This window comes from Cydia strobilella, chromosome 12 (genome assembly GCF_947568885.1).
Source record: "Cydia strobilella chromosome 12, ilCydStro3.1, whole genome shotgun sequence".
In the NCBI taxonomy this organism is placed as follows: domain Eukaryota; kingdom Metazoa; phylum Arthropoda; class Insecta; order Lepidoptera; family Tortricidae; genus Cydia; species Cydia strobilella.
Window position 1 is genome coordinate 8303495 of NC_086052.1, and position 72089 is coordinate 8375583.

The window sequence follows — 72089 nt, forward strand, 5'->3', positions numbered from 1 at the left end:
TGGCAGTGGACAGGACGCCGCTCTCCTTGGCAAACGAGACCTGGCGCAAATCTGTGGTACAGAGCACAGCGGACTGCAAGGTGATATGGGAGAGCAAGAAGCTACACGGGCGGTTCTATACAAGGCCCTAACGGGACCCGATGTAGACTTGTTCGCGTCGGTGAACTGGTTACGATTCGGGGACCTCTTCGGAGAAACCGAGGGTTTTGCCTGTACAATTGCGGACGAAGTTATGATGGCGAACAACTATCGGAAATATATCCTGAAGGACGGTACGGTCGACATTTGTCGGGCATGCCGCCGTCCCGAAAAGTCAATCGGGCATATCATTTCCGGTTGTTCTCATCTTGCTAACGGCGAGTACTTGCACAGACTTAATGTCGTAGCCAGGATTATTCACCAGCAACTTGCTCTTCTATGCGGCCTTGTGGACCACGAAGTACCGTACTATAAGTTTTTACCTGCGCCAGTTCTCGAGCATGGTCGTGCCACACTCTATTGGGATCGATCTATCATCACTGACAGGACTATTGTAGCCAATAAGCCTGACATTGTGATAATAGATCGATCGCATCGCCGGGCCGTGCTCGTCGACGTCACCATCCCCCATGATGAGAATCTCGTGAAAGCCGAGAAGGACAAGTCCAGTAAGTACCTAGGCTTGGCTCACGAGATAACCGCCATGTGGGATGTTGATTCGACGATCATTGTTCCGATAGTCGTTTCGGCGAACGGTCTCATAGCGAAGTCTCGACCAACACCTTGAGAGACTCGCTAGGTGATTGGATCAAGGGCCAGATGCAGAAGGCGATGATCTTGGACACGGCGCGGTTAGTCCGGCGGTTCCGTGTGCGTGGCACATATTTTTGCGGCCTTCGAAGAGGCACATATTATTGCAGGTGACTGTACTATGGTTGCTAGGCGACGATATAGGTACATACTTATATAGATAAATAATTAAATACATACTTATATACAAGGAAAACACCCATGACTCAACAAATATTTGTGTTCATCACACAAATAATGCCCTTACCGGGATTCGAACCCAGCTTAGGATCATCGGCCTTACAGTCAGGGTCACTACCTACTAGGCCAGACCGGTCGTCAAATGTACCAAATTACAATTTAATTGGTCCATTAGCTTCGTAGCAAATAGGCTGTGACAGACGGACAGAAGACGGACAGACGCACGAGTGATCCTATAAGGGTTCCTTTTTTTCCTTTTAGTTGCGGAACCCTAAAAATTGTCATTTAATTATATTTTTCTCCAAGAACCTTACCGATTAAAATAGCAGTACCTTTCACCTAAGAGTTGCGGATTGTACAATGTAAGTCGCCACATAAATTCGGGCGTATCGTTCGGATGTAGGAAATGACTGGACTCAAATGACGGAAACAAGTTGAGCTTATTTTGTGCCCGGTCCGGATACTCTTTAGAGATTTCCGCAGCGAACTACACTTGAAATTTATTTACTTTCGGGGTTGTATTTCGAGTCATACTGTTAGTTTCTACAAAAATAGATTGGGTATACTGACCTATTGTCAGCATCCCCATTTTGCACGTTTATCTTTATTTTAAGGCACTCGGGGTAACCAATCAATTCAATACGGTACTAGGTGTTGGTGGTGGTAATGGTGAATGCACTATTGAAAACAGTCGGAATAAGATCCTACCGACTGCGCCATGTAAAATATGTATTGGGACGGAGGAGCAAGTAACACACGTAAGCTAGTTGTAAGACTGATTATTTATTTCTCTACCCACACATATGAGTATATATATGACAGTTGTTCTAATAATTTGGTAAAAATTCTGTACAGTGATGCTTAGTAAGATACCTAACATATTAATTGGCCCTAATATGTTTCTTCAACATATTCTTTTTATGAAGAGGATAAGTAGGTAGGCACTTACATATATTATTTATTCGGAGTTTCTGCTGCCTTTTATATCAATACTAACAATAATATTTAATTATGATATGGAAGACGCGTGTAATGTTACCGAGTAAAGTAAGACTTGTTTTTTTTTTTATAATATCACATTAAAATAATAATATTATCACCTGTATAATAGTTGTGGACATTCGCACAAAAATCAACGCACCCCCCAACTACAAGTAAGAAAAACTTGTAAAGCGAGTTGTGTGGGTAATAGCTAGGTGATGATACATATAACTACCAACTCACCGCCACTGGTAGACTTGGTCACTTTTTCTTTAGCCTCGTAAGACCCAGTGAAATTTTTGCGCTTTTGAATTTAGAACTTTCTTTTATTTCTATATGAGCTTAAAACTAGAATTTAATTTGTACTTGTACAAGTACACGGGGACTTAGGTACGAGGTTAGTGTATGATATCTATTTCAGTATAATAGTCACGCGTGAAGGAAGATATTTGAGTTAACTTTGGACTATAGTTGAATGGTTTTACGGTAATATACGAACCCAGCTTTTTAGATAGGATCAATAAATATTACCTTTTTCGTTTCTCATGCTCTGAAAGAGGGTCATTGTTGTTTTAAAAGGTGGACAGAAAATGATACGTGTACCTGCACTAGAGCATTTTACGTTCGAAGTACGATTTTTTTTTTAATGGAATTGAATGATTGAAATTTGAGTTTAAATGGATTTGTTATACAATTTCCATTCTGATATTTGATTCTCCATTCCATAAATATCGATACCTTTGCCTAAATTGTTAACTGAAAGTACCCTTAAGATATACTATAAAAAATTATACTTGGTTATGTTTAAAAAAAAAAACACATGCATTTTACTTTCCTCGTATTCGAAATGTAAAATAGTGTTTAACTCGGGTGAAAGGCATCATTTCAACCTCGGACTATTCCCGGAAAATACCTCGGCAGAAATGAGTGCCTTTCATCCCTTGGTAACCAATCTACTATTCTTTGATCGTTTAAATGGTCGTAATAATACATTTAAAAATAATCTATTTTCGCTTAGGATATAACCTATGTTACCTAGTTACCCAAGTACTTTAAGCGATTTATGCCAGTAGTAGGTTAGGTACTTATCCGTATCGTATGCTGAGGTGTTGGTTGGTGTAAATCAAGTGAAACACAATTTATAGCATAGCTCGTAAATTCAATTACAGCGGGCGCAATGGTGATTTAAGTGCTTCATGTTTTATTGATTTTAAACGTTTCTTTATCGACGTGTGTAAAAAAATTTCATTTTGGTTAAAAAGTCAAAGGTTTCTTGAATATGGTAGAAAGATCACTCATGTTAGTGTGAGACGAATCTAATGCCTTACCTAGGTAGGCAAGGTATTACATTCTATGTTAGGTACGGCTAACTTACGTACCTATCTGAAGTCGTTGCCAATAAATACATGAAAAATACACAAAAGTGATCTCTTGTATTTTTTCTGTTAGTTTCTAAATTGAGTTTTTAACGGACTAAACTGATCATGAAAATTAAAAGCAATTTGCTGAAAAACGCCTGAAAGAATGCGAGCAGATCTTTTCAACTGGCTTTTTCATGGTACAATACACTCAAGTAAGTTACAATATAAGCTCCCTGTATTTACATTTTCCATTAAAACAAATGTGCCGCACAAGAATATCTTGAGATATATGGCTTTATTTAGTAACCGCGAAGTCAGCACTCGCCGTGTGATTCTCATAGGTTGCCTGAGCGAGGGTGAAAAGAGCCTTCGGCGGAGGCCGATCGAACTCTAAGGGATGTCAATTTTAACTATTTTAATAATTACATTCGGCCGTAAATCTCGGTCGTACTTACATATACGCGAGCAAGATAAAACAGCGGTGCTGACAACCATAGCCGTGGCCTCCCTGCAGGTACTAAAGCGAACCGAGATTGTTAATTTGACAAGATTTTCTAGTTACCCACACCAGTCTCGTTGTCTGTAATCAAATCTTGTGAGCTAAATTAGATCATCTTTCCATTATTCGATTATGATCAAACTTCTTTAACTTCTTCGTGGGCAAAGGTAAATTGGGTGACAATGCAATATATATGTAGTAAGTACCACCGAGCTGATCTGATGATGGTTACTGGAGTTGGCTCCACTCCTATAAATATCCTATGGGTATATATAATGGCTTCCCATGGGAACTCTGTGATAAGACAACGCAACCTTATTGTGTTTGTGTTACAAGGATAGAAGCGCAGCAGGAAAAGCCTGAGGCTTAAAAACTGATGATAACTTGTGAGTATACTGGTTCGCCGTAGCACTCAACTCGTTTGTGGCGTCTGGCAAGCTACTGGAATGGCCACTCCCCTCGACGCTGCCTCGCTCCTGAGATTTATTAGCGCGCACATATCTTCACCTAATTGGGTTAATCTATTTTACCCCGACTCACCTGCAGATATCTTATCAAAACTACCAGCTCTACCGTTGAACTCTGTTACCTACGATTGTGAATTTGATAATAACCACGCTCAGTTTAAAAAAACGATTGACTAGGGAACTTGTACTTGATTAATGCGTATCCTACAGTACAGTCATTCTTTAAAAAAAATAACAACCCTCCTCCTCCCTCCCTACCCTCAATCTGAAACGGCCTCCTAGCCTAGTCGGCAGTGACCCTGCCTACGAAGCAGGAGGTCTGGTCAAATGACTCTATAGCAACATTGGCTAATCGACTTTCCAATACCTTCCCTATTTTATCTTACCAATTTTCTACCACACTCTACCCTCTTTACAATGCACGATCACGCAGTTTACCTCAATATATCATTATTTATTTAGGCGGACGTTTTTATCATCAAAACACCTTAAATCAGGACTCAAGGAGCACAATTTTATTTATTGTTTGTACAAAGCCGCTTTTAAGCACTTATCTGGAAAACAGGGTCGTATAAAAGGGTGTAATTTTTCTTAGTGAACAGACAACGGGGTACCTGAACAAAGGACAGACATCTTGGGGGATAATAATCTGGGATCGACCCCCGTAATGGAGACGTTAAATTTAATTATTCCCACGAGTTATCTGCAAAAATTTATTGGAGTCACTTTAAGGACTTTAGGTACAGGCCAGAATTAGGTGTGATTTAGTGAAATCTTAACGAAGGTTAATAGAATATATTGACATTATATAACTTGATTAACTGACTTGTTTATAGTTAGGAAGAAAGAAAACTCGCAATTCAAAAACGCAGTTTTATTCTCCGATTTATGCTACAAAAATAAATCTGGAGTAAACGAATAACCATTCGTAAAATCATTTTAATTACTGAATATAATTATCATAAAACGAAATAGATAGTTATCAATATTCAATAACCTCCATCTGCTTTTGCGGCTGCTACCATAACCAATCAAACTACCGATCAATCTAATCACAACATAAATGGTAGCGATTCTAAGTACATTTCAAATAAATGTTTCAATTTGTCTTGATCCTTGCATATTTGAATCCTCCTAGTAAGAACATCCCTTATTTTGTAAACGCGACTAATACTAAAGTTACACTTCCACGGAGTGTTATATAATCAACAGCAATGGAATAAAAATACCAAGTTATTGTTTAATAGAAAATTTTCTGAGAAATATTCTTAAGACTTATGAAACGTAGGTACCTACTCATATTTTGATATTTGTTTATCAGAAGAGAGAACGCTTAGAATTGTTTACAATGGACTTATACTAATATTTAACAAGGTACTTTACTTAAAACCTGGAGTGCAACTCCGTGTTATTATTTGACGGCTCATAATAGTGTATCGTCGGAATGTGTCTGCTAAAATAATATCGCTTGATGTGTACTTAATGTGTAGTGGGTTCAGCCGGCTGAGTTTTTGAAAAATTGTAGCGCTTTTCTCGATCATAATGTGGTTGCCAAAAAATATGAATAGACAATGGTCAATATATTCTTTATTCAAATAGGCCTAGCAACAAGCACTTTTAAACTGTCAAGTTTTAAATATTACCTTAATCTAAATATCAGAGAAATTTATTAATGCAGTTATTATTATTCTTAAAAACATAGATATGTCAAACTTAATAATAAGAATTCACAAAAGGATCGTCATACACCAAAATTGTATAAAAAATAATAGTCTAGAAACTTTCTAGAATAAAAATCTAAATGTCAAAAAAATACGGATTACCTAATATAGGTATTCATTGAATTATCAATTTCATCATTATTAACAATAAATAATTAATTATTTTCAATCAGAATCCCACGGTGTTTCATCATAACAATCGTGAAGCCTTTCTCTCGTAACTTCATAGATTCGAAACCTGATTAAAACGACTCGCTCGATAAAAAAAAAACACGAACACAGGGTCTAAAACGTATTAAATTTTTATACTATTTATGAACGAAAGCTAAAAAGAAGTGTTTAGCGAGCTGCGTTTGGAGAAGCACTTAAACAGCTTAAACTCACGGCCCCTTATGTCTAATTTATTGATGAGGTACATAGTATTACACCGAGCAGTTTCATTTCTAAAACTTAAATTTTCTCATTTAGATTAGAAATTAAGTAATTCTCAATATTAACAAAAATTGTTTAACAAAAAAAAATATCCTGATGGGTTTTCCAAATTCTCAAGGGCAAGTTCGCGTTTTGACAACGACATGTTCTCAAACAGTAAGCCATGTTACGAGCTGCCACTACAACAAGTCGAATTGCCACCTTTATCCACGTGAATAGAGTTCTCCGAATCGTTTCTTAGTCGCTTGCGTTGAGCAATTTATTTTCATTTGTTCCTTTTAATATGTATAGACAGGTTTTAAAAAGATTGAAAAGCTTTCAGGCTTGTCTCAATTTAAGCCCTCACTTCAGAAGCGCAGGTAGAAGTTATAATGCACTTTCGGTTAACTTTAGAAATATGTAGAAGTTTCCAGAAAGTTCTTTGTTCCACCTATTCTACGTGATGGTAATAAGTTTTTCGATGTTCGTTTTGGAGCGTGCTGTCTGGACTGAAAAACCCATATGATTTAAGGATGACATGTCGTACGTGACACCGTGCCGTGCCCAAATGAGTGTTGCCAGTTCAATTATTTGTAATGTTTGATAATCTAGTGTAAGTGATTTTTCTTTTATTGTCCTTTGTGTGGTTTCTGACACACAAACGAATATCTAGCAAAAAATGGATTAGGTGTACCTACAGGCAACGAGTCTGACTTGCACTTGCATAGATAAAATAAGGTTATTTTATTCCATCCTGTAACTTGAACCACGTTTTACATTACCTACAGCATCATTCAAGACGTGTCGGTACACGCGCGGCGTCTCTAGAGCAAAATAAATAAAGTTAGGATGTTTTCGCTACAGTGACATCGGAAAAGCGTGTCGAAACTTTAAGACCTGTCGTTAATTTTGGTGACGTGATGTGTACATACAAATACATACAGGAGGCTAATTCTGTTTTAACAATTTGATATGGTTTATCTTGTTTTGATACGACCTAGACCTTGAGCACCGATAAGCGTTAGCGGCTTACGCTGATTGGTAAATGCAATATTCGGATTGTTATAAAAGGTAAAGGTAGTATAGGATTTGATCTGGATCTGGATTTGTTATTGATATGATCTTTTAGTGTCAAAAGCGACGTTTCCAGTTGAAGAAATGTCACTTTTGACACTGACCGATCATATCCATAACAGGTCCAGATCAAATTTAATAAAATAAAATAAAATAAAATAAAATTAAATTGTCATTTATTTCAGGCCTAATACACCCATATGTGTTAGTAACTTACATAGCTAATAAAAATAATGTTAGTGCTATTACAAAACAAATTAACATGCAAATTAACTAATGACTAGGAGCTAACTTAGGGCTAGGACACACCGGATGAGCCTTATAAATCTAACATATCACCATAACCTGTTATTACAATTATAATGAGTCTCCAGAAGTCGTCTCATTAGGCATTTCTCTCGTACTTATTGACGCAAGGTCGTATCAAAAAAAGATGATAAACCATATCAAATTTTTAAAACACAATCGCCCTCCATGTCAATGGCATAGCCACACCCATGTTTGTGGCATTTGGGGCAAGATGCGCGTTTGCGCACACTGATGCGTATCAGCACGTCGCTCCGGTGTGTGAACAAGACAGATCTATGTACTTAATATCTGTATATAACTTCTGTAAGACAGATCTATAGCATGATCACACAATGATTTTGAACTAGTTGTGCTCCACCCACGCGGGATTGTGTCATCTCCCTGGGAAGTGGATATCCAAAAATAGATTAGCCTAAACTTAAACTTTCCAAATGCCAAATTCTATCAAAATTTGTTCTGTAGTTTAGCCAGAGTTTAGCCAATGAAAAGGTCACCCGTCGCTCGTTGACCATGAACGACGAAAGGGTTCGAAATGTCGGGATGTATTAAATATACGCGATATAATCCGTTTTCATAGTTTTATTTCATGAGTAACTATCGCGGTAACCGAAGACAATACAATGAAAAGGTATTATACAGACAATAAACAAGGGAGATTAAGTAAGCTATATTTACCTGAAAGTAAAAAAAATAAACAAATAAATGACTATACGTGTAAAGCAGAAGTGAAAGCGCTATAAAAAAAATAGAATATTTCCATCAGGTGTGACTAGGGTCTAGCTTATAATAAAACAATGAGAACGCAACTTTATATTTACTTATAAAGACAATCGCCCCTATTACGAAGGAACCTAAACAATGTAACAATTTAATATTATATTATAACTGGGATAAGAGCAGTATACTCGTATTACTGGTAATTTTCATAAGATATCGGGTGATTGATAGCGGGACACAGGTAATGTCATATCAGCCATCAATCAGGACCTTGGCCGAGACAGATTTATGGTCTCCACGGACTTGGTTATTTTCTTAAATATCATAATCTGCTGAAAATAAATAAAATATTTATTTGTGTGACTCAAATATGTAGCTAAAGCAACGACAGTACTTTTGCTATAAAAATATATTTGTATGCTACGCCCTACGTGTTATGGCGCACGTTCTACAGCGTAGCACCGTTTTGCTACGATTGTATGTTTGTTGTATTGTATGTTTCGCCGAATGGCCCAAATAAAAACAGATAGGAAACTAAATACTTTACTATGTGAGGTCTGCAATAAAGAGTATTGTATTGTATTGTACTTTATTGTATTGTATTACTTTACGAAAGCAAACGAATGATCACTCATTTTTACATGCAACAAAAAACATCTACTGGCGAATGTACCTTTATAATAACAAACAATTTCTCCAGTGCGATAATTGAATAGGTACATAGGGGAGGGTGAGGGAATTGGGAACGGCGAGTAATTAAAAGCAGTGAGATATATAGTACTTCCGATGGCACAAAAAAATCTTAAGTATGTTTAACACAAACATAAAGCGGCCTTCTTGTGCCTATGTGACTCTAAGATTCGGAAGCTACGCGCATGTGGTCACGATTAGTCGAACAAAACATTTTCAACTTGTTATAATTTTTATCATACCTATATCATGATACATGTAAGCATGGAGTTTTTGGAGTTGAACTAAGGATACGAGAGCGTTCCCAATTAGCTCTTACATTCTTAATGATTTCTGATTGAAAATCCAATATTTTTATACTTTGTAAATTGTTATCTATCCCGCGAGGTAAAAACAGATCCGTGAAGTGATACTAAATTGAAAATCTTTAGTGTTTTCATTTCCTCCGAGCACTGTTTCCAATTACCCCATACGGTTTCGGATAAAAGGAAAGGCAAGGTAGCATAAAAATTCATTCGACATATGTCATTTTTATATCTTTTTAATAGAGCGTTTCAAGTTAAGTGTTCCCAATTCCCCCACTCAACCGTAACTCTTATTAAATCATATTCCACTTTCTAATACCCACGTCAGATACTTGCAACACTAATCAAATTGCTGATAATATATCTGCCTTTACAAATGAGTCCAACTTTCCCCTCTGCCCTCTGATCAGACTGAATTAAATCGACGCCAATTAGTGCTACGAACAGTCCGAACACTCCTTAGTCCTTTGATGTATGCATTACGTTTAAAGATAAAATTCTATATATAATTTTACTTGAATACGTCGCGTCTTGTCCCAGAGACATTAATTAAGGCAACCTGCCAGCGCAAGAAGGCGTTTCTACGAGATCAGACAAGCAACCTCATGTCCAATTTAAGAAGACCTCCGCTCGTTTCCCCTGCAAATTTTATTTCGTGTAAGCATGTTGATACACAGAGCTTAAGTTACGCTGGTATATCTCGCTATATGCGTCCAATAGATTAGTTTAATTATAACGCGCTTAGTAGATGAAAACTATGTTGCTAGCTAGATTAATTATAAATATGTAAATATGTAATTTATTAATATTCTTAAGACTAACTTCAATTTCCGTTATGAAGGTCGTAGAAAGCACGTTTGCAAGTTGGAGTAATAGTTAAATTATTCAGGCGAGCAATTCGGTTTAATAGCAGTCTAGGTACTAGTACCTAAGTTTAGTATAGTAATAATGTTTGCACATACTGCTTGGCTGTTTGGGAGACGATGTAATAACTCACGTTTTGCTAATACTAAACTTCACTCTCTACTTATTGTTTTTATGATTACTGTACATAATTCAAATTCACTGACTTTATAGTTAGTAGTAGAGCAATAAATTCAAATCTATTATAAATAAATTTAAATAGCTTTTTTTTTAATACTACGTCGGTGGCAAACAAGCATACGGCCCGCCTGATGTTAAGCAGTCTCCGTAGCGTATGTACGCCTGCAACTCCAGAGGAGTTACATGCGAGTTGCCGACCCTAAAACTCCTCTCCCTCGTTGAGCTCTGGCAACCTTACTCACCGGCAGGAACACAACACTATGAGTAGGGTCTAGTGTTATTTGGCTGCGGTTTTCTGTAAGGTGGAGGTACTTCCCCAGTTGGGCTCTGCTCTAGATCTGGAATGACATCCGCTGTCCTGTGCCCTACCACACAAAGCGAGATGTCATTCAAAAGCGTCGATTTTTGCCCTGTCGCGACTTTTCAAACTCCATGTCTCGGCACCGTATACGAAAATCGAGAATACCAGAGATCGAGTCAAACGCGCCTTGGTTGAACGACGAATGCTTCTGTTCCTCCAGATCTTGTCGAGGTTCGCCATAGCACTTTTGACCATGCCAGATCTACGGCGTATTTCACCTAATCGAAATTCCAGCTAATCGAAGCCTGGAATTGCCGTCGAGATCAAGGGGAGCCATGGTGATCAGGTCAGCAATTGGACACTCAAATCGGCTAGAGAATATAAATATCATTACTATCACGCGGTCGGATTACTTTTAACCCGAATAAGCCTAAACCTAAAAAAATCTTACCACTGGATTTTTGAGCATTTCCACTCGGGTGAAGGAACACATATCTGATGTCAAGCACCGTCGACCTAGGTCTGCAGTCTGTGAGCATGTCATGGATAAAGCCACTCACTCAATCAAGTTTGATAAGCCAGAGAGTTGAGTTTTTGAGTTTGCCAAGGAGAAGCGTTACATACCCAGAATGCTGCGCGAGGCCATTGAGATTAAGAAATATCCAAACTTTAATAGGGAAGATGGCTTTTCTCTACCACCAGCTTGGGATCCTGTAGTCCATCTGATAAAGGAGCAAGCAAGACATAGACTGTGAGACCTTAGTGTTGGATGATGTTGGACATTCTAAGTATAATATGTTTTGAAAAGATGTGTCCCGCCGAGTTTGTTGCCGGCCTCCTACAATTTAGGAGGGAATTAAATCTTCTCGGGTCCGTGGTGTAGGGTTGGAGCCGGCGTAGTTTTTATCGCGTATATATATATATATATCTTTACTTGAAAATAATTGTAGTGTATAACTTGCCTTATGAACCGATTTTGCATGTACAACTAGCCTTAAAGTTTATAGTCTATGATTGTTCATTATTTTAGTATGTGGGTATTTTTGCCCTTTGTAATTTTTCCTCAGTCACCCGTTGACCACGAACGCTGTAAAGGGTTCGAAACGTCGGGATGTATTATAAATTCAATATACGCGATATAATCCGTTTTCATAGTTTTATTTCATGAAATATAAAAGCTGAATAAACCTTCATTATTCCGTACTTGAAACGTTTACATTTCAAGATGTGAAAAACGGTAAATATGCACAGCGAATTATTTGTATGAAATCCGCAGTGAAATCCGTAATTGCTCCATTGCTTCATTATTCATTATTCGCACAGACAGTTAAAAGTACGTATACAAATTATTGTCTTATATCGAGGCCATAAAGTAGAGAGTTGTATATATGTTTATGGTGTCGTCGCATGTACACTCAAACAGTAAAATACTTACCGTATTTTACTTGTCGTGCCGGTGACAAATATCAGCCGTTGTCATCGATCACAGGCAGTGAGCGGGAACGGGGAAATTGATGAAGCATTTTTCGAATCCGGACTCCGAACGTGATGTCGATAGGGTTACCAGATACCATTGTGTAAAGTTCTAAGAAAATGTGACATTTCGATTGCCTAATGTTGGGAGTTGTATTGTTAGTTCGGCTAGTTATAAGTGAAATATTTGATATTTAAGGTAAAATATCCCAGTATTCGACAGTATTCCATTCATACTTATAAAAGTCGTCACTTACTTTCAGTATATGAAGCAGAGAAAAATCTTAATTAATCTGAATCATCGCGGAACGGGTCATCAAATCAGAATTTAAGAAAAGTTCTGAATATGTGTGTGTGCAACTGTGCAGTGACCCACTTCCGCATATAACTTAGTATACGTTATTATTTAAACACAGCGATCAATTTTATTAAATAATCACTATCTCTATAAAAACAAGAAATCTGCATTTTCGTCTTTTGAAAAAATACAAAATTTCTGGCCTTTTAGGATAGTTACATTCTGATGAGTGACAACCATATATGTCGATATCGACGCATTCAGCACGTAATAATACCACCATAATGCTGTGTTAGCATGTTTACTTTAGCGACTGATATGCGTCATTCGTATGCTAATTTGGTAGGAATTTGTTCTTAACTTGTAACGCCTCACAAGATACTGAGTTTGTATCAGCTCAAAACTTTTGTCAATTTATTCAATTTCGTTGTAGATTCTTCTATGATTTGTTAGGTACGTGAACACTACTAAGAAAAAATATTGTTGACTTGTGACGCATATTCCATTAAGTAGGTATTAACTTTCTTTTGGCCACGTAAGTAAGTCAGTTAAACATATTTTGATCTTTATTCTTTATTTCATGCCACAACTAATCAGACGTGACTGTTATTTTGAATTTAATTAAGAAAGTTACTTTCAGATCACTTAAAAGGTCCAGTTTTTTTTAAATAGTAGTTTCAGCTTTAAGAAGTCCTGCAAAGTTAATGATGCAGGTAGTTGTACTGGTGAAATACTTCGTAGATCTGGCATGGTCAAAAGTGCTATGGCGAACCTCGACAAGATCTGGAGGAATAAAAGCATTCGTCGTTCAACCAAGGTGCGTTTGACTCAATCTCTGGTATTCTCGATTTTCGTATACGGTGCGAGACATGGAGTTTGAAGAGTCGCGACAGGGCAAAAATCGACGCTTTTGAGATGTGGTGTTGGCGAAGACTCCTACGCATAACCTGGACGGCTAAAAGAATCAATAAGTCCATCCTAGAGGAGCTGAAAATCAACACACGGCTCTCTACAATATGTCAAGAACGCGCACTCAGCTTGTTTGGTCATATCATGCGGTCTAAAAAGCATGACCTAGAAAGGCAGATTATCTTGGGTCAAGATAATCTGCCGGCAAACGTGGGCGAGGAAAAGCACCCACGAGATGGTCTGATGCTAAGAAGAGGGTGGTTGGCGGCAACATGCAGTGCGTGACCCATATGGTTTATTATGAATGCACACTATGGAGACGGAGCATAAATGGTCGCGATCCTCAGCAATGAGGGATCGAGGAAGAAGAAGAAGTATAAGTTTGAAGCTCCATGGTAGACTAATGTCTAAACATGAAAAATTTCTTGGGTCTAAATTGGAATAACGCTAGATGTATAATTTTCAAATTGACACCCAAATGGCATATACCGAAAAATTTATATTTTCATAAATTATATGCCTCTTTTGTTATATGATCTCCAACACAAGTAACGTAATAATATTATTATACAGTATGTATAATTTTTTGTATGTTGATCTTGTTAAGTGGCGTTTCTAAGAACTTTCAGTGTTGCCTATGTATTTGTAGGTAGGAGTATGCGTAAGGTTTAAGCTAACGTGAGTGAGCCTTAGGCGAACGGTCATATCAGATCGCCTCCTGACTAATTCACAAGACATTTTGTCTGGACTATGTATTTATAACCGTATTCCGGAACATAACTTGACCTCAGAATCCGTAACAATTGTAGAAGGCCGATTCTGTGCGTGAGCGATAAGGCCGTATCAAAACAAGATCACAACTGTGACAAATTCTTCAATCAGAATTGATCTCCAGGTAGGTACAGTCAGCATCATAAGTAGCGAATTAAACAACGTGTCATAAGTATCTAGTATAAGTGATGTCTTTATATGTAGAACAATAGGGTAGTTGACACATGTTGAATTTTATAACTAAATCTAGTTAAATAGATAGAAAATGAGAAATTTATCACAATAAATTGGAAACTTAAAAATATATATGGCAATAATAAAAAAATACCTCAGTTTCGAAAAAAACTTTTTTTACTTTCAAATAGAAAAAAAAAATAACGGTACCATTCAATTCCTTACATTTTATTGAAAAAATATTGTATAGCACCAATATATATAAACGCAACATTTTACTGACAAAATCGCAATTTCCTTGTTTTCCATACATCGGAACGGCTTCTAAGCAGTGACACAGTGATATCACGATATGTTGCCATTTGTGTTAGAGCGTTTGCTCAGTAAAGTGGCTATGCCAGACTGACCATCATTTGTGGCTTTAAGACAATGGGTCTCATACAGACATTTGATCCTCAAAACAAACCTGATCGACTGATACCATTTAAAAAAATTGTCAACTACCCTATTATGACTTTTAAAAATACTTTCAAACGTGAATTTTAGAAATTTATCTTTATTTGGAAAAGTTATCTGAGATGTCAGATATGTACTTTTGTATAGTATGAATCTTCTCAAATGATTTTTACGTATAAGAACCTTATGTATTAAACAAAAGCCATTGTTTCTTTTATGCGAGCGGTCGGCCATTGTGTGCCATTGTGTCTGAGCGGGTGCTACGGCGCGTGCCATTGTCAGACACAATGGCACACAATGGCCGACCGCTCAACAAAAGAAACAATGGCTTTTGTTTAACAGATTACCGTCTTAGGCGTAAAAATCATTTTAAAAAGATGCAGACTATACGCACGTATTTTTACCATTATGGTTTCTACTCGCGGGCCCAGAAATCTTTATGTAGTTCAGAGACTTGAATAATACAAAACTTGAATAATGCAAGTTTACGTTACATAACATTTTTTATTTTAGTGCATTTTCACTTAATACCATTACCATTTACTTTTTTTTGAAAATCCATAAATATTTGGGTTATTTCTTCTCAGAATCACGAGGATTATCGATTAAAAAAAAAATGTGTCCCCAAAAAAATTTCAGTTCAGTAACGCATTTTCTACAAAACTGACACCCAAAATTTGTATGAAAAACTTGGCGAAACAAGAAAACAAGAAGACGTCCTTCGTAAATAATCAATATATTAGATCGAATTACACCCGTAAGTAAACGCATACGACCGAACGTCCACCATCGTACTACTAGCGACACATGGCCATTTTTGGAACCAAACATTAAAACTAAAGCGCTGTCTATGACAGCCATTGTATTCAGCCATTACCAAATTTCTACATTCAATAAAAAAACTGGGGACACTTTTTTCTTTGTCTCATTTAATAGTACTCGTGATTCTGAGTCTAAATTACCCAAAAGTTGATGATATTTGAAAAAAAAATGGTACCATTTTTTTCTAAAAACCCCAATTTAAATAATTTTATTTAAATTACTATTGTTATATCAACACTGGAACAGAAAAATACCTTCTCTTTGTTATTTTATGCGAATAAAGTGCCCAAATTAACAAAGATGACATTTATACTGATTCTCCATAGGCGATCTATTCAGTTAGCCTTTATGAATATCAGCTAAGCGTCGGCTTACACGTATGCAGTTAGTCCGGAGTGGCCATACGGGCACTTGCCTTCGTATCGCTGAAACCCAACCCGTGTCGAGATATATGCTATTACCGTGTTTTCTGTTACGGAGCATGGTCTGTTCTATATTGTTTGCTCGGAAACGCAATAGGTATATATATTGTTGTACAATGTGCAACTGTACAGCCAGCCGCAAAATTACATGGCCACTCTTTGAATTAATTCATTAATAATTTGTCTATGCAATTTTGCAACTCGTTATATCACTTTTTAATTTGTTAAAAAAAGTCATTTACATGAGATTTATATGACCGATTACATGAAGAAGGGATACCGATTCGATTTTCCCACTACAAACCAGTATGCAAAATAGGCTACTAAAATACGTAGTATATGTAGGTGGGCACTGCCCACTGTGCAGGATTGCAAAGCTATAAATATACCCAGCCCCTGCCATTCGCAGTAAAAATCAATCCCTGGTTATTGGAATTCAACAAACTAGCAATCTCGGGACATTTTATCTAAACCTTAACGATTAATTAATCTTTAAAAAAAGAAAAGCCGACTTCAAAAAGGATACAATTAAATATAAATATATATGATCTAGCAACTGACATATTTGAAGTCGGTGCCAAGCCAAATCATAAAGGCGTCATTCGGGTGTCGGTATTCTATGACTTGCTAAATAGCTATATTGAGCTTCACGCGTGCTTCTAACATCTAACGAGCATTGGCAACAGTGGTTATCGAGGCCGTCAGAAAGACGGGGGTACTTAAGTGCTAAACTAGCGCGGACGGGCTGCTATCGGGCCCGGCAGCCGATGATTTACGAGTAATCCCCGAACATTGCCGAATGCCCGGTCCGTATGACGTGCGGAGATAACTCGTAAGCCTGATAGTAAACGGCTTGCACGCTTTATCAGCTTTTTTGACTAGGACAGTGCTCGTAAAAAAGAGACACAATAATCTATTTGACGATCGCTTTAGCCTTGTGAGACCACTTTAGTTGGTCCTTCATATGAAACTGAGACTCCCAAGTTTGAACTTAGCGAATATAATTATAATTATTTATATGTTGAGAAGGTACGAATATTTTATCGTTGTAGAGTAAATACACTCATTTAAAATTACACATAACATAAGCAAGTATTTTCTTAAACTTTTTTGTGATACCCGACCCGAGGCAAAGAATGTTCTAATTAGAGAATAAACCGTACTTAAACTGGAACAAAGGTCTAATAAAAAACTTGTATGGAAGGTAAGATTAGGCGTTGCTTAGCAATAAAGGTCGAACGCTGGTGTTATTAAAATTCTTATATGTAAAAATAAACATAGGTATCATCAGTCTTGTATACAATGCATAGGTAAACTCTAGCACCCCACCGTTCTAACACCACTTATACCTCGTTTTTTGTAGCATTGACTACGCGATCATGACTTGCCTCTTTATTGAAAAACACTTTTGAAAATTAAGTCACAGCAAATATATAACAAATATAAAGCATATATGTTAATTTACATTACTTTTGTTTCATAAGTAATAATGACTATTTTTTAAGCGTTTTTAAATAAAAAGACACGTCAAGCTCGTGTAGTCTTTTCTAATGCTAAAAAAACGAGGTATAGTTTTTTGAAAATAGATAATATCTACTATATTATAAGCACTCAATTGTAGCCACAGTAAGCAAGACGCGATGATAAGCGTTATAGTAGCGTAAGTGTTGCTAAAGTATGCTAAAATTGCTATTTTGTAGATATTACCCATTGTCAAAATTATCCCGCTTCCTAAGTTACCCCATGCACCTTATCACCAACAAATAAATGAATAAATAACTAAGTAAAGCTTGTACCTACTATGGTTAGGTACTAAGAGACCAACTCTAACTACTAGAAATAAAGTAGAATTTTACTAACGTACATCCCCATTATTCTTTATGTATTTTGACAGAATTTATTTGAATTTGATAGTAGCCATTCCGTATTTAAGGTTAACCTTTGGTATGCTTAGTAGCAGATCTGCTCCACGTGTATTCAACTTAAACATAACGTTGTCTAGATTGATATTTAAATAGCAATTTTTTGACAGGAGCATACGAGAGGTTAATAGGGTGTACTGTCCTTAAAATGTTGTATGAAATTACAAGCAAATATGAGCCTTCGTGAATACGGTAACGGTGACGCGAGTTCAATGGTTTTTTCCCATCAAAAAATGCCTAACGCGCGAGAAGTTTTCACTTCAATAAAAAAAAAACTAAATAAAATTTAAACCATTGCTAAATGCAACAGATTTGTTTTTGTTTCAGGTCGTTCCGGTTTAATATATTTAATAAAACAAATCAATTCTACTTTCTAATACCACTCATTTACAGACTGTCATTTTTTTTCCAAGATGAGCCGCTAGAGGATAATGTGATTTATTGTGTAGCAAAAAATGACAAACCTACGCAAACCAGAAAAAGAAATTAATCAAATGCTATCGTAAAATATTCTTGTATGCGCGATATTAAGGTAACAAAAAACGGTGTCTCAGCGATAAGGATTTAACACCCACAGAATGATTTTTAACTCGTTGGCATATGCCGATAATGTTTATGTTTAGTACCACTGTATATATCTTGTATGTAAATAAATGTTTAATGAAAAAAATTGAAGATTTGCTGTTGATAATAATGTACATACATTATTATCAAAACTCTTTATTGTACAAAACACACATATGGCACACAATATAATAATAATATAATTGATTTGAAATATACAGTGGATTCCGTTTATTATGACTCCGCTTATACTGACCAACCGCGTAATATGACGTAATTACTGTGCGAAGTTTGGTTATCATATAAAATTATTTGTGACCAAGTCGGATAAGATGACTTCGCTTATAGTGACAAATCTCTTGACCTATAAATCCCATTTACGTGAAATTATGTTCGGTTATACTGACTGGTTTTCGTAGCCGTCCCCATATCTTCCCTACGTTTAATAAAAATGTATAAATTAATTTTAAGACCGGATTGACAATGAAGTGATTCATTCATTTCAGTTGGTGTAAAATTGGTAATTTTGAAAAATAACGTCTAGCGGCGGGCATAGTTCTGTTAATTTATATGATCAAGGACGTCCGCTAGCTGCTGGCGCGTGTGCACGGAGCGGGCGCACGCACGCGGGTGCCATTGTAGGTAAAATCCGTCGCACGCGTGCGCGCCATTTAGCTTTGCTCATACTATTTTACCTTAACCCGCTCGCCCGCTCCGTGCACCCGTGCCAGATAGCGGATGCCCTAAAGGCCAAAGGTACACCGTATACTCATTCTCATTCTTACAGATCTCGCCCCAACTTCATTCCAGTACAGTCCCAGAGCAGTACGCAAAACAATAACAGTTTATTTATATTTGCACGGCTAAGTCTTGCGTGAAAGCTCATTAAGCGGACAAAGATTTTGATTATTAACTCGCACCTCGCCCTTTGTTATTATTTGCAAAGCTGGGGCTTTGAAAAACCTGTAATGTGTTTTTAACGATTTCTTTTCCAATGGAAAAGTTTCACGGGAAACTTGGTTGAGATATGGACTAGTTATAATAAAGACAGTTATTGCCCATAGCCGAATATTTATAGTCCATCGCTTTTATCAAATAGTCTAGTAGGTACATTTTAGATTTCATCAATTCTTAACAGTCCTTATACCCTGGCGGATGCTGCCGCTGCGTGTATCTCATTTCATTGAATTGTCGTAGGGTATACCCGGGGGTATGTCCGTAAACTACATCAAAAAGAGAGGTATGGGCACTGCATTGACCAAATGTTGACTTCAGCTCCACGCACGCCTCACAAAAATCCGGAACACCATTTTTCCGTGTCCCGTCCCTTTTTAAGTGTGTGTGTGCGTATATCAGCCTTGTAGGACGTGGCTTTTATGTGGCTGTCCTCGGTCTGGCCGCGCTCGGGGTCCGTCATGACCCACGCGATGAGCGCCACGGCGACCGCCCCCAGGAACGGGGTCACTCGGAGACCCCAGCGCCAGTTTGTGTGTGTGTGTGTGTGTGTGTGTGTGTGTGTGTGTGTGTGTGTGTGTGTACACGGAATAGAAACTGACACTTAATTAACAAATCAGACTAAAGGGGCCCACGGACTATCAGTCCGCCGGACGATATATCGGCCTGTCAGTTAGAACAAAGATTTGACAGTTCCGAACAAGTGGGCCCCTTTGACATAATAAAAAATTTGATCATTTCTAGATACACATTGGCAAATCGTAGAGTTTCTATAGTGTGAATAGGGTGTCAGTCCCACTCATACGGTGGCTGGGTTTACTGTGGTTAATTCGCGCCGTACCACATTGTAGACTTGGCATTTAAAACGGACTACTTACCTGAGTTATTTAGATTGAGTGTCCTTTGTATTTATTTGTCTCTGCTTAAAATTATTATTACTTCCAGGTCCCGGGTATGGTATGAAGTCCAGTAAATACATAATAATAAAAGAGGAAACAGTTATTGGAGCGGAATCTAAACGTCGTTGTGAAAACTGAGGTGAGGTTCGGAAGTAAATAAGTAGTTGGTAACGTTACTATAACTCTATAACTCTCTTCCTTAAGATAAAGGTCCTTTCTCAATTACGCTGCTCTAAATCCCAACAAGATTTCATTTTTGCTGAAACTTACCCACGTTACGTACCTATGATTGTGGGTACCACCTAACTACCTACACCTTCCAACTAGGGAATAAATAAATTATCTTATGGATTATTTTTTGTTTTGTGTATTTCAGTTTATTACCTACACCTTTTTATAAAAAAAAACCGGCCACCATTACGCTAAAGAACAGCAAGAAAATCAAGTTTGTTGTATGGGAGAAATATTTGTTGTTATAGTGGCAACAGAAATACATCATCTGTGAAAATTTCAACTGTCTAGCTATCACGGTTCGTGAGATACAGCCTAGTGACAGACGGACAGACGAACAGACAGACAGACAAACAGACAGACAGACAGACAGACAGACAGACAGACAGACAGACAGACAGACCGACAGACAGACAGACAGCGGAGTCTTAGTAATAGGGTCCCGTTTTTACCCTTAGAGTACGGAACCCTAAGAATAGCGTGATAAGATATAAAGATCAAATTTTACAAAACATTAGGCTTATTTTATAACTGTATTGTAAACAATGTGAGGTGTGCAATAAAAATTGTATTGTATTGTAAGTTTGTAATCGAGAAGAAAAGGTCATTAGTTACCCAACAAATCTCTCGTTTATCGACCGGTAACTTCGTGAACCTTATTACCTTAGTAAAGTGAAGCGTGTTTAAAGAGGGCGAACCTGGTCTCAAGTCTTATGTTCTACTTAACAGTTAAAATGTATAGGTAGGTACATAGACTGAAATGCGATACGATAAAATAAAATAAATAATAAGTTAAGTACTCCAGAAAATACAGAGTAGATAGCCACGGGCAGTACCTAGTCGTAAACCTGCCCTTACCTTCCCAGATTTTACTGAGAGCCCGCGTAGCAGGTGACGGCCATTTCGGACTTATTTATCGTTATGGTTGGGGAGCAAAAGAGGGGATTTTAGGGATTACTCGAGCGCGTCAGATTAAGATAGGGGGGATACCTTGCATCCTGTTGAGTACCTCTACCAAGTATGCGTCCTTGAAACCTAGCCGGGAGTCCAGGACAGCCCATCAGAATAGTAAAAAAAAAATGGCCACCTTGAAATACTCGAGGGCGTCAGAATAAGATGGATGGACTACGTGGTAAATAGTGCCCATTTCAATAATCTGACGATTTCAGCGATCCGTAGGCGTGGCAGGGTCACAGTTGCAAAAAAAAACGCGACCTTGATCTACTCGAGCGCGTTCGATTTTTATTTTAGTTTGAAGGGAATAATGCAAGAATAATCAAATAAAAAAAAAATGGCCTATTTGCGCAAGCCGGAGTGTAAAAATTAGGCGCCCAGCTCTTTTTCCCTTAAACTTTTTCGCTATCTCTGACTCCTATTTGTAAATTAAGCTCACTTATAGATTTATCTAGGTTAAGTTTAACTTACGGGTGTAAAATTTAATTGTTGTTTATATTTTCAGTTGTTGCAATATTTTTTCTTGCTCTCTCTCTCACACCGTCTCCACCGTCTCCCTTCGTTGCCATTATTTTAATAATACATACGCTTTAACGAACTAAATAAAAAAAATGTTAATAACAGGGGAGCCCAAGATGCTAACTTTGAAGTAACTCGAGCTTAAAGAAAATCGACATTAACCAACATTTATTCAGAAATCTTCAAACTGTGATATCTCTTGAACCCGTTGGTCGGTTTTGATCTTCTTGGCGGGATTCTACGCAGTTTTTTGGCACAAATAAGTTTAAAAATAAAAATATTTAGACAAGAATTTTTCAAATTCTTGAAACATGAAAAAAATAATAATTCAGCAGTCAGATTAAGGTTTCACATAACTGGGAAATACATAACTATGATCAGGCCCTCAAGGCAAGCGATGCAGTGGAAGGCTACACTCACCCTGGAACGAGGTCATCATAAAAATAGCTGGACGAAACTTGCATCAAACCGCACTAGACCGATCAAAATGGAAAGACTTGGAAGAGGCTTTCACCTGTTTTTTTTTTACAGAGTGGGAATGCACTTACGCACGGTGTGTGGGACTCGCCGCTCCTTTTCCCTCTTTTGCCGAGAGGGGGGGAGTATTTGGCCCTACCCACTAAACCCACTCCGGCGTTTCACCCTCTTTGCCGTTCGTGAGGGCGCACTGGGATCGATAACATTCCACCACGGACGGGAAGAGGCCTTCACCTGAGAGGGGTTCTGTTACATACAAATTATTTCCTAAATATTTATAAGCAACGAACAATCCAAAAACTAGTATTTAAGCAAAAAACTAAAATTGACTTACAAACTATCATAAAGTAAGAAATCGTTATCTGTAACAATTTAGCGGGAAATAAAAGGCTCTTTATTTTTATAACTGGGACATCAATCTAGACCTCTGTGTCTGAGCATTTTATTGCACCTTTGTTACTCTGCCATTTGCTTACGCATCGCTGAAATCGTCAGATTATTGAAACAGACACTTTTGTAGGGCCCATTTAACAACCCCTTTGAATATCTGATGCGCTCGAGTATTTTTTTTTCTTTAAATTTTTTACCCTTGCGTATGACCACCCCGACCATGTAAACCGGAAGATTAACATACCCTCGTTATCAGAGATGTATTGCGCGATAGACACTACCAATATCTGACACGCTCGAGTAACTACACATGGTGTTTTTTATATTAAAAAAATCTGTAGACGCTTTCCTGCTCGCTAAATTGTTGCATTATATCAAAGAGAATTAAGAAGACATAGAGTGCTCACTCCATACATCTGTTTTGTTTACAAAAAGACTATTATTTTCGTAGTCTAAATCTAAATGTAGCGTCAAGTAGCGGATCTCTCAGTACTGCTACTCGAGAATAGATGTCGCGGCAAACGGAAAGTTTAATGCTCAACGATTTTCAGCTAATATTATAACCGCTTATAGCCGAATTAACCGTAACTCTATTTTCAACTCCTTCTGCTTATATTATTAGTAAATTGTTGAGCAATACACTTTTCGTCAGTCGCGACTCATGTGACATCTAGTAGTACTGATAGTTCCGCTACTTGACGCTAGATGTAGACTACGAAAATAATAGTCTTTTTGGTAACAAAACCGAGGTACAGAGTGAGCACTCTAGGTCTTCTTAATTATCTTTGATTATATTTTCTTTAATGTGCCATATCTAAATTCAAATATATAGAAATATCTAGGACTAAAAACTAATCTTGCTTGCTACTCAGATATGAATTTTTCCGAGTAAAGTTGGCGAGTTTTCAATATCCAATGTCAATGCAATGTTTTATGCTACGAGTCACATGACTGATTCTACTCTAATCTATTAAGCTAAGAAGTATGACCTTTATTTCACGTAAAGTACGTACTATTAGTAATAATATTATCATGAAGGCAACTTTATATGAATTGAAAGTTAATCTCAGTTCAAGACTTGCTCCAAGTATCTAAGTCGCAATATGAAGCATAATGTGCCCTGACGCGCACGTGAAAGGTGTTTTATTAAGCTAAGTCAATTCCGAGCGGGAAAACATATGGTGGCCCATATTTCACCCTAAATAACGCTCATTTTCCTCTACAGCCGAAAGCGCAAATGGGAAAAATTTCAATTATGCCCAAAATGGAAAATGGTGCCATGATTGTGCCATAAATATCCCTTAATTTTTTAACTTTTATTAAATGTTTTGTCTTTGTAGGAAGTCGTTATTTTTATGAGATGGTAATTTTATGGCAGGGAGCAAAGTAGCTGCGTTAATAGGTGTTGGTTTTTCTTTACCATTTGGCATAGTAGGTCCTGTTATTTCCATTCCGCTATTGTTGGGTCCCACAACATACTAAAAAGCTAGTTCATTGGGCTTAGCAGAATAAAATACTAGGACCAATATGAATGATTTCATCCGAGGAAATTCATCCACTGGAATTCAAGATGGCGGACCTTTTCTGTGACCATATTATATAATATTTGGTTGTTATTTTCATGAGAAGGAAAATAAATATTAGAAAATGTCCTTATTTTCTTAATATTTGGCCGCCATCTTTAATTTCTTGAATGGCATTTTTTTTTCGATTACGGTGTTAATACGAATTGATTGATACCCTCCAATCACTCAAATCAGTGCAGCCGTTTTGTGTCTATAATTTTTTAAAATTTTGCAGCCGCCATTTTGGAAAAGGCCCGCCATCTTGAATTCCAGTGGAGGAAATTTGTGTTTCCTCAGATGAAATCTTTCATATTTGTCCCTAGTATCACTGGGCAAAGCGGTTTTGCTTTCTGCATAAAATGCAGCTTCCGATGTTAATACTGCCGTAAGTCCTATTCTGGTTGCTGGTATCTGGACTTCCGTTATTTCCATTCTTATACTAAAAAGGTAATTAACTAACTTCACGCAAGTCTAGAATACGGATGGTTGCGTCTTTTTATTACACACGCAACTACAGTAGTTAGTGTTCGTTTCTTCGGGTTTAGGCTTTATATAAAGTCCTGAACTTTACATACATTTAAATAATGTAAGTATACATTTTTATTTGCGAAGAAAAGGTGATAATGAAATCAATAGTTTACCAATTAAGTACTTAACCTTTGTAATACAATAGATGTGACATTAATGTCCAAACAAATGACTTTAGCGCAAATGCCATACGATGCCATAAGAGAACGATAAAGGTTAATGTAGGTAAGTTTATTTGATTCTTTGCAGTCTATTACCCTTATTTTTTTAAAGCAAGTATAACCATAATGTTGCTTCACGCATGCGTCAGTGAGGGACAGAACATACAGAATGCGACGAAAATAAAAACACGTTTTATAATTGCTGACAACATACCAAATATAACCTACGTAATTAAGTAAAGTTCGTTGGCAGGGAACGACAAGAAGCCCGTTTTGACACGGCAATTGGGACGTTTTTGGGCATAAATGAAACGTGAGTCTTTCTTTGACAAGGACAAACAATAACAGTATTTTCTCAGCTAATCCCTAATAAATAATTAGAGATGCTCTTTTCAAGTCAATAAGAGTCTTAAGACCTGATTTCGCCCGGTAGATTATTTATTGCAAGCCACACTCAGCTCACAGGGAACGTTGGTATCTACTAATACAACGTGGTGTAAACTAGTGTACAATATCTTCGTGTTATCGGCTGTCGTCGGCATTTGGCGTTGAGTCAGTAGGTCATCAATCAAGCGGCGAAGAACACGGGAGCGACGGACTATAGATCCTGTCTGTGCCGTAACCGACGCCTGCAAAATATATTATGAAAGGTTGTAAAACTTATGTTGACATTTGATAACAAAATTTTGTACTACATGTTCATAGTTTTATTTGCAAAAATAGAATAAAATATGTATTATACATATATTATATGTATAGGTCAACAATAGCAAAATTTAAAATGTTATTATGCGAGTAGATCTCAAGGGCTCTTTTATAAGTCATTAAACATTTGAGTTTATACACAGACTCAATAGTTATCTCTGTATCATCTGTTTTAGATGAGAAACGTCTTTAACACGGGTCAACGTGGGTCACTTGCAAAAACAAAATGGAAAACAAACAAAACGTAAGTCGTATTCGGTTAATTCCGAATAATTTAGAATGATGGAAAATTCTGAAAATGAACTCTAATACATATGACGCAATTATGGGTTGAATTATTCAACATTCTGAATGTACCTTACCTATGTAGGTACTTCAATATTGCGTCTTGATATATACGCGTTTCATAGATTCATGGATGCAATAAAAAAGTTACTAAGTTTTGACATAATCGGACCCTAATCAGTGTTAGAAGTGTCAAAACAATTATAAACTTCTCCCTAAACTCGCTGTCAAGATACAAGATCTTGATTCAAACTACGCTTAAAATTTTAAACAGCTAAAGGTAAAAACTAATGTTAAGAAGATTATACACATTAGACTCAAAATAATTTTTATACCATCTACAAAAGTTAAAATTCAAGGCGGTTCAAACCCCGGCTTGTACCAAAGAGTTTCTCATTTGATATTTACCAATCGCTTTTTGGTGCATGAAAACATGGTAAGGAAACGGGACTAGTCCTAATAAGGCCCTGGTTCAATTCTTGGGATTCGGTTGCTGAGTGGACCTCAGGCTCTCCATGTGAGCCGTAGCAAAAATGTCGCGACAAAGCTAGGAGGATGATGATGAGTTGAAATAAAATAAAACCCACAACTGACAGAGAAGTTTCAAATTGCGGTTGTTCCTACAGATAAGGTCACAGGCTCGACCTATAGAGCCGAATTATAACAACACAATTACGTAAGCCGCTTAGGGGTTGTCTAGTTAGCTAAATCTGTGATTGTTAGGTGGACTTACTTACTTATGGACTGTAGGAACTTCCGTAACTGCTCTGCTCCCGATTTTAGGAAACGGAAATTGCTAGTTGGGTGTATTCTGCTTGTTAACAATGTTAACTTGTTATGTACTTGTTATAAATATATATTCACTTTTTTATCCTTTTGTTAACCATGCTACAACATTAGAAACTAATAGCCACATATATGACCCGACTAAAAACCAAAAGGGTTTGACCTTCCTAGTAAAATCTGGTGCCGCGTGAACAGACTGAGAACCGAACATGGCCGCTGCAATTCAGCCACACACAAATAGGGATGGACAGTTTCCCCACTTTGCGAATGCGGAGAGGAAGAGCAGACCACAGAACATATTTTTAAACGCTGCCCACTCCACTCATACCCTGGGCCTGCTGAGGATCTGAACACCGTGACACCTGACTTGGTTGCTTGGCTTGGCAACCTCAAGGCTACACTTTGATTGCCCTTAATGTATATATGCCATACGATTAAATAAATAAATTAAAAAGTAATAAAAAAACATGTTGGATGAAAATTAAGTCTAGTCCTTTTTGCAACGATTAGAGGAAGAATTGTCGAAGGAAGAAGAATATCGTGACTTAGAAATCTGCGCTAATGGTTTAGAAAAACCACACAGTCCTTTTCAAAGTTGCTGTGTCAATGCCGAAGGTTCAGATTGCTATGATGATTGGCAAACTGCGGTAGCAGACGGCACCAGAAGAAGATAAAAGAGGGATCTGTGTTTGACCTCATAACTACTTAACGGTTAAACAGGGTATTATGATAATAATATATTATGATGTTAGATTTATTTTTATCTGCAACTGAACCTGAATTAATTAAATTTCGCCAATACGTTACAAAAAGTATATAACAATTTCAACAATTCAGAAAGACAATCAAAACAAACATTCAAAAGGATTGAAATCGGCAATGTCCTATCGAATTGATATTAACTAGTCGATACCGAAGAAATATCGGTGGGTATTGTCGCCCGCGTATAGTGGCCGGGTGATAAATATCGCAATGAATCGTAATCGGAGTCCTCTGTTGACAAATGTTTGGACGGCTACGCTACGTTTGCAAAGGAGACTTAGCGGGTTTCTTATCGTGAAAAATTGAACGGGTCCGATTTTAATCTTGGATAATTTTGGTTTGTGTCGTCTTTAAATTAGCGGTTTCAAATTATCTCAGATAATGTGCTATGCTGCATGAGGAGGTACCTAACTAGGTACATACCTACATAGTACAATTTTTTTTATAAAAGAGAAACTACCACACCGCAGAATAGCCAGGGCAGAGGCAGACCAAAAAAGAGATGGCGGGATGACCTCGAGGCTTTTTGCAGCGACTGGCGGGAGCATGCACCAAGCCGTGATGAGTGACGGAAGAAAGGGGAGGCCTTTGCCCAGCAGTGAGAAACAAGATAGGCTATAAAAAAAGGAAAACTAGGAAAATTCCCTTAATGGAAAGATTCGCACGCTTCTGGTAAGCCTCCGTAGCTTAGTTGGTAACAGCGATTAGACCGGTGTTCCAAGAGGTCGAAAATTCGAATATTACGGGTGGTGAATTTTTCAATTTTTTCTTGAATAAAAAAATTGTAGTATTGCTTGCAGACGTTTTTGCTTGATAAAAATAAATTAACATACTTAGTCACCGAAAAGTATGTACAAAGTTAGTTAGATCCGACTTTAGCGAGATTAGGTTATCTCTTGTTAGATTTTAAAGTGGTATTCTGTACACGCAAAGGAACTGAATAGTTCCGTCTCATATCTCGGCAAAAATACTTGTGTCTAAACTAGGGTTGTTGTTACCTTACGTAATATGTATATATTTTTTACTACAAGTCGCCACGTAACTAGTTATGTCACATTGTGGTCCATTTTAATGATTTTTTTTATCAAACATTCAAATGTTCGTTTTTGTGATATGACCTATTTTATTTAAATGTAGAAGCCATACGAGTAATATAGACTATCTTTAATCAAATTTATATTGATTAAGTCAATATACTGTTTAGGTATCCCTTCGTTTGGCAAATTCTCTCAGCGGGAATGAGAAATTGAAATTGACAGATTTAGCTCCATGTTTTTGGTTGGGGACTGAAAATCAGTAATTTCGCTGAGACACCCATCTCACCCTCACATTTTGTGTTGTGATGTAATCTGTTTATGTTAGTAAATAACTATATTTTTATTTATTTATCCCATCAACAATAACCCTAAAGCCATATTTTTGCAACGGTTACAATATCATTCAATAAGTGCAATGTAAAATCCGATTGCGACATCCCTACAACAGTCTAAGATTCGCCACAGAGCTTCAATAAAGTCGACGTCTCAAAAGCAATTTAATCAGCTTTGTTCTTTATAAATAAGCGACCCGTGGCAAACTCCACGAATTTCCGTAGCAGTAGAAATTTAGAGCCACATTCTCGCATGTGCATTGGACGTGTCAAAATTATACTGAATACGCGTTTTTTCGGTAAGTATGCGTGATAAAATGTGTCTAAATTATATGATTGACTTACATAATAATAAGAAACTGTGATAGGTAATTATTTTATCTTGTTGGTCGGTTTTGCGGGCACAGTGATGCATACATATCAAATTCTTGTTTGCTTCACGAATATTAATTCATTTAATCGAATTTAACCGCCGTGAACGCTGCTCGCACTAATAGTGCTTGAGAAAGGAGACCTAGGCTCTCCGAAATATGTCGCGCGAGTGACTAACACAAGTGAGTCTAAACCGTGAAATTATTTAATGTTAATTCATTTAAGTCTTAATAAATTTTTAAAAAGCAGAAACTTCTTCGAAATTAATTTAAAAGTGGAAAAAGTACTCACCCAAGGCAGTAAGTTTTTCCACTTTTAAATTAATTTAAGTCTTATCTTTACATTTGTGACTTACGAGTACATGACAATACGACAAAGCGCAGCGTGTCACCATAATATGGTACCTATTATCTTTTGATTATACGAGACGTGATAGTGACGACAGGCACTCGTAGATTTATATTATACTAGTACAGTTACAATTATCTTCTTGTGTATTCGCTGTTCCGGTTTCATGCCGCGTAGTAGGTACGGTCGAGTTCACATCGGTGAGATTAGAGATCGCATGTGCATGTAATCAATGTTTCACAATTGAGAAAGTTTCCGCTGAAACGATTTAATTGAATCGGTTAACAATGAGAATGAGATTGCATACTTTTAATGAAGCATGTTTTTTTGACAAAATGCTTTATTTTTATATATTGAGTTAGACCAAGCTTACTTGGCTTCGATTTTGATAGCACTGTGCAAGTGTTATTTTAAACTTTATCATTTCATAGAAGTTTGACGGTTAAAACAACACTTGCACAGTCTGTGCACTTGCACAATTGCTGCCAACTTAGCTTGGTTTAACTCTGGTGGCATTCATTAGTTAGGACGGAAAGTTGGGTTATGGGCTTATGAGGTGATATTTCTCGTTCGCGGTTTATGAATATTTTGAGCATGACACAGTGGTCTCGAAAAAAAGTTTATATTAAGTTCTGGGTTTAGCTAGACGTCAAAATCCATTCATTGTTATTTTTTTCAGCTCTGCATTCGATAGACCCAAACCGATTGTTTTGTATTTTTGGCATCTTTCTCCTAATATTTAATTTTGTTCTAAATAAAATAAGCTAACTTTATTCCTGAATCTTATGAACAACATGTTAGTTTGTGGAATGCTTTGCCGTTCTATCTAAGATGCGCGAAATCTCTTCCTATATTTAAAAGTCTTTTAAAATCATACCTTTACCCTTTAACTTGCCTTTATATGTATGTTATATGGGTCTCTATTGTTTCCCATATAGTTTTAAGTCATAACGTATTGTTTGTCCACATTTTCGTTAGTCATAATTTCTTCTTCTTCTTCTTCATGTGTTAGGGGCTATATAAGGCTCCAAAGCCTATCACTGCGACCATCTCTGATCTATTGTGATCGCCACCTACTACAACTCTCGATCCAAACCTGCAACTTTAAACAACTGCAGGATCTTTTTGATTTCGAGAGACTTAAACTCCTCCGGGCGCAATATATGTCCACCCAGGATTAAGTCACGAGTACGCATTAGGCAGGGGCGTCTCCTCTGCCTCCATACAGAGTCTGCACCGCCCCATGTCACGTTTCCCCATAGTGTGCATGTGCTTATTTAGGCCGCAGTGCCCGGTAAGCACCCTTACTAAGTTGCGCAGTTGGTTCCTTAGACAGCGCTAAGGCGTTCGAAGACGCCTTTTTGCTAAAGGCCTTGATAAGCGCATTGGAATGGTTCAAACCTGGTTTTTCCCTCCAGAGTTGAATGGTTTTGTAGTGACAGTAGGTCTTTAGGGTGAGCCACGTTAGGCTTCTGGGAATACCACAAAACGGCTCAGTACTGTAGTTCTTCCCCTTAGCCCCTGCTCGCGCGAGTTCGTCGGCCTTTTCGTTTCCAACGATACCCGCATGCCATAATTTGGTTTTTCTCAGAAACGCGTAACATTTCAGGATTGCAATAAAACAAACTTAACCTAACCTATCTATAGGATAAGCTGAGGAAAATCCTGAAAAGTTAACGGTTTCAGAATTATGACATTATGACTTTCAATAATTATCTCAAACAAAGGGACCCCATATTATATATTTGTTATACATATTTGTAAAATTCCTGAAATATTTCATGCATTTCTAAAAGTTTTTGATGCGTGAAGTGATACTGTTCTAACATATGGTGTAAAATTAAATATATTAACATAACATTGCACTTGAAAAAAAGAAAAGAAGATATACATATTTCTTATGTTCCGAAAATTATCGAATATGTTTACTGTACCTACATAGTTCATCTAAAGGTGACTGTCCGTTTGTAACTGCCGCTGCACTGCAGTTGCGACGTTACGCGGTGCCGCATTACTGTAGCAGCACGACTGCGGCTGTTGCGGCGTGCAGTCGCGACAGCGTTCGTTGATGGCTTGTCAATGTCGAGTCATATAATGTCAGACGTACAAATAAAATACTAATTTACTTTTGTATTTTTACGTGAAGAAGCGAGTGACGATAATGCTACATGCTACATGAAAAAGAAGACCAGTTTGCCTTTCTACAATAGTCAGAGTCCGACGAAGGCAGCTACGCAATATTAATAAAAAATCTGATATTTAATGGTGATCCTTTATTCAGATAATATTGCCGATTAAATGAAAAGCAATTCAACATTGAATGAGACTTAATAATTGACGAAATACAATCAAATTACTCAAATAAAATTAATGCAGAGGAAAAATTATTCTTAACATTAAGGTAAGTTCACAATGTGAAATTTTCTTCCTCATCCTCTTGCCTAAATGCGTGACCACCGCACACAGCAATCCGACGGAAACGGGACTCATGAAGTTCGTGATATATACGGAGGAAGTGCGCACTTGATCCACCTGCATCACGTATAGGTACTCGGCCGTCAGAAAATTGCGGCTGGATTTAGAAGTCTGTAATAAACGTCCCCTCAAAACCATGCCAAGTAGGCTCTTTTAGCAGGCCTTTTATTGATTTCTGCAAAGTGATTCGTGGGTTCTGGAGATGACGATGCGACACGTAAGAATAAAATTATCCAATGGTGGGCAGGCAGTCGTTCGGTGTTAGCAAAATATTACAGATTTATCTTTCTAAGTACCATATTAAGCCAATTTTACTTTCCTTAGGTACCAAACAGTGAAGTATGATGAATAAAATAATTTATAATTTACACTTCATATTGTCCAGTTGCAGGTGTGAATGGGCGACGGCACTCTATGATATGACCGCACCATCCATATAAAACTTGACGGGCGAGACAAGAAATCCTTTATGATGAAAGATATTTCCCTCGCCTTGGCCGATAGAAAGAACTTTAAATAAATTAATTTGAATAATAAATGGTTTCCTCGTGTTGGTGTGAAGAATTACGTGTTGCACTGTAACACAGTTTGTTTAACCCTCATGCCTTGAGACCTCCGCAACTGTCAATATTCTAAATTTTAAACCATTCGCTTCTCTCGTGGTTCAATTTTGTATCGTTTCGTATGTTTGTATATCAATATGTTACCATGAGGTATTAAATAACATATTTGCCCCTTGTAATAAAAATAAATGATTGCTTCTTTTATTTAGCTCAGGAATGGCTTTGCAATGACAAAATGAGAAATTGTCACCATAAACGACATTATATAATATGATATATTACAATACAATTACAGTTGCCAGGAATATTCGGCAACTATTCGGTATTTGGCCACTTTGCCGGATATTCGGTATTCTATTTGCCTCTCTATCGCTCGTGCCCTGTCGAGCTTATAGCTATCCTCGCAAAACTACGAAAAAATAAAAGAACAGTTTATTTAATGAATCTATAAATAATATCGTCGTATTATTTGAATCCCTAAATCAATAATCTCAAAATACGCTAAATTTGTGAAAGCTGATTCCACAAATCTGCCTTAAGTTATATACCTTATTTTTATTGGATGTATATAATGTACAAATTTCTAGAGAAGGCGGAGAATGTAAAGTTATAGCAAGAATAGTGCCTGGGCGTGGGCATAGATTTAATAATAAACTATACAATTATTTTCTGGATCAACAAGAGTAGAACCTAAATCAACTTCAACTGAATGCTACTAAACAAAGCCCTCAATGTCAACCTTACGTGCAGAACATGTTGAACATATAATGTATACACTTTTTTGGGAAACAGGTTTTTCGTAAATTAATAAAAAAGTAAAAAATAAGACATGTTTTATTTTTCACAACTCTTTATTAACTTTAGTTTTGTCCGCCATGATCGTGATATCAGCAGCTTGAGCCTTGAACTGCAACTTGTAGGTACCTGGAAATTAGAAATTATCTTTTCAGTTTCATGTTGTATTTTGAATATAACTATGTATTTTTGTATGTATATGATTTATTGCTTGCAAGATGGTTATAAGTTACATATATGTATGTCTGTTTGTTGAATTTAACTTCAAATCAGTAAAACGGAGCTAGTAGCGGACAAGCTGTGTTAAACGGTTTGTCTTTAGATATTCTGGCCACCTCATCACAGAAAATAAATAGGTAATAGTGACCCGACCACCAAAATGGACTTTTAAATATTCGTAGTAAAATAATATTAATTTTATACTTACATCGACGTGATCCTGACAGCAATATTGTGTGTAACACTTGAAGTATTTACTTCACGACAACACTGTCTTTCACGTAGGTCTTCGCGGACTATAATTTTTGTAAATCATTCCCACAAGTGGAAACAAGGTTTTTGATATATTAAGCAAGCAAAATCTACTGTTTAGGTATTAAAAATTATAAATCAAATCGTAAGAAACTAGCGGTTTAACTGAATTTTTATATTATGACAATTGATGACAATGACATCTTTGACAATTACGTGAGTGACGGATTTATTTACTATGGTTCGATAACTTTTACTATACGATGACATTATTATATTCAGCCTCGCGAGAAGGTCAAACTAAGGTCATCAGTATATTTGTTGAAATATCTTCAATCCTCGATTATTATATCGCAGCAAATGTCGGAAACTGTTTAAAAACCTAATATCTCGAAATGGTTTTCGAAATAGAACATTAAAAAAAAATGAACAATCCTAATTAGAGATTGGATTTTGCAAGTAGTGAGTGAGAAGTGCGACTGTGTGCACGTTTTCCCCCGCAAAAAATGGCAGAACGATTTGTACGGTAAGATATCGCTTGGGCTCCTCCCTTCCGACGTGTCGGAAGCCGGTGTTGCTCGAAGGGTTTGCCAGACTATAGTTAACTTCCGAATTTGACACTCTCTTTTTCGGACCTATCATTCTAGTTTCCTAACTGGCTCTGTGATACTCGTATGGCTCAATATAGATTAGCAAAAAAGTTTACAGTAGTACTATAGTCGCCATCAGATATGTCGGAGCGACCGAGGTGCTAAATATATCTGAACATGTACTCTAGCGCCTTGACAATAAAGGCGTGTTCAGATATTTGTGAGCTCCTTGGCCGCCCCGATATATCTGCGATATATGGCGACGGTACCATCGGGGTTGTTTATCCGTGGGTGTAATAACTCCTTAGAACGTAGTGGTTATATCCTCTTTGCTTAAAACTACTAATATCTGTGATCAAAGACAATTCAGTGCAGGTGACAGATTCGACGTGCGGTCTGCAGCCGCAGTTGCAATAATACACCAAATACGCAAAAATGGCCATGCTACGTGCAGTCGGTCTTGTCATTCATTTTACTATGCAAATTGACAATAACACCGACGTGTCGGAGCAGTAGTGCAGCTGCGGTCGGGAAAACGTTAAAATCACCATATTACGTGCAGTCGATATCGTCATTCATTTTACTATGGAAATTGACAATAACACCGACGCGTTCAGGCCGCTGCAGTAGTGTTGGAGCAGTAACGCAGCTGCGGTTGAAAATGGACAGTCACCTTAAAACAAGTTTTCACACATAACCAAGTCCGTATACGAATCCCAACACTAGAAGCTGCTAACCCCAAGTCGACATTGACGCGCGTATTCTGACAAACAATCAATCCAAAGTTTGATAGACGGCACGTACTCAGTTCGTTATCTCGTTCGGACGCGCTGCACCCGCACTGCGCGCGGCCGTATTCTGATGCAACGTTCGGTAACGTCGAGGACATTTAACGTTTTAAGATTTTAAAATGTTCTTTTTTAAGAAGATCGAGACGTACGGGAACTCGAAACAGTGGCTAGAGAAGAAGAACCGAATGGTGATTACTCCGCCTACATGAACCAGGCTCTTTATGCCGGGGCCACACCGAAACCGCGGGGAGGAAACGCCGTTGATTATCGCGATAATCCTGGTGTGGCCGTATGAAAAACGTCCAATTAACGCGAAATCCATAGATTTAGAATATTAAATTACAATTTATAAATTATTCTACACTAATCTATACGAATTTATATTATGATCGACAAGTAGAAAAATAATCATTAGATTATAAACAACTGTCAAGGAATATACAATATATTATACAACTTTAAAACCATTATTACCAATCAATTAACTAACAACATTATTAACATTGACAAATAATATTTAAAAAAACGTCAACTATGACTAGACTTCGAAATCTCACAATGATCGTCAAATTCAAAAAACAAGTCAATAAAAAATGAAAAAAATAAATAAAAAAATATAATAAAAAAAGTGTGTGTGTAATCTTTACGCGCGATTGAAGTAAAACTTCTTTGACGATGACGTTTATCGCTATGTTGGCACTTCGACGTGTGTCCTATTGTGCGTGTGTCACTACTTAGCGTCAGAAAAAAAAAACTGAGACCTTCTAGTCGCGCCTAAAGAAGTTTTACTTCAATACGTATAAAAATGGATTAAGTACATACTTTTCGAATTGTTGCTGCTCAACTAAGGTATCGTTAAGGCATGGTCTAAATACCCGCTGGAGAATCAAAATATCAGCAGGACAAAATTGAATTGCGATTTGACTGAGCACTACCAATAAAACTGCCGTTACTGGTTTCGTGCAATAAAGTATTTATTACTTATTTATAAAACTCCATATTTAAATATTCTCTTACTACTTATGTGGATCAATTGGACACACTTCCATTAAATAGGCTCCGGGTAAGTACAAAGATGTAGATGACATCACGTATGATATTCCTACTTATTCTATACTTTTACTCGTGTTATTCAGAGATTGCCTATATGCTTGGGGTGGTCATTACCTAAGTATTCCCAAAAACCATAACCTTTCTATTGTTATTAGTAACTTAATTGTGCATTTATGATAATGCAAACACTTAAAGGAAAATACTCATCTATTCTGTTTAACTACTTATGTATATCGAGTGATGTCAGTACCAGCAATACCATTGTACACATTTACAATTCTGCATCCACAGGAAGAGGCGACTCCACGTTATTGCCGAGAGTAAAAAGCAGCACCGCAATACGCAGAGCAATACACTATTCCCATCGACACAATACCGGCGCAATCTCGTTTCGATTCCAGAATAGATAGGGCCCTGGATATATTCGATGCAGCACCTGCTCGCCAACTTGCTAACTTCGATGCACAAGTTTGCTTAAAGTATTACGAAATTTCGAGCGAACGTCCGCGTCCCAACTTACCGACATTATGTTTGTGAACCTGACGATATTGACGTCCTCGCAACTTTTCACCTCGGGAAAAAATCATATTCCTCGTTTTGGACATATAAAAGAAATTGGAATTGAACTTGCTCCCACCCTAGCGCAGCGAAGTTGCTCAGTTACTTTTGCAAATATCGGATAGTATTTCACAAAGAGGCTTCCGATAACTTGACAAAGCTTGAAAGTTGTTTTTGAATTTCTATCCGTATTCTGAATATGTACAAGTATGCTTTGTAGCTGCTACGACTGACTTTAATACATGTTTGCCCTCTTAGAAGTGGTATTTTCTTTGTACCTTCGCAGTCAGGAATGTGCGGAAAAAACTACCCATCGCAGTTCTTGAGAGAATGAAGTAAATGAAAGCCATATAACTGGATAAGTTTATATAAATGCACAAGATAGGTTTTAGCTTTGTATTTATTTAAAACCGTGTAGGATAGGGTATGATCTCCAAAGTCATAATAATAATTAGAAAGTATAAACTGCCAGTAGTAAATAAATGTTTTAAGATTTAGACATTTACACTCATGCTACGACTTAACTGTATCACTCATTGATAAGTATGGTATGTATGGTTGACTGGTAGATAATGCCTATAATGGCATTAAGTCCGCCTGTTGTACACTTTTATGTGCAATAAAGTTTAAAATAAATAAATAAATAAGTTCAATAACCAATATTTGTTAATTATGTGTTTTCTTATTATATTGGCCTCTAAAATGTCACAACAATAAAACTTTCCAGGCGAATTTTAATATTTATTATTTTGTAGAAACAAACTTATCACACTAACACTTTACTCTCGCGTGTTGTATACATAATTAATGTCATTAACGGGTCTAACGCGATTTAATTTCATTATTTTACCTTTTTTCCTTTTTTTCTGTCTGCCGTGCTGAAACGTCGAAAAAAGGTAAAATAATGAATTTTAATCGCGTTGGACCCGTTAATGACATTAATTATATATCACACTAAAACGATAATCGTCGCGTTGTAGCAACGAAGCGTAATCTTGTCCAATTTAAAGTAACAAGCTGAATGCACGCGCATAATATAGCAAGCTGTACGTGTCATCGGCTTTTGGGGGCTAATCGCGAGAGAGACGGTTGATTGCATAGCGTGCATTTTTCTTTTTCGTCCGCGCCAGCGGGGAACAAAGCAACTATCCGGTTTATAAAGCCAATTTACTATCTAGCTGAATAAGCACTTTGATTTTCTAATAATCGAGTTTCCCTATCAGTCCGAGCTAAATTAGCTCGGCTTTAACAAAGAAGCAGACTTATATGCGTTTTTTACTTACTCTTAAGAGGATAGTGGACGATCACTTCTCCCCATTGTAGTCCCCATTTTCCTCCCTGGATACTGACATTATGGAAATGATTGCAGGTGAAAATGGGGACTATGTTTGTATGCAGAACCAGTCACGTGACTACGTCCCCTTTCGTCATAACAAAACATATATTAACTATGAAAAAACCATTTGCAAACTTGCCGATACAATTAAAATAAAAAAATATACGTATTCGAATCAACATTCAACAAATAAATGAACGTATAATTCAAGAAATGTATTATTCATTATTTTAGCTAAAGTAAAACAAATGCTCGAGTATCTCAGTGAATATAAATATTATCCTTCGTATAATTGGTCCTCATCACCGAGTGCGTTTGATATTTTCAAATTATTCAAGGACTTCAAAATTGTTAGCGAGCTTACGAAGTTAGGCGCGGATTTGTTTGTGTTTTGCATTAGTTACTATATTAAGTAATACAGCTTCCTCCTCTTAAGATCTAGACATCAAAACCCCGCGGACCACGTTCGATGTGTTGACTCTCTGTCGCGCTTGTTGATTCGTACTTAAGTGTGATAGGGAGGCAACACGTCGAATGTGGTTCGCGGTAGGCCCTCAGGGGCAGTAGCCAAGGTAACAATAGTTTATCAATAAACGCCAATCTCAAAATAAATATGTTTCGGGTTGACTGATGCAAGGAAATCTCACGTTATAATTTCCATACAATATTTAAGTTTCGAAGTCGTCTTCTATAAACGATCATCACTTTACTAAGCCCCCTGATGCATTAACTATTATTCAGTTTTTATGTAATTAATTGTAACGAAATGAAAAATCTTTATTTTCAGGCAAATATTTGGCCCATAGATACATATCTTAAAACTAGCATACATAATTAATTTATTATTATTATAAAATATATCTTAAAACTAAAACACACAATTATGGCTGCGATGCAGTTCGCAACCCCGGAGTTTCATGGAGCCGGCCGCGGAAACGCCGGTACTTGACACTCTTCGAACGCTCGCCACAAAATAATTAAAGTTCACACTGTCTCGAGATTCCAACTTCACGACCCTCAGGATGAATCCGGACTTAACTTGCACATACATACGTGTAAAGAAAATACTATATGATACATAAAAGTATTGATTTAGGAAACAACCTGATCTCATTAAAGTAAGAAGACGCTGTCAGCATAGCTAAAGTAAAAAGCTAAAACGGTATTTTATAACTTGCTCTTAAACATTTTCCACTTAGAAATACCAGCTTAAACCTAACAAAGAGGCTCTCCTCTAGTCTGAGGCAACTAAAATGAAACTTAATGATAAATGCTCTGTCATGTAAAGTTTCACAATCAAATTTTGCAAGGGCTACATAGGATATATTACTCGGCCGGCCTCAGCGTCCTAAAACGTTAAAATTCATCAAAGCTCAATTTTCTGTTTCATGCACCACATGGTAGAATAATAAAGGCGCACGCCCGGTCATTAATAATATGGCAACCTCAAAACGAGCCATCCGGACCAGTTGACAAATTACCACCGTAACTAAGGTGTCATGCAGACCTTTAACATATAGAGGGGATGATTTTTCAATCCGTGCCCATTATCTAGCGATTACAAGGGTGGGCCCAGACGGATTTGGGCTGTTTTTGCGCGTGCGGCCGACCAATGATTTATTGAGGTGGCTGCCGAATCGTTTATATTTTTTAAAACTTTGTTTATCTTTCCGTTTTTTCGGATCAGGGTGGTTTACGGATGCCCCCACCTTCGGCTTCCATCTGAAAGCAATTTCGCCTAAGATTGAAAGCGGTTTTGTAAATATAAAAGTTTAACTTCCTGTTATTGATTGTTGCAGTCAAAGTTTCAACTTATTGAGATTTTTTCAGTAAGTAACTACCGATCTTCTCTGAGTAGTTAAAATCATGAAATGGCTCTCTGAAAATATTTGATTGATCACTGTTATATTTCTGACCATTTAGTATAACGTCTCAGGTCTATTTATCACACGGGTGTCAGAACGGATCATAGCATCAATGCATCTTACCTTGCCGCAAATTGGATGGCTACTAGCCGACGTCAGAGCTAATAATAGTGAGGATTTTTTTTGATTTATTTTGGCAAATCAAGGATATTGGATTCTGGAATTTCTTCTGAGTAGGTAATTATAAATTAAAAAAGTACTATTGATTCGTAAAATAATTTTCCAAACAGACCTATGGCGGTCAGCATAATATTATCAGCGCGTGACGATATTTTGATATTCGTCAGCTCACGCGCTGATCCAAGTCAGATAATGTTTGTACAGCGTAGATTAAGGATGTAGAATTCTGATTACTGAACTGTATATAAGCACTTAGTCGAGATAATATAATAGAAATACATATTTTTTTTCCACGTCTACGAATATCAACATCTCTATATATTAAAATCAATTGGAATAGAAACAATAAATAAAGCCTTACAGAAAAAATTAAACTACAATTAACTAATGAATTTATTAATGAATGTGTTGAATGATGTATAAATTTTTACTATATTTTTTTCTTTTGTTAACTGTTTGACAATTTTGACATGCTTCTTTTTAAAAACACACCTGACATCTGTTTTGTATCTGGTTTAATTTTTTTTTTTTTTTGCATGTGAGGTTGGCCTTATATTTTAAGTGTTTGTTGTTATTTTAAGAATATTTTAGCGTGTACTCTTAGGTATTTTAGTATTAGTTATATTTTTATATCGTACGCCGAAAGGCACACCATGGCTCATGGACCTAATATATTACTGAAATGACACCTTATGTAACCCATGATGACGAAATAAATGAATCTTTGAATCTTTGAATCTCTAAACTAAAACTACTATAAAACTAAAAATCTAAATCTAAAATGGGCCCCCGTGGCATGGTGCCGAGGATGCTGGCAGCATTTCCTCGCTGGATCGCTATGCTCAAGCGTTGGGCGAGGAAGCTGGCAGCTCTCTTATCTCCGGTCCCATCCACCAGCCGTTTCGCCAATTGCCGGTATAGGTCCTGTGCTGCGGGGCCCCACGGACCAAGAGTCTCGACTCCAAATGCAACAAAGTTGTAGTTGGTGTCGAGACTCCCGAATTTGCGCTTTTTGAGGGCCTCGGCCGCCTCCGCTGCCGCGCCGGCTTTGTGTGTAGTATCGTGGAGGTGGGATGGCGCTAGCGTGTCAACACAAGTTGCGTCCCACACGAGCACACGTCCCATCCTCCACGGGATCAAAGACATCCCGTCGGGTCTCTTGCCATCGTCTCTGGCTATACCGGCAGGCTCCAGTACAGCTGGAACGTTGACGGTGGCAAGTGACCGACGGATTATGTAATATTAGCACTTAGTTAATACGGAATAAATTAGTCTAAGTCTACCCGTCAACGGTACCTTTTACTCACCCAACCATGTTCCTCTAAAATACCCTATTGAGAAACTGAGAAGAAATGAAAACAAACAATCCTTCAAAATCTTGCATTCGGTTAAAACAATAATTGTTGAGGCACTGACGTTAATGTAATGTGATGTAATGTAATCGTTTATTGCAGACAACTAGTCCATATTATGTACACAACAATTTACAAACAGAACAAAAAAATATGACATAATTCATAAAACAGCACATACCAAGTCAAATAAATATAAATAAACGAACAATAATCATAATAAAATAAAATTAAAATTGAAATAAAATTAAAATGATTACAATTCAAAAATTCAAAATTAACACATTTAAAATTATATAAAGTGGATATGTCAAAATTTATAAGCTACTAATACTAATAACAATAATTTTGATATTTTGAAAATTAAAACAGTATTAAGAACATTAAATAAATTAAAAACTGTGTTATTGAGTCCCAGAGTTCCGGGGCCTGACATGTAGGTCGACAAGTACTAAGTTAAGCGAGATTCAATCGATTGCATATTTTCTCAAATTCCAAGTCAACTATTCGGAGGAGGTAAGCCACGCTACATGAGCTACGCCGTAGCGTAGTTCGTAGCAGCACTTTTTTACTCTGATACTTAGTTATCGTTGTGCGAGCAAAATGTTCTGCACACATTTGAGATTGAGTTTGCTGCTTGCATTAATATCAGTTTAATATGTATTGGTGGGACTTTTATGGTGTAGTTGTAGATAATTTTGAGATAACACTTTTACTGGCTTACACGAGTTAAACGCTCGTTTGCGTAACGTCATCAGGCGGTTAGAAGGCGGCCTTCTCGATTTAATCGCTGTCTGCTGCTTGACGAATGAACGCGGCTCGCGCACTGATATCGTATGATAGCTTATAAGGAAAATGGGTAAAAAAAACGCACTTACACCGATTTGCAAGATAGTGTTCCGTGAACAAAGTTTTGTACGGAACACTAAAAATTATACCTACCTAGAAATTCTTGAAAGAAAAAAAATTGTTGTAAAAACTACATCACTTCATAATAGATGTACCGTCATACTGTCTAGGTAATATTGTGTATCTGCCCTTCCATGCATAACAACCGTATGCGTTGACCGAGAACACGGTAAAATATTGTATGAGTTTTAGAAAATAACGACTACGGATATTATACATGCTAAAACAGATATAGTTTGTGTGATAAATTCAAGTTGATAAATATACCTATACATAATATTCCTTTTTCCGCCTTAATCCATTGATAGAGAGCGGTTTTTTTTGCACATGTTCATTTATATCTAAATCAGATGTCATTTATGAACGTAAGACTTGGCCCAGTTCTTATTAAGATAATCCGATCCGATATCCGAACGCTCACCCTGAAAATTTCCAACTTTTTACGAAAGTCTTATTTAACATGCTAACAATGACATATCGAAAAAGAAAAAACTTTAATATTATAAAAACCCATTTTTGTTCCACCGCTGGTCTATATTATATCAATCAGCCATTAAGAACAGAGGTTATGTTGTCTAAGTATAATCAACCAAAGCTTACCACGATTTAGATGTGATAAATTCATTTTCGCTTACTCGCAGTTTATGCCAACCATATCGATACAAATCCCATTTCACGTGACAAGCCAAGCACAAAATTTTAGGCAAAAATTTCGAAAAGCGAATAAATAGATTCATTGCTTCAACCAGACTTCAACCATCAAATAGTAACAGTTGAAACTGTTTGTACAGTACGTGCGTACTTATATCGGATTTCGCAGCCGACCTGAACGTTTACTCGAACATTGGACGCGTATTCAGCTTTGTAAAATATGTAAGCAATTTGATTTCAATGAGCGTCATGCAATTGTATGTAGCCACGTCGAATTAAGTCGAATATGGGCAATCAGAGGAAATAATTCGTGTAGTTTTGTTCATTGGTACAATTATAGTTGCCACTGGGGCTGTAAGGTTCTTGAGTGACGATCTCCTACCGGAAACATAGCTAGGGAAGGCTACTAACAGGACGAAGATCTGGTCAGGATCGATGGTAAAGCACTGATACTGGGCAGTGTACTTAACTAACGGTCCCTGTGGAGATCTACCTCCTGCATTTGGTCAGCTATGAACGTATCTAGACTTTATGGCGCTTGCTAGAGTGAGTGCAACCGCGGCACTCTGATGTTGAAAGCAAACAGTTCGATTGCCATTGAATTATAAATTTCCGAATATACCCCCGGTCTCATGCCTACTGCGACATGTTTGCAAGTCAGATTAATTTGCATAAACAGTCAAATACAAGTCCAAAGTAAACCATTCTAAATTCGATGGTCGGAAAGTTGTATCTCAGTAAACATGGACATTCGTAGCAAATGTGACCTGAATTAATTCCATGACTGTGATTTTTAAGATTATCCTGGCGACCTTCGCATACATGGCGCTACGATCGCTTTTCCTGCATTAAATAGATGGAACTTGTGAGACTAGTTATGGTTACCATCCATTGACGTTCCTTTACTAATTTAGTTTAAGATTGAGAGTTCTTACAGTTGCGACCAGTTTGACTTCTGCGACCGTAAGTAACTTAAAAATATCAACAAAGAATGTCTTACCTATGTGAAATGGTTCGAGATGGAACTAAGACTGAATATTGTATGATGACCTCACCATTACACCTCATAGTGCAGCTAGGACTAACTATAGCAGTTTTCAAGTTATTGAGCACTCCTATATGTGGGGACTGCAAGTATTTGTATGCGGAGTCTCTGGTTCATGATAGTGGGTAATTTTGTATGAAGTCTAATTTTCCGAATTAACAGTTTTAGTGTGCTCTGTACATTCGATGCCATAAATATGTATTCATATGTTCACCTTATACCAACGTAATAAGGCGAAATGTGTTAACATATGATTTTAATCACAGAGGGAGTGATTAAATCTAAACCACAATGGATGCCATCGTAGAAGAGAATGAAACATTTGGTAGTTGCCAAGTATTTTACCGTGTGGTGTTGTTATCTATATGATTGTTAAATCATACACGAACTCCGCGTATAAACTATAATCTTAATTTCTACAAAGCGCAATGAACAAATATGCAAGAGCGAACAAGCGTTAGCGTAAGCGCGAGCGGCGGGGCTGAGGGGCACAGGTTCGGTGTCGAAGGCGATTGGATGCGCTCTGAGTCTCCGTGCAGCGATCTGGGAGCCGGTCCGCGGTGCCGTTGGCTCCCTTAGTTCCCTACCTTCTTTCGCCCCGCTGTCGCCTGGACGAGTTTACGAATAGTGATGTGCGCATGCATTCCATGCAGTGATGCGCCACAACTGTATTATTTACGCTTATGACGCTTAGAATTCATTGAAGGACACGATTTATTGTCAAACTATAACAAAGAACATTCTGATTCAAAAATTCTGAACATTCATTTCTAGCCGATCTAAAAATTGATAAATGTGAAGGATCATTATTGGGCTCAAAATGTAAATTGAAAATATTGTCATCATCGATGTCTCAACTAACAATGAGATATTTTGTAAGCTTATTTAATAACTTAGTTACTTAGCACCTGAAGTTTATTATTTACTGGTTTAGTTTCAAGCTTAGCTAGCAGCAAACTGTTCGTTTCGCCGTCTGACTAGTATTACATCCCGTTTCTTTGCACACTAAGCTACAACTGGTTCTCCAAAACGATAGTTTTATAGTGTAAGCTACTTATTTACTTTATTTGACACTAAATCGTAAACAACGTAGTTTACTGCTACCTGCAGCAGGGGCGGCACTCAGGGTGGCATTAAATATTTGATTTTAGAGAAGTTTTTATTGCAGTCGCCGAACGTGTTCACGATAAACGGAGGGGACGTGACTAGAGCAAGCTTAGGTGCCAGCCCTGGGCTGTTGTTGCATCACTTTTCCGGCACACGTCAGATTTACCACTTACACAACCACGTAACAATAAGTACGTATGAATCCGGCTTAAAAGACGAGCCATCATATAACATGTACCTAGTATTTTGTGCTAACAGTAATTTTCTATAAGACAGGTCAAAAGTGGTGCGGGGTATTTATGACGTGAGTTAGAATGGCAGTGCTCACAAAGCGTACACCTCCTGGGATTGCGCAAACTCGGATTACACGCATTTAGGACCAAATGAAGGTATTAAAATGATTTACAGCTTGCTGGGAATTAATTACTCAACACGCTTTTTTATCTACTTTGATTGGCCTACCTATATTTGTTTATTTTTAATGTTTTTCGAGAAATATGTTGACTACGATGAATAAGAGAGCGCATTATACTGGTTTCATGTAGGAAAGTGTTCAACTGACCTGTGTGCTCGGCATGCGTTTAAAATATACTCTAGAGTAAAATACACGGCAAGTTAAAACTTTCCATTACAGAAGTAATACCCGCAGAGAGAGTGCTAAGTCCCAAGAAAATATTAAGGCGTTAATGGGAAAGAAAATAACATTTTGAAAATGGTCAATTCTAGAAAAATATGGCGGTCTTAGCGTAAACTTTAAAGACGTTACATAGAAATTTAAAAAGTATTTTTGTATAGGACTCGCAGGTATACTGAATAAACTTGAAACGTACTGATAACTACTGGATCTCTATATGTATATGTAATGGATAGGTAACTTTATACTTTAACATGGCTTCGATTAGTTAAGAAGGTATTGATTTCGATTTGTACTCAAGAGTAATTCTATCGGATAATAAGAGTATTGTCCGATAAAAATAATAATAAAAAACCGGCCAAGTTCGAGTCGGACTCGCGTTTCAAGGGTTCCGTACATTAAAAAAAATGAAATGTCTTTAAAAAACCCGTAGGGGTCGGATCAAAAACTAAGTAATTAAGTCCGACTCACGCTTGACTGCACATTTCTAATAGGTTTTCCGATGATCTATAGGTAAAGATCTATTTTGTGTATTTTTTTCATAATTTTTGACCCAGTAGTTTCGGAGATAAAGGGGGGAGTGGTCATTTTTTGCCTATTTTCTTGAATAACTTCTAAACTGTTTATCTTAAAATTATAAAGAAAATATATTTGAGATTCGCACAATGAGCTCTTTCATTTGATATGTAACACGATATAGTTTGACAAACTTTATTTTTTAATTTTCTCATTTACCCCCCAAAAGTGGCTCCCGTGTTTAAAATTAATTTGTTTACGTTACATGTCCATTTTTGGGTCACAAACTTACATATGTGTACCAAATTTAAACTTAATTGGTCCAGTAGTTTCGGAGAAAATAGGCTGTGACAGACGGACAGACAGACAGACGCACGAGTGATCCTATAAGGGTTCCGTTTTTTCCTTTTGAGGTACGGAACCCTAAAAACATACATTTTAGTCATTGCAACTGTGACAACGTCACTAGCGGCATCTGCATTTTAAGGCTTCACTAAGGGTGGTCAGCTGGCGGAATTGGTAACGCATTGGACCGGCGATCCAAGGATGTGGGTTCGAGTCCCACGTTGGCCTGAGTTGATCATCGTTGATTTTTTCAGTGTGATTGACATCTGTATTAACAATTTGTAGATTGTAATAATGTGGTAAATCCCACAATAAAAAAGGAAAAATATATAAACATTTTACTGTAACCTTTTCACGGCACTGCAGCCACTCGAAAACACTTGTGATAAATTTGTACTTTCGTACAAATCTATCGCAATCGCAGTTTGGCGAGGAATATAATTACAAGAAAATTGTTGTGCACTTTGTGATAAATAAATAAATAAAAAAAATGTATAAGTACGAGCGAGATAAACTGAGATAGGTATAGCGAATGAAGGCCGTATTTATTATATTGGAATGCAGTTCCAGGGAATATCCGACGTGAGAGTAGGGTCGCAGACTCGATTTCCGCCGCGGCACAAACATCTGAATGGGCGAAGGTGTGGACTTTGTCCCTCGTTATTCCTATCGTAGTTCGCGGTCTATGTAATAAATAACTATGAATTGAAGCTGGCTGTGTGTTTTGGTAAAGAAGGCATATTGGTGGGCCAGTTAGGCGAAAAATCTCCTTCTATGATCATATTTTTCTAAGAGACGTTTATATCCGTAGACGTGGAAAAAATATATGTAGTTCTTGATTATATTACCTTTAATTTATAAACTTTCGATACACGAATTATGGCACTTCGCTCGATACAATTAATTCCAAAAGTAACCTCTAACTAGGACTTTTAATCCAACTAAACTCGGTTATTTATTAGGTGACACTATAAACAAAAAAGAAGAAAAAAAATCTTAAAAACTTGTAATTTTACCGCTTTTGAATTTAGATATTGTATTTTATTTTATTTTATTTTATTTTATTTTATTTTATTTTATTTTATTTTATTTTATTTATTTGGGGCATCAACAGCAATACAAAAATTAATACAAATCATAGTGAACAGAAAACATAGCCAATAACAGCTGTCCACAAAAGTACAATTAACATGCAATAACTAAGTGGAAACACAAAAAAAAGAAGGGAGTAAAAAAGCATTCTATACAAACTAGATATGGCTTGCATAACATGTGTACGTGTGTGTTTTGAGTGATTGTGTGTGCGTGTTCGTGTGTGAAATATATATAGATATTGAAAGGCAACGTTTTTAAAATAAATAAAAATCGACAAAATTCGATCACACTTGGCGCGCATGGTCTTTCCCGTTCTTTCTTGCGAAATGTGACAGTGATAGCGGCAAACCAATGGAACGGCCTTAATAAGTATAATTTCATACCTGTGTTGTTTTATGTTGAAGTTTAATAATTTTAATTGTCGGTCCCTTAGGACTCGGATTGCGAATTTAGTCGCTGACGTTACCGCATTGCTATCGCAATTGGAACGTTCAACTCCGTCAGCAAATTTATAAAGGATATTGACAGTGATAACGCTCATTTCCCGCTGTTGCAATAACGCTGCACTCAACAAAGCTGCTGCAATCGCAATCTGGATGTAACCTTTAAGTGTTACCTTAGGTCGTCATTAAACTATATTAATAATTTACAAAATATATTAATAATAATATATTAATAATATATTAATAATTGTGTTGCTTATTGTTCTTATCTTGTTTTTTTAAATGTATTTATATGAACACTTTTTTTTGTAATTCGGCAATGGTAATTTTTTTTTTAATTTGTCCAATAAAATTCTGGATAAACAAATTAGTATAATTAAGCACCATTCTATAAATCATAGACAAATTTCACACAATCAATATTATTAACATAATACCAGGTTGGGTTCGATTTTGCTGCGTTTCCCAACGCAATATTAGGTCTAATTCAAGTCAGACGCAAAATTCCCACGCCTCAGCTTAGATTCCTCAGAATTCCAAGAGGGCGATTCGATTTTAACAATTTGTAACAGTTTTTATTTTGATTATTTACGAAAACAGGACTTAATAGCGTATAAGTTTTAAAATTTACATCCGACGTTTTGGGGTCGGCATTGTCCCCGTGGTCTCGGGGAAAGACTGGCTAAAGTTGACATCAACATCTTGTTATTGTGTGTCTTTTAAACTACCCACACTTGGTCTTGTTTATCAACTTAAACGTTTTGCATACTTGGCCGATAAACAACACTAACGATATTCGGTTTTTTAAGCGGCGATATTAGTTTCCGCTTACATTTACTAATAACTGGATTCCATGTGAACGAGTTCCTAAAACCCACGTCCCCATTCAAAATGCAATGTTTTTGATTTCAATGGCTGCCTGCACTTTTCTACTATAGAAATGGCGATGTGTAGAAAGAGTTTTAGGGTTATGTTATGAAGTTGCATGTTAAAACTTAATTATTCGCGATTAAGTCCCGTTTTCGTAAAATGTGTAAAAATCGTGAAAGTTTAAATCATAGTTTTCATATTGTTTTGATACGACCTTGAGTCGTGTGCGAGTTAGATGCCTAATGACACGACTCGATTGCTCGCGCTGATTGGTGTGCGCGAAACGTAGTCAGATTTTCAAAATCAGAATCAGCCTCCAGTATAACGGAGCACAACTAATTGCGCCACATATGTCACTCAGGGCCTGAAACATTTATGGCACTCTCTAGTGAGTGACGGGTTCCTGTGTTCTAACTTGTGAAAGTATGTAGAGGGGGTATCGACCTCGGATTATATGTTCGTGCTATACGCATTCCTATTTCTCTGCTAATATTTATAAAGTAATTATAATTCTACAATACTACATATACTCGTATATAGGTATATATTATGTACCTAATTTATTCGTTATATAAATGGAGGAAAACTACGAAAGAAATTCGTAGAAATAAATTGACTGAACGCTGCTTATGGATTATGTCGATATTAATAATTATAGACGATTAAAGTGTTCCAATTATTTCAAGTAAATAGTAGCGGCTACAAAATCCTTTACTTGGGCGATTTTCATTTATCATAAATTCATTTGATACTGGGTAAGCCACCAATTTAGAAATAAATCTAAAGGCGATATTCTATTAAGTTATCGCAAATCTTCAATGATCCCCTCAGATTAAGGAGTAGCCCAAAATAATTAAGTTGTAAATAATCGTTATTCCGATGCTTAAAGGGTCTGCACAGATTGCTTTAAAACCTTATTGCAAAAAAATATTCTAGATGTGTAACTGGCAACAAATATTAAGAACTAAGTTACTAAATGCTGTATAATTATTTACATAAGCAAGTAGCGCTGTGAATACATGTAAACCGTTAAGTTTCCGAAATTAGAACAAAATACCAAATTGCAATCTTTAATTACAAACATAACCGTTAGGTGTGTAAACCGCAATATCATTGTGCAATTACGTACACCCGACAATTTAGTCATGCTCCCAGCTATACCCCCAGTAAACCTTATGCTATTGTGATAAATGGCATTTTAGTAAATGAAAATTATTCAAACAATCTTGGGCACGCCGTACTGGGAAATTGGTCATAAAGTGCAAATCTGTATTAGCTTAGGGACCTGCTGTGCTATGGTTTGTAATTAAATTTCATTTATTTATATTAAGCGTTTGTTTTTTTATCTATGAAATTAATAATTCATCGTTGAATAAGATTGTGTAATGAATAATAATAGATGAACGTCAGAAAAAGCTCTGCTGCGAAGTTAAGCTCTTAATGTAAAATACGTGGTCCGGAAATATTACCCTAAATTTTTGATCGCACGTTTGCCATATTTACATTTTTCTTTTACATATTTGTAAAAAAGGCATTGCGCCGGTGCCGTACTGGGTTTCTGGAAAATAAACTGAGAAATGCTGTGTTCCAATTTTGTCAGGCCAATTTCACACACGTCGCTGCACAAATTTGCCTCAAATAAGTGTCCTGTGCGTTTATCGAATATTCCGAGCTAGATACAAATGTGCTACGTATACTTTGCGCATGAAAATTTGGCTTACAGAATTTGCTTTATAAAACAATATACCTGAAAGCTACAGTGTTAGAAACCTAATGTAATGTTAGCGTTTAAAACGCTTTACGTAAATATAACGCGTGTTCCCTAGTTAGAACAAGTTTTCCGTATTGCCTTGATAAACGTTTTACTTAAAACGAGTTTTTACGGTAACATACCAACATATGAAGACTTCCAAGTAGGTATGTACCTATGTTTTTGGTGTAAACCAACCAACTGCTAACAAGTTCTTTTAATTTAACATTATACAGTACCTAAGTCATTTCATGTGTTTTATGAGTAACAAACCGTTTAGTGTTAGTTTGATTTTTATCTGTAAACACCAACCTACTATAATGTTATGTTTTAAACGAATATAAGTTGCTTACTTACTCAACCTCATATCAGGTTGACTAATTTTATGTTATTGCATAAGCAACCTTATTCTGTGTATGTTAAAGTTCACTTTGCTTAATATATTTAGCGAGACATATGGGGCGAGTAGGTAATGCTTCGGTATTTGGTGTAGGTGATAAATCATGGTGACGTTTCGGCAAGCGACGCCGACATCGGTCGTTAGTTGCTATCGACTGCCGATAACAGGAAAAAACAGGGTATAAGGCTAAGTTTTTGGCCAATATAAAAGTTGTTATTCACTCCTAAAACCCCATTTTATTAAAACCGTACCTATCATTAATTTTAATTTCTGGCGATATACCTATACTAATATGTAACCCCCTGTTTCCCTCCTAATTGTTCTCCCACAGAGTTATACATATAACGTTATATAACGTCCTCATTGTTAAAAAATCGATTTCCATTTGTTCTTTTAAAAGGACATCGGGACTAATTTTCGATATGTCGAGTAAATAGGCAAAAAACTATACAAGTTATCGAAATGTGTTCTGTTTTCGCTATACCACCCAACCGTTAACTTTATAACAACTAAGAAAATCGATAAGGGTCATGTCAATTTTCTTAAGTGTGTTATCAAGTAATAGTTTATTGTATTTTTCTAGTGAAATACCTAGTTGTCCTCGATGTTTTTCAATACCTAAACATGGCTTATAATCAAATTATACTTATATTAAACTGCAGATACCCAATCCCGAAGGATTAAAAGACGATGGGCTGCTTTGATTGATCACCAAATACCTGTCTGTTACAACGAAGGACAATTATGTAGCAAATTTTGACAGGTTTTTGAATAAGATACATTAAAATTAGCGAAGAGGGAACAAACCTAAATAAAATTGTATTTGGATTTGTGTTGTGATGCCGAACGCGCATGTAATTAACACCCCTGAAGTTGCAGGCTTCTAAAGCCTTACAGTTTGCTCAGAGCATGAAATGGAGATGGGCTGGTCATGTGGCAAGGCTTAACGACGGGAGGTGGACAGGAAAGATAACCAAATGGAAGGGCCCCCCGGGCTCTAGAAAGAGAGGACATCCACTAGCCAGGTGGCAGGACGAAATTGTTGCCACTGCAGGCCAGAAATGGCAAAGTGTAGCACTAGATAAAGCCAAATGGAAACAGCTGGAGGAGGCTTTTACCCAGACGGGGTCTACAGCAGAAAAATAAAATAAAATCTTAAAATATGTGTATCAAATTCATATAATAATTATCTGTAGAATAATGAAAAGCTCTAATAATAATAATAATAATGCCGCAGGGCAGCTTGTGGCTGTTGGGGAGTAACGACCCCACGGACCCGAGTGCTCCCGAGAGTCAGTCAGGGTCTCCGTCTCCGGCGTGTCTTCGTCGGTCGGAGTGGACCCCAAGGGGACCCGCAGGACTCTCAGCTCTGGCTTGCCTTCATTGGCTGTCCAGAGAGGAGTCGCTAGAGCTATATGCTCCAGGGGTGGAAGTGAAAGATGCATAAGACGCGAGTTGGCACAGTGGCTGTTAACAGGATATAATATTGTTTTTCTTTATGTTATTCTCGAACTCCCCATCGGCACACAAACCTCCATAAGGTTTTGCCTACGATGGGTCTTGTAATGATCTAAAACACTGTAATTTGCTTCCTTATTCAATAAATTAAAAAAAAAAACTGCCACTGGGTAGAAAGCGGCGCACACCTCTCGACACCCCTGAGCCGCTCACACCGGTGTTGCTCCTGGTCGTCTTTACGACGGCAGTTTCAGGGGCCCATCTAGTCGGCGGCAAGTCACCACCTGCCTCGATAACTTGTGAAAACATTGTTATGGCAGGTGTCCGGACGTCTTTACAATAGCCCAGTCTCATTGTCCACCCAAACTTCAATCCATAGACCGGTATACTGCTCACTTTTTCTACAATAGTCCCAATGCCTGCTGCGACCGGTTCATGGGTGTCTATTGTTGCACCTGTGAACGGGTTCCAGCAGGCGTCCTACATGACATTAAAGCTCTCCAAGGGGCCTCTACGTGTTGGATCAATATCCCCACGCAAGCCTATCAAAAGACCGGGATTTATAGGCCCGTGAAATCTACAAGGAGATACAAAATAATAATAATAATAATGTATAAGGCTACGGTGATCGCTTACCATCAGGCGGGACATATAATTATGCTTCTTTGTCACCGACGTGTTGAAAAAAAGAGTAATTTCTGTTCCACCATAAATTGACATAAAATGACGTAAAGAGACATTATCATTCGTTGGCTACAAATATTCGCATTTACGAAAGCTGTCACTTGTTTTCTGTCGTAAAACTAAGTACGAAAAAGTGGGTGTTTATTTCAACTAAAAAGCGAGTACACAAAACAGTATAAATTATAAAATTTAATTTACTTTACGGCGACAAAACACTTAAAATTCACCTTCAGAATAAAGTCCAAAGTTAAGAAGCCCTTAACGACTTTACGACGGAGACAGTCTAATTACCAAAGTTGCCTTACAGGCTAAATAAGGCAGACTACAGGCCGTAACATGCCTTAACATCAGTTCTAAGCGCGAAACCCCAAACTTGGAGGGAATACATAAAAATTGGATCAATTTTTCAAATGTTCTTGTAAGTTATATCGTAAAGAAACAGTTGAGTGCGCTTTTCCTCACTTGGCGGGCAGTCCTTCAAAGCTAAGATTATTCTCGAGTTTGCCCCAATTTTATAGAAGGGAAGGTACTCGTATGCGAAGGTGTGCGGGCTTGCGTGCAAGTTTCGATTTTATAATTTTGATTCATAATATATCACCGCGGCAGTCTTTATTAAAACAAATTCCAAATACTCTTGAAAGTTGACAGGTTTTTCTCGCGTTCTTGGCCTTGGCGTGGACCGATGATAATTTATTTCATCGTCGATTTTTAATAAAAAGCGATTCTCTATAGGAAAGGTATTAATAGGTATACATAATTGAAGATAGCACAATTAAGGCAATTAAATGTTAAACTATTACTATATGTAGTATAATATATTCTACCTTTCAGGAACCAGATAATGGAATCTTGAGGTCGCATTTGGAACAGTCTTTTGTTCTCAACGGAAAATCAAAGAGCGTCAGAATAAAGGACGAGACCCTTTCAAGTCCGACAAATACCCACCTGACCCCGGCGTTGAGGCAATTACAGATTTCTTTGAAAAAGATTGTCATTTCCACATTAATTGCCAGACGAACGATCATATGTCTATTCATATGTCCTGTCTTTCATATGTCCTATCTATTGTCTGTGTGTTTACGAATAAAAACTTTTCTATTCTATTCTACCTATAAGCAATAATGTCCTAATAATTTCCTGATTGTTTTACTGTAGGTACTTAATCTATAATAATCTGTTAATGAATGTGGGTTGAAAACGGTATTTAAGGGTGCGTTGCCGAAAAACATTTTTTTATTCCAAAATAAGGATGCCTAAGTCAACGATAAATATGACATAAATTTTCAGAAGTCCCTGTTTTTTTCCTAATTTTACCTACACTATTCAACCTGTTTATAGTTATACAAATATTTAATAATAAAAAATAGACAACCTTTCGATTTGACTGTAGGTCTTTACATTGAGATTTTCTTTATTGTCAATAACCTACCTACTTCAAACATCGTTCATCTAGGTCATTCTAATGATCCATTTATATTCAATGACGCAAAATACAAGCACGTGCCTACGCATTGGCATGCCTCATTAACCTGATCAGTCAAATATATGTACTAATCGATTCGCCAGAAATATCCGAAACAGCCGTCAAATTGAGGGGACGCCATATTTGAGCCTTGTCATTTCCCGCGAGGGCATTTTATGAATTCGACCGCTCAAATAGCTCGAGTATAAACTTTGTTTACACCCGCGTTATTACACAATAGATGTCAGAGAACTTATATCAAAACAAATAAATGTTAAAGGAGCTCAATTTTGATATAGGCTTCTATCACTAACTTTGTTTCTCTATATGCCCTACTCATAAAGACGGTTATACTCGTATCGATCCTAAACTCAATAAGATTGCGATGTTCCATTAGGTGCAGAGTTCCTATGAGCACCTATTAGATAATGCAAAATTTTAATGTTATTGGAAACCGGGAAATAGTGTCAATTTATGTTACAAGATTTGATTAAAACCAGACTGGTGAAACTAAAACAAAGAGCCACGAATACCTGTATTGAATAGTCACAGTATATGTACAGTTAGCTGCAGATACAAAATTATACATAGAGATACATGGTACCCCCCCTGCATAGACTATTTGTATGCAGGGTGCCAACTATCTCCAGAGCTGACTGTACATAAAAACGTAATTAATTTAATCATTCGTTGATACAAATTACTTTACTGTGTAATTACAGCCAATTTTATCGTTTAAAATGTATCTACACATTTTAAGTGCAAACGATTCAATAAGGTTGAAGTAAATATTACTTACTTATGACAACATCAAACGTAAAACATTCAGGTCGATTTCACCCAAACTTAGTTATTAGGAGTTTGCCCTCGTGTTTGAAATTAAAGGGTCCAGTATTATATTGCTAACATAAGGAAATTAAGAACAAATTAGGGTCAACCCGAATTCCGTGTAATTTTATCCGCACAATCTGCGCGCTGGACAATTTATTGGAAGTAAACATATTATTGACTAGCTTTCTCGCGACTTCGTCCACGTAGATATCCTTAATTGCCTCACCCCGTCTCCTTAGTACTCTTGTTATAAGGTGCGACCAACGTTGCACCCACTTAGGGGATGAATTCCGGGGTAAGTAGGTAACATTCTGTCCTTTTTAATGTTATAAATTATCTGAGTTAAAATTATATCCAAGCCAATGATCCAAACTTCTACAAATTTAAAATACTAGTAAATTATTTTTATTTACTTACATATTTATGGAGTTTAGGTACATTAAAAGTAACTAATGTACACGTAATTTATTGCCGTGAGGGGCTATTTGAAACCAGTTTTATAATCATGAAAATAATGTGCTTAAAGTCCGAGGCAAAATTTGGAAAAAAATGTTTAAAAACAATATATTAATGTCGCATAAAATTTAGATATGTATAAGGATTAAGACGTTTTTTAATAAAATAAATATGATGCTTATGAAATTGTCCCCAGTGTTCAATTTAGACTCAGTCTTGGAAAAAATATTAAAAAGGCAGACAAAAAAACAAAATACCACATTTCACAGTAAATACATATAATTTTGCTTTATAAATGTAGATAACCTTTGGCAAACCAAAATTGCGGCTTAAAACATTACCTTCGTCAACGCGGGACGACATGCATATGTCAACCGATTGTTTCGCTTAAAATTGATTTCTGGCCCGAACGTCAAAATTTTCGAGGATATTTTTGTCCGCAGACTACCTCCCGTAGACTGTATAATGCCGTCATCATCATTGGCCTGTAACATCAATAATGCCGTAACTTTATAATAATGTTTATTTATTTATATGAGCCTAGAGTGTCCCACTGCTGGGCAAAGGCCTCCCTCCCCCCTTTCCACGTATCCCGATCTTAACCCGTCTCCCACCAGTTCCTGTCAAAGGCGTCAAGGTCATCTCGCCAACGCCGTCGAGGTTGGTTGTTATTTTATATAATGCAGGCTTACATATAAAGAGAGCTATAAGTAGCAAATTATAAAGACTCGCGATCACCATTAATATAGGCTCTTGTGTCTTCTACACCATGCATACTAAGGGGTATGCACGACTGTAGCATTGTCTTGCGCTAAAGTTGCGCTTGACATATTGAGTCGCGCGCGACAACGCAAGTAAGTTAAGTAATGCTAGCATGTTTGTAATTGGAGCCTAACAGCTTAGGCATATTGATATTTTTTTTACTTTATGTTAACAATAAGCTCTCATAGTATTTAGTATGGAAACGCAAATGCATGGTGATTACTTGTGACATTTACCATAGGTATATGTACTATCTAGCGGGGGATGGATCTGTACTACGGTCCCGATGGACCGACTGTTATCACAGAAAACACTGACCGACCCAGCGACTAAGGTAAACATAGCTTTGTCAAATATTTTACGAATGAAATTTCTAGTATTTTTATTTATTCCGTCGTACGGGTTTAGTTTTCTTTCCCGGAGATCAAAGGATAAATAATAATCGTAGGCGTGACATTGTCAACAGTGATATGAGTGGGTTGGTAGCTGAAAGATATTCATAATCGGTGTCTTCAAAACAACAATTATTAGGTAATAATTGTTGTTTTGAAGATCACTTGATCACACATAGAAAATTAATATTCGCGACATGCGAAAAAAGCACAGCACGTTAAACAAACCGGGACTTAGCTAGGCATTTATGTATAAATTAAATAAATTAAATTAAATTGTCATTTATTTCAGGCCTAATACACCCATATGTGCTAGTAACTTACATAGCTAATAAAAATAATGTTAGTGCTATTACAAAACAAATTAACATGCAAATTAACTAATGACTAGGAGCTAACTTAGGGCTAGGACACATCAGATGAGCCTTATAAATGTAACATATCACCACAAATTACAAATTATCATCATTTTTGACTAGATAGATAGAGAGGTATAAATGGGTCGGCAAACGTTTGAGAAGAAAAGCCAACCGCAGGAAAAAACACCAGTTCTAGTATCTACGTCCCAAATGTTGCTTTCAGCTGTCTAAGTAAAACAATAAACACAACTTTGGGATCAAATCAAATTAATTTATTAAATAATTTTGATTTGTTTTTAAATTAGTCATACTACTATACATATATACTAGGGGTTCAAGGCGTTAGCCCGGATTGCTAAAGACGCCGGTTCGAATCCGGCCTTCACCACTGGAGGGCTTCGTCACTTTTTCTTTAATATATGACATCTATTTCAGTTTAAAACAATATATTTGAATAAATTAAATTTCAAAGTAAGCTGCAGTAACTATAACCCCCCCCCCCTGCGCAACAACCTCACCTAGTATTTGAGTAGTGGTTCGGTTGTAAAAGGCGGATTGTTGATTTACACAAGAAGTCACTTATTTCATTGCAAACGTTGTTTGTTCTCTTTCGTAGCACAGTCGAGTCGAGTCATTAAACGAGCTAGTTAAAGTGGCTTCTAGATCTGTAACTATCAGAAGGCGCTCGCATATTGGTTCGATGGTGCGATCGATTCGCCCACGCTCGGAAAGCGATTGGCACGAAGTTCCAGTACACTAGGCAGTAGGCACGTGTAAAACAACCTAAATACACTTGAACACCGCTTCTACCGGCATGCCGAAGCACGGTCAGGATTTAGAGCGAGGCACACACGGATGCGAACGTTAGCGAACAAAACGTTGCAACCGAGTATATACCCGACTATTTTCTCCTAAGTGTATCGCATGTAAGCATGAAACTGAATTTTCAAAGACAATGAAGTTTTCTGTGTCTTTATACAAAACATGGAATAACAATCAAGGCGAATATAACAAATCTTTCTTGGAAATTTCATACCTATGTGATGATGTATTTTATTCTATAAAGCTTGCAATGTTTTTATAAAAAAAATGTTAAAACAGATTATAATCGACAAAGACAAACGAGGTTTTAATATGATGTAGGGTTCCTCTTTCATGTTTTAAAGACGATGTTACCTCAAGTAGACATTGTTAACCCAATTTTTATGAAATTTGGTAGTCTTTTCTAGTTGACATAAGAACATTTTTTATCGTGTTATTAGGTATATCATTATCATAACCGTATAACGTAATCATAACCGCCGAAATTGTAAAGGATCCGAGGTCAGAGGTTATGGAGTTAGGGCGATTGTTATTATTTCTGATGCTTTGCGAGTTCGCTGTTCAGACTTCAGAGGAAACCATTCATTCATCTTAGTAAATGCCTAATTTTGATACAAAAATTAGGTATTGGTGACTAAAAACATATTGCTTATATCAACGTGGTATGTTGTAGGTACCTACTCGTAACGCAAAAACGTACTTGTAAAATCTTCGGTGGTCTCAGGTGTAAGTGATGAAATAAGAGTGGACTCAGTGGACTGTAGTATTAACACTGGTTTACTTTCTAAATTACAAAAAGTGCAAAAGTGGCAAAGTGAATAGTCGTTAGGAATCGAGATGATGATGGTAAGTTTTTTTAAAGCTCTAACTGTCCAAAGCTGCGAATGCAAAATTGCCATAGTTAGATATTGAACATATAAATTTGAATGATAATTTAATTTATACATATCAATGAATATTTTATTTAAAAAATATACAATTTGGATGACATTAATTACATGATGAGTCCATTTTTGAACGATTCGTAACATACTAATGATTTTGTTAGGTAGATTAAGGTAGGCATTGCGCTAAATACAATATTAAATATATCCCGCGTCACCCTCTTTCAGCTAACTCTCGTTAACTTCACTTGTTGGTCAAACTTGTAGGGTGCCTTTGATAAACTCAGCACTTCTCACCCAATTTCACAAATTTAAATATGCAACAAGTATTACAGATCTTAAACAAACACGATTTTATTCTTAGACATAGGTTTATCAGGCTAGGATAGAACAAATTACTTAATTGAGAAGCAAACAAAGCAAATTGACATATCTTAGGTACTTGTGGTTACAAGATTATCGTTACATTCATGATTACAGCTAAAATGTGCAAAAATTACTAACAAATGTAACTTACTCTACATGCAAACTCGTTGACTGATAGGTTTTTTCTTGAATTGTACGAATCAGGTCTCTTGCATTCTTTTCACTGAAGCGACCGACATTCTTACGATAAAATCGGACCAACACAGCGATAACGATTCGTTCGGCAATTTGTTTATCGTTACGATACACAAATGGCGTGACAAATTAAATTGAGATGACGTGTAGACGTCACGTCGGTGGCAAACAAGCATACGGCCCGCCTGATGGTAAGCGGTCACCAATATTGCCGTAATGGCGTATTGCAGTTGGTTGGTTCGTAACTGGATATTAATCGGTCGTCCGAAAACTACTTTCAGAAACATCGCTTTGTTGACTTTATTTATTTTAAGTATTTACGTTTCAAAAGTAGTCAAGTATAATTTTTTTTTTGACTGGTCCTTTATCACTGAAAAGTCTGGTTAAGATCCGTATTGGATTGTGAATGCCCGAAACGCTACTTGTCGCGGGGTTGCAACTTATGGCTACTTGCGAGCTAAGTTTTCTCAAATGTCCACCAATGTGTCACCAAGAGTGGGTAAAAAGGGGGGGTGGGGGCCGTCGTGATCCGATCGCCGGGAAGCGCTGATTGATGACACCGATTAGTGATGCCCAACTCGACCCCCGAATAAATTGTCGACCTTTTTTACTCAACTCTTTGGAAACCCTTCTTTTTTGCGTCTGGATTTTAATAAGAGGGTTTTAAAGCTAAGTGTGTAATTAATTCTCCAGAGTAATGGAAATGAAATACAAATTGAAAACGTTTCCAGGAATAACGTCGATTTTGTCATTTTATTAAAGTTTCTTTTGATATTATTTTTACTTGGAAAGTATATTTTTATTCAATGCCTGTGTTGGACAAAACGATCATATAGTACTATACGAAAATAATTCGCATCTACTTTTAACTTATGCAACGCTCTCAAAATCTTATTTTGACTGCTTTTAATTTAATTTTAAGCTTATAACCTCAGACCAATAAATATTTAAAAACCGTAGGTAACAAATTAGGTATGTATAGTACCAAGTGGTATATATCTTGTATGTAAATAAAGAGATTTTAATAACGGTATGTATTAAGTTTTGTACGAACTGCTTAAACTGATGTTTACCACGAGGATATAAAACATGCCTAGGCGGTATAGTAATATTAATGATACATTATCCCGATCGAATCCTTAATTAATAAAATTCGATTCGAAATTTATTTATGATGATTCGTATAGTTGCTTTTAAAGGAAGGTGTTTATTTAAAAAAAAAACATTCATTTTTTCTCAATTGTAAAAAAATACAAATGTAACAGCGCCCTTACTAAAAACCAGTGTTACAAAAAATCTTTAAAACTCAGAATACCGCAAACGAACAACCACAAACCCTAAACACTGCTATCTTCGTTCCGTAATGAGAGTCACAAAGAGTGTTTATATCGATAGCCTCACTCTTTTATTCTATTGTCCAAACAGCCTGAGTTGCACCGTCACGGCGTTTAGGAGTTGAAATAATTTCGGCTTCACGCTTTATTTATTCTTCATAATGGACCATGAGGAAGCAATTTACCTTGCAAATACACGGAAAGTTTACTTACAACTTTCTGAATTGGGCGTTATGGAAAAATTCTGCTAATTATAGCGTCTATTTAGAAGCAATGAAAAAAAATTGTAAGAGGAGTAATTTAAAAAATTTGCAACATATAATGTTATAATAAATTAAATGTTATATTTTAACAAATTGCAGTGCGATAACGAAGTCACGTGGGTTTGTAGATTTTTCTTTAAAAAGTGTTCTGATGTCTACCAACAACTTTTATGTTCTTATAAGGCCAGGATTACACTCGTAAGTTTTACTTACGTAAGTAGGGACAAAGCTATTTGCTAGAATGAGATAACGATATTCATATGTCATTCTGTAGTATAGCTGTGTCCCTACTTATGTAAGTAAAACTTACGAGTGTAATAATCCTGGCCTTTACTTATGTCTATTTTAGAGCCAGATATGCTGTATGGAACGCATATTAAAATATTACGTAAGAATAAAGAACATTTTTCTTCGTTTTAAAAGCTTTAAATAAATTTGAATCCAAACATACTCATACGCTGTATAGATTAATACAATAAATATTTGACCGTTGAACTCATTTTCGAAGAACATTGTATACGAAGTTCTTGATAGCGTGATACAATTATAAAAGCTAATAAACGAACGTGTGACGCAAATAATAAAGAAGGTATTACATAGCAAGTCAGTCAATGATATAGTAACCTTAATACTTTTACTAACGGTACATATTTGAAAATTGGAAACATGCGACATTTACATTTGTGTCTTACTACTTTCAATGCACTCAGTTTAATCCGCTTGTTAACAATAATGTGCTTTGTATTAATATTGATATATGTAAATGCAAGGTTGCATGTGAACATAGGTAGTACCTATTTAAAAACTGATTTAAGGTTAGGTACATTTCATATCACATTGCGGCCTGCTGCATTAGCAAAGAAAATGTCAATATACGAGTCGCAGTCCTTGATTAATTGAGTGACAGCTTATTATATGTTTTTAAAGTCCCATTATAATGCAACCAGAAATGTCACTTTTGACACTGACAGATCATATCCATAACAAATCCAGATGAAATTCATAACCTGTTATTATATTCAGAATGCGCCTCCATATCTGGAATGTAATCTTTAGAAGATGTACTACTTACATCTTCTCATAAGGGTCGTTCTCTCATTTCGTTCAAATCGGTGATATTCTCTCGATTTGTAATTTTTCTTTTAAATGGTAAACTTTTAGGGTTTTATGCAGTATAGATTCATTTAATAACCATTTTATGCAAAAGCCACCTTCGTAACCTTATTACTTTTCGTTTAATAAGACTATTGGTAATGAACTACGCGCTGGTAATGAAATGGGCTGAGAGGGTAATGATTGGTAAAGGATAGGAATGAAATTGGCATTGGATGGTAATTTTATCAGTGGACTGTAATGAAACAAACTTATAAAATCGCACTAAAAAGCTTTATTTAACGAAAATTAACACCACTAATAAAATTAACAACATCAAAATAATGTGTCTTAAGTACTGTGCACTGTGCAGACGATAAAGCCGACTTAACAAACACTCCAGATTGACAATCGCGACTTATGATTTATTACCACCTAGCTTGTAGCGATTGACAATCATAATTTAGAATAGAATAGAATAGAATAAAATAGAATAAGATTTTACTCGTATGACCCATTAACACGATTTGCCAAAAGTATGACTACAGCGGCGAAATTAAGTGTCAATTCAGAGATATATAGATGGATAATTCCGACGTCTTCAGCTTAGGATTTGGATTCTTGTTTTTTAAGTATTAAGATATATACTCTTAATCTCTTACATCTTTTTACCGCAAAATGATCAGTCATTTCTTTATAAGTTATGAAGGCAATAAATTATTCTGCATCTACTATGTTAATAAGCCATATTTCAAATGTATTTAACTTTTTTCCACGTAATAAAAGTGTTGTATAAAACAAAATTTCCTCTCGCCACCCAACACGCAGCTCTTCGTCACGATATGGCTAATTAACGTTCTGTTCATGTCAAGCAACACTTGGGTCGTAAAAAACTTAAAAGAGGAATAATGAGTATAATGACTTATTTTTCAAAACCAAGTTCTTATACACTTGTACTTTAAGTCTCGAATTCAATAGGGGACAATTTGTCTCGCGACATATTTTATCGGCAGCGACGTCAAAATCATGCGACTTTGTTTTTGTTTTGTTTGGGTGGTATTCCATCTCTATCTAACATCTTGGTCCAATGTGTATTTGCATCTCACATTTTGCTTAATGAGAGAGTGAGAACGCAATGCACATTGGACAAAGAAATACCTCCCATATATCGCAGTCGAGTGACTTATATCAAAATATAGATAAATAATAATTGTCTTCGGTTACCGCGATAGTTACTCATTAAATAAAACTAAGCACCCGTTGACCACGAACGCTGTAAGCGGAATGTATTATAAATTCAATATACGCGATATACTTAACCCGTTTTTATAGTTTTATTTCATAGAGAAATAAGTACGCTAAGAGTGCTCACCACCATTCATAGCTATTCTAGCTTATTAATGATAAGTTGTATGGGAGGTATGATAAAACGTGTTACCTATTATGAAGTTTAAATCCTATTATACATAAATAAGTTTTAGATACGCTCACTGTTAGCAAAATTAAAAATAATAACGTTAGTTATATGTTTAAAATCTGTGACATTACTGATATTTGCCACCCCAGCGATCTCTTGTTCTTTGCCCATTTCATAAATGTAACATGTTTTCTTGTGCTCCAATAAATCTACCTTTTTCTTCTATACTCAACATCTTTAAATTATACAGTCCACTTCTTCTACCTAACCATGGGCCTTAATACTCGCTTACAACTTGTCTTAAATGGAATTTTATCTGTATATGGAGAGAGCACTCTAAACGCACACATTTATTTATGATAAAAACAAGCCTGCGATCATTATTGGTGTTCGTGCACACCGCTAATGACCATAGTTGGTATCAAATTGTACGCATAAAAAAAAAGTATGGAAAATTTACTCAAGCACAAAAATTTTAGTGTAAAATGACTGCAGATAAAAGTAATTTTTTGATTCGATCATATATTGCTTAAAAATTATGACTAAAAAGTAACTTTTATTCATAAAGTGTTCAAGATTTAACCATAAAGCGGTAATCTCAATAAAACTACAAAACCTCCGTATAAAAAGCATACAGCCAAAGTTACCTATTATAACCTGTATCAGTGTACACTGTTAGCTTTTGAAATACCTACCTGGTCTGTTTTTTTTAAAATTTAACTGTAATAAAAACCACATTAAAAATCTGTTTTTGATATGTTACTCTCAGTACATCTTGCTCGGACTAATAAATAAGTACAAACGGGATGCACGGGGGCATGATGACAATATGAGATCAAATTAACAACTACTTGTATTGTAAGTTCAAATCTGCCTCCTGTGACCCAATTAACTCTGGTAGTTCAATCTGTTCATTGCTTGTTCGACAAACTTAATAGAATAAAATAAAATAGAATATAATTTATTTCAGTATAAGTACACAGTTATACAATACATACAGAGAAAGAAAGAGAAAAAAAAAACTTATATCTAACTTACTTATAACTGAACGGTGAAGTCATAACCCAGGTAGCAAAATGACGTCAGCGACGTCATAATGACGGCATTATTACGTCATAATGACGTCGCTGACGTCATTATGACGTATCAATGCTACTGGGGAAACGGAACCGTATTATGAAAAGCGGCTGCCTTGATATCTATTACTTAAGGGAAGGTTAGTTCTCGAATTCAAAATTGATACATTTGTATTGGTATTCAATTGGAATCATATTTATATCGTGTCCACTCGTTTCCTCGTACAAGAGACCTTAAAGAAAATTAGACTGAGTTGTATTAAAAGCAAACGGAAAGCCGGCTCAGGTTATTTATTTTACTAAGGCTTTATATTCAAGCTAAAATTACATATATTTATACTATTGCTGCTTTTGTTCAAGAAATAAAAACATTTTTTAAACGATTATAAGTATGTATGTATAAGTTTCCTTACGTAAAATAGTAATATAATTTAGGTATTACGAGTAGAGTTACGCATAAAAACTGGATTATACGTCATAACTCCATCTGTGAAAAACAAGAAATATAAAACGTGAGTCGAATTTACATACATTACTTCAACGAAGCCAATTTTATTTAGGATTACAAAAGAACGAGCACAACCTATTTAGCATGGTTAGTAAACTAATAAATTAACAAAAATCAACACCTCTTTATCACCTCTTAAGTCTAATTAAAAAGGAAATACGACATCGTAAAAGGCAGGAAATCAATTTTCACCTCAAAGCCCGTCAGGTGTCCAGGTAATGAATAATTTAACGATCTCTTTTACAGCAGCAAAACACCTAGATGATGTATAAATAAAAACCGGCCAAGTGCGAGTCGGACGGAAAACAGCAAAAAAAATCACATTTGTTGTATGGGAGCCTCATTTAAATATTTATATTATTCTGTTTTTAGTATTTGTTGTTATAGCGGCAACAGAAATACATCATCTGTGAAGTTTCAACTGTCTAGCTATCACGGTTCATGAGATACAGCCTGGTGACAGACAGACAGACGGACAGACGGACAGACGGACAGCGGAGTCTTAGTAATAGGGTCCCGTTTTTACCCTTTGGGTACGGAACCCTAAAAATACGCTGTGCACATGAACGAATTCCCATTTTTCGTATACCTACCTTGACTGTTTTGAAGGAAAATTTTGTATAAGTAATAGAAAGGTAGTTTTTTTATTCGATTTTTTAATGTTTATAGATTTATAATACAAATATTTGTTGTTGTTTATTCATTGTTATTATATAAAATATTTCAAGAAGAAATAAATACAGTCGCCATCAGATATATCGAAGAGGCCAAGGTGCTCATAAATATCTGAACACGCACTCCTTGATGCCAGACTGATAGGTATTAGTAAAGTTTGTTTTTCTATGAAAATTAATAGTGCAGCTTGTTATTCATAATTGTTTTATGAAGGACTCAATTTTTGATATTTTACCTAACGCTATTTATATGTATAAGTAAATGCGGCAAAATCCGTATGCGGAGAATTCTGTAATAGTAGTAGTAGTAGTAGTAAACTCTTTATTGTACAAAAATACATATTAAAAATTACATGGTACAAATAATAAGATGTACAAAGGCGAACTTATCCCTTTGAGGGATCTCTTCCAGTTAACCTTCGAGTAGATGAGAGGAGAAAGTGAAAAGAGGGTGACAAATGTAGCAAAATGTACAAAAAGGTACCTGTAGGCCAAGCACATGATTGGCGCGACAGTATCTCGCCGCAAGATAGACTACCCGTATTTTACTAACTGTATGAATTAAAGAGGGACGGGTAGTCTATGTCGCGGCGAGATACTCTCGCGCCAATCATGTGCTAGCCCGACAGAAAGACAGAGGATACAAAACAACAAAGAGGATACATACAAAATTAATAGGATAAATATATAATATATTACACAAAAAGGAATGGGGAAAATACACCAAAAATTGGAAAGAAGTACACGGGCGTTCTGTACAAGTTCTGTACACGGGCGTATGTTTCTTTTTTAGGATTCCGTACCTCAAAAGGAAAAAACGGAACCCTTATAGGATCACTCGTGCGTCTGTCTATCTGTGTCTGTCTGTCCGTCTGTCACAGCCCATTTTCTCCGAAACTACTGGACCAATTAAGTTGAAATTTGGTACACATATGTAAGTTTGTAACCTAAAGTTTTGAGGGGTAAATGGGAAAATTAAAAAATAAAGTTTTTCAAACTATATCGTGTTAGGTACATATCAAATAAAAGAGCTCATTTTGAGAATTTCAAATATATATTTTTTGTAATTTTAAAATAAATAGTTTAAGAAAATAGCTAAAAAAATACCATTCTCCCGATTATCTCCGAAATTACTGGGTCTAAAATAAAAAATAAAAATTCACAAAATAGTTCTTTACCTATAGATGACAGGAAAACCTATTAGAAATTTGCAGTCAAGCGTGAGTCGGACTTAATTACTTAGTTTTTGATCCGACCCAACGGGTTTTTAAAAACTCACGTTTCGCATAAAAAAAAATACATTGTTAAAAATTATGTAATGCAACTGGAAAATGGAATTGGAACGCGAGTCCGACTCGCACTTGGTCGGTTGTTTTTTTCAGCCTTAGGAAATAGAGCCCATCTACTTTTGACTACTGAAACTATAAGCAATCGCTGCTTTGTCGATGAAATTAGCAATTTACTATTGTTTGAAAATAGCGCTTATCTACTGAATTTTCTGCAGACGGATTTGGCCTCTTGACAGTGTATATCCTAAAACCTTTATATGGGCTGACTTTCCAAAGGTTCAAAATACACGTTTTTCAACACGTGAACATGAAACGGTAATCCACGAGTATACACGTCAGCCATAAATTGTGCGAGCGAGGATTATGGAGGGTTAACTTTTTTCCAATAGTGCCAATGGATATGGTACACATTCTTTGAAGTTGGATTCTAGTTTCAATGCAAAATAACTGTTTCAGTATGAAATACGAGTAGTATTCAAGTTTTTTAATTATGATCGCCGCTAATTTTAATATTCGACTTCAAAAATTCTTAGTCCCGTCATCAGACGCACAAGGTCCTGAGATAATATTTACAAGGTATACGGGCCTACGTAAAGTCTATAATTATAAACAATCCCTTGATAAAGCCGACTCCATCAGTTGTTCGAAATAACAGCGGGCTTTTGAGCTTAGGCTGGCTTCTATGATTTTATACGATGACCCGTCGTAACCCGGGATACATTTTACCTCCGCCCGTGAGGCTTTCATACCGGCGTTCATTATAGCCATGCATCAACTCTTGTGATAGCCTGAACAATCAAGATAATGCCGCTCCTGGAATGAGTGGTTACCGAACTGTGACAGGTATTTAAGCTAGGTGTCATGGAGATATTTATGCATGAACTAATATTAAAGTAATTCGACTTTGTAATTTTTATTTTGCTTTTAGCTACAATATCCAATGAAACACGCGGGAACACAGTTAAGTAAGAAAAGTAAAGATAAGACAGTAAATTTTTAAACGAATTTCTTAGTCGTTAATAATGGAACGCCATTACAATTTTAAATTATTAACAGGATAAATGTAAACAAAACATCATTTCATAGATAGATGCAATATAATTATGAAATAAGAATAAGAACCACTATTACCTAATTCATTAACAAAATAACTGAATCTCGTATTTTTTTTGTGTACATAACTGTAAGATTAAAATAAAATAAACTAGAGGTTTAACAAATTAAAAATTATTATAACGAGAGATAAGTAATCAATTTCGATACCTAATCATATTAAGCTTTGAACCTATGCAAAACTTTTGATAGGTACAGTAGAGATGAAATAGATTAAATGGCTTTCCAACATCGAACGAAACGTATGAATTTTACACTGTACCGTCAGGTAAATAATTGAATTTCCATTCGTCTGGAAGCCAGGATGTGCCAGACATGTCATTTCGACCGGGATATTAATTAATAGCGCTCACACTGTTCTATAGGGTACGGTTTTTAAATCATTACTGAATTTTATTCTTATCAACTCCTTCTATTTATTTATTAGGTATATAAATTAGCCGATAACTGGCGGGAGATTGCGCAGGAACGGGACAACTGGCGTTTACTCGTGTCGGAGGCCAAGACTCATTTTGAGTCGCTGCGCCATTAAGTAGTAGTAGTATGTAAATTATGAATTTTCATAGCATTGCGTCAAGCCTGCCAGATATTGAGCTTCCTTTTTTTAAGCGAGTAAATTTTAACTTGCCATTTGGTAAATAGGCAATGTACACGAATATTCTGCACATCATTTTGAAGCTCGATATGTCTGTTAAATAAATATAATAAATAAATATTTTAACTTGTGTGATGAATTTGAAGTTTCACTGGTTAGATTTGATTTATTTAGTTACACTTAATGTAATAAAAAGATTCTAAACCGTCATGAGACTCATGATTATGTAAAGGGTATTTCGCTCCGATAATGTCACTCTTGGATCCTTAAAATTTAAGCAAAATTAAACTTAAAATTTAAGCAAAAAATCGTGCCTCAGTTTAGTTTTTTGAAACACCTATAAAATGATATGGTGTACTTAGGTCTGCTTTGCTAATCAACTACTATTTTCACAATGTTTTCGACCTAGGATATTACATGTATGCAAAATGTTTAGCTAGGCTAGCTACTTATAAAAGTGTCATTATGAGTAGTAGGTATGATAATTTCAGAGTAGATCCATTAAAATCAGATCAAATATTGAAATAATTATAAATTTTCTCCAAATACTTGATCGATTGCTTTCGTTAATATCCTGGATCCTTTAAAGTTGAGATCGCTTTGATGTTTATATTAATTGGTTTAGCAAAATGAATCACCGCAAATGACGGTGAAAGTTCCTCTCGCCGCTCACTCTTAATTTGAATGAGTATTAATTGGCCCCCTAATGGATTTGGAGCCCAGGTTTATTCTTAAAAACTGGTCGTAATTAATTTCTATTTTACGTTATTTGCTTACTAGCTTTTGATCATGGCTTCGTTTGCGTGGAAAATGAAGTATGTTTGTGCTGCCTACCGTACATTGACACGGTAGAGGTTGAAATTTTTTTCACCAGCCATACACTGCGTAGTGAATTTATAGGCCATACTGGCCAAAAATGCAATGCCGAAATCGCGAAAAAAATTGTTTCATACATTTCGCCTAATGTAATGCCTCTGATTTCTAATAGGACAACCAATTTTCTTAACTTTACGACTAGTACTCGGATAAATATCGAATACCCGGTATTCAAGAAAAAATAATCACCACTATATTATGTCCTCTTGCCAAAAACACGTGTTTTAGCTCACCAAATTCTGGCTCAGTGATCCAAAAATAATTTTGATCTTCGAAACCAGAGCATGCCGCCTGTCCTGATCCTGCGCAACTTCCTCAGTTACTGACGTGAAGCTGAAGCACATCCGCCGCCATTATCCAGCGAAACCGGCCGACCCACCGGATGGCTATGTCGATCGACCCATGAATGCTCTCTTGACAGCGCGAGGTGCATACTATTATTATCATCATCTTCGTCATCTTCCTCGCGTTGTCCCGGCATTTTGCCACGGCTAATGAAAGCCTGGGGTCCGCTTGGCAACTAATCCCGAGAATTGGCGTAGGTACTATTTTTTACGAAAGCGACTGCCATCTGACCTTTCAACCCAGAAGGTAAACTAGGCCTTATCGGGATTAGTCCGGTTTCCTCACGATGTTTTCCTTCACCGAAAAGCGACTGGTAAATATCAAATGATATTTCGTACATAAGTTCCAAAAACCTCATTGTTACAAGCCGGGGTTTGAACGCGCTCCGGATTGAAAGTCTCACGCCCTTACCGCTAGGCCACCAGCGTTTACTAACTATTATTATAATGCCTAAATTAAATAATAAAGAAATTGAAATTAAAAAGCTGTCTCGTCTACTTTCCATCTTTGGTCACTTTTCGACCACAATAACACAAGATCCCATAGAGAAAGTCCCAGAAATAGAGGAGTCTATTAGTTTTATCGCGTTGCCGCCGGCCCCGTATTATATCCGGGTTCGCTCTTAATAGACGGTATTTTCGCTATTTTAGCGTTCTTTTGTAAAAATTCATCTCCGTTTTCGGCGTTGTAAACGATCATCAAACGGCAACTAAGTCCCGTAAAATGAAATGATTTTGGATTATGGGTTTACTTTTATAACTGTTTTCGTTAGCGCTATGCGATCTTTTTTATAAGTAATGATATTAATTTTACTTTCCCTGATAGGTAGTAGCTTAGATATGTAGACAATAGTGTAGTTAGTTTGAGTCAAATCTTGGAAGCTCAATTAGAACTTCTTCCTGACATTCAAATTTATGAAAGACCACTGACAATTCTACTCGCTGATATCAAAAACCAACTTTAAATTTGCATGAAATGACTTTACTACTCTTGTGGATGAAATGCAATTTTCTCTTTACGACGTACGACTTTGTGCCGGTTGCAGTCGAGACTGCGTGACCTTGGGCTGTGGAGGCT